Below are 72,089 nucleotides of genomic sequence, written 5' to 3'. Positions count from 1 at the left end.
ACCTCTCTCCCATCTCTCCGCAACGCTACACCGCAATGTCAACGACTTGTTAGCGATTTGAATTTGTGATTGCAATCGTGTTGATTCAAACAAAACACCAAACCAACAACAATCACGCGTCCATCGCCACGACGTTCGCAGGCTATTGTAACCAACATAACTGGCGACTCCCACCAGCAACCCAACCAGACACGCAGCTGCGCACGGGCCACGAACCTGGTGACATTCTCTCTGGTTCGTCGTAACGAGCTCATTGCCATCCGACCGAACCCCGGCGACTCATTTGCGGCGAATGGCGAAGGACCTCCCATGGAAAATCCGTGGCGTCCTATTTTTTGCATGCATAATCTAATTGCCAACCGCTCGAAACGTCCCATCGCCAACTGCGATTTGCTCATCGAATATTCGGTGTCGGTTTAATTGTGCTGTCTAAACAAACTTCTTCCAACCCCCCAGCACCGTTATCAGGCTTTGGAACGATAGCTAGAAGCGATATGTAACGAGATGATTAGAAAAGTGATAAGACCGTGGTCGATATTTAAATTTTTCCTTTCAATATCTAATGAGCTGCCCTGCTCGTGACGTGTCACAGATATTACCCCGTGAACTCGCTACCATTCATTCCTGCCCACTGTCACCGACAGACGCAACGTTGTATCCTTTCGTGTGCCAGTGTTTAGCGCACCTAATCATCGACAGCCCCTTCTGATGAGCGCCTGTATGGAGGAAAAACCTGTCATGGCTTTATTAATTTCTGTCTGCCTTCTACCGTCCTCCCCCGTGGGGTGGAAAAGTTGTTTCATATGCGCGACAACGACATTCCGGCGACATTTGGTGACGAGATTAAGGTGCAAAAGTTTGTCGCCAACGTCGATGATGGCCCATCCACGTGGTTCGAGCGATGGGCGCTCGAACTCATCCATCCACGGTGAGCAGTAGACTAACAATATCGAAGTTATATGACTGGCACGGCAAGTAGAGAAAGTGTAACAACAGAATCATCAACTGGCACACTGAAGAAGGGAACAGTGGGTAAGTTTGTTATGGTAAGGGTTTTTATCCAAACTTTTCCAAAATCTATTAAATATTTAATACATTTAATAATAAAATAATACGGGTTATGGACCTTCGTCTAGCAATGTTTTAAAATGTTTCTCAATGTCTTAGACAAATAACCTTCTTTTCTGGACTTACTTTTGTGTGGTACGTGCTAAGTTTAACGTTGTAACACAGTCTAAATTGGGATATGGTTGATGAATTTTATAGAAAATTGACTAAATCGTTTAAGTAGATAAAAACCGTTGGCTAGTAAAAAGAAAATATAACATAGGTAAAAGTTTGTAACCATTTTTTTTCGTGTTCATGTTTTCGTTAGCAAACTTTTCGTGTGTTTCTTTCATCTTTTTTTCTGTTGATGAGTTTTATTTAGTTTCTCAACATATTTTTATATTTACCTTGGGTTTCCTTGGGAATGGGAATTTTTTCCTGTTGTGTTTTTTGTTTTAGAGTTTAGTTTCAAAGTTTAAGTTTTGTTGTGTTTTCAAGGTTTATTTTTAAAAAGTTTTGTGAAATAAAACTGTCCATTCTTTATCCAACAGTGGCTTACTGTCATCAAGAAAATATACGTACGTATTCTTTACTATTCGCAAGTAGCCGTGTCCATCACCCTTGCAAGGGTTTGCCAGAGATAAGTTTACATCCTTCAAACGTCCCGATACGATACGTGATGACGTCGCAAGTAACAAACGACCTCGTCGGTGAAGCCGTTGCGGCAACATTGGTGGTGAAGTCGGTGGTACGACTGTGTAGTGCTGAAAAGTTGCCAACCACGGTTTCGTCCCTCCCCCGGCTCAGACGGTAACATTTGGTCCAGGGATCCGGCGATCATTTATCACGTCGTGAGGAGCGGTCGTGCGGTTTATACGGCCCTACTTTGGGCCGAAAACAGCGGCCAGCAGCTGCAAAAGTTTATCAAATAACTGGCAAGCCGGCGGCAATCACACCTAGCGCCAAACACACGATCATGGTCCGGGCGCGCCATATTACAACGGAATCAAGTCAAACGACTCTAGTTTCGGAAGTCACATTAGTGTGGGTGTGTGCGGCGCGAGTGTGATGTTTTGCCGTTCGAGAGACATAAACTTCCTTTCTTGCATAGGAAGGAAGAAAAACTGGCAAAACTGTATTAAAAGGGCTACTAGCCGACCGGCAATCCTTTGCCACTGGTTTTCTCATTCCCCCAGCGTGGGCTTATATAATGCGACATCCGGAATACAAGCTGCGGTGAAATATTTGCAAGAATCAGTGCGAAAAGAAACCGTCTCGTGGCCCGTCAACGACTGCCTGCCATCGATCTCGCACTGCCGTTATTGCTCCTTTTATTTATTTTATTAATAACTCCCGACCCTTTCCTCCGAGCATCGGCACGACAACCTTCGACTGCGAGGAACTCTACCCCGGGATGTCAGCGTACGTAATAAATATGATTTAATTACAATATAAATTGTGATTTCATGGATGGCGTGGTAGTAAACGCGTGGTTCCCCACACGTGGCCTCCCGTGGGGTAACTTATTCGCTTGATAACTGAACTAATCCGCCAACCTGCTTCCCGGTACATGAAATTCCGGAAGTGTACCTTCCGCACTGGGCTGGTTGTCGCGAGCGTCCCCCGTTCGACGGAGGCAAGCATACCTTTGCACTTGAAACGCAATGACACGCATTAGCCAATATGCTTCCTGCCGTGGGCCAATAAGAGAGGTACGTGAAAAAAAAAACATATATCTCAACGGCGCCCAGTTTACGGTTGGTGCCGACGACGGTTTGGCGATTATGATAAATTCCATTACAGTATTTATTGGTTACTGCTTATTACCGTCTCGATAAATTGCTTATTACAGCCGTTTGCGTCGATAGACATGGGTCCGCGTTTGAAGGGGTGGATAAAATGATGCAGGTTTTTGCTGAAGCCAACAAGTACGCCCCAATCCCAATGATAATCGTTAACTGATTTTCGAGCTGCAAGAAAAGTAGTTTATTGTAGTATCAAACACGATTGAACGTTTGTACTTATAAATGCCCAAGTGTGTATTTCGCTAGTATTATAAACTAAGAAATCATTAATGGCACTTTAAACTGTAGCAAATGGTTTGATCAATATCAAAAATGATTTTTCGTTTGTTGATCAACTGGAGCAATTTTTATGAGAAGAATAGTGCAATTTTATCATAGGAATGTATTAAGAAGCTGATTTACAAACCAAAAACCATCCATATTAGTGGCGTACAATAGTACCTGAAACTGTAAATGATTAGAAAGAGACGAATTTTGTATTGAGGAGTACTTTTTGACTACACGTTTCTACTATACGTAAAAGCGGTACAAATAGAATACTTTAAAAAAGAAGCTACATTAGAAGTAGCAAATGAGCCGAAATTGTATGTTTCCTTGGTTTTGCACTGTTTCAAAATAACTTGCTGAAATATCTTATTTTTTTTAAGTTAAGAATGAGATGTAAACCAAATGTGATGTAGGAAGGTTGAGATTTTTTTTAGTTCAACATACAATTTTAAAAGTCAAACAAAAAGCTGTTTTGCTTAGAAGACTTGATTTTGCCTCATTCTCCTCTACAAATTGCTTTATGATGTATTTTATCACTGTTTGACAAAACAAGTGCTAAGATTCTAGATAAGAGATGATTTTACGATATTATACGAAGTACGAAAATTATGATACAATAAAAATCCTAACATTTTTTTCAATTTCAGTGTCTGATACACACACATACAATTAGAAAGAAATAATACATATGGAAATTCTGTGACTGTGGAATGCTCTAAGCTCTGACATTCCTCTATAAGACGAAGGGAAGTCAATCGTGTCCAAAATCGAACGTTGCAAAACGCAAACAAACAAACCAATGTTACGAACCGCCATGAAAAGCAGCAAATTCCATAATTTTCTCCCTACGGAGCAAACACACGAAAGTCAAAATTGAAATCCCATTCCACACACCGCTGGGCAAATGTTGGGCAAGGGCCTCCACACCGTGCTGAAAAGATTACCACGATTACGATTTTCCATCATCACCGGCGGTGCATTGGAATTCCCGTGCCGTTTTGATACGGAACATCGTCTCGGATGCTGCCCTTTGTAGATGGTCGCTTCGTTTCGCCCGCGGCGGAAATATTTCACACATGATTAAGCCCCACATAAAGTATAATTGTTGTTGCCGGTGAGTTTGCCGACAGCTTCGCCCAAAACTCCCACGTCATCGGCCACTTCCACCCTAAGGCCACCCCCGCCGGGCGCACCCAGCACCCCGGGGGGAACATATTCTCACTATTACATTTGTACCGACCCCGAGTCCCTTCCTCCTGAACTAGCATCCGACTTTTTCCCCGGCTCCGGTTGGACTTTTCCCTTTGCTCGCCGGTGCGCCTTTCGCATCCGGTTGTGCGAATTTAATTTAATAATAAAAATGTACATAAACATGACTATTAAAGCCGCGCACACGACACTTCCTTTCCATTCCTCCACTCCACCGCACAGGACACTTTCGTAATAATTTTCCACAACAAGGCCACAAGCCCGCCAGATGATGAAGTTGTCCTTGCGGGGACTTTACCAACCGGGGTCGAACTGTTCTTTTTTTGCTACTCCCGTGGCGACGATTTCAGCGAAAATTCGATTCAGTACATTCCGCTCCAGTGTGACCGAAAGAGAGAGAGAGAGTGCAATGGAAAACGGGGTGGAAAATCCCGAACTGTCGACGGCTACGAAGGTGTGTTAAATGAAATTATGTTTTATTATTTGCAAGATTTATTCAGTGAACCCCGCCGGGTGAGCTGCTCATATGGCTGGCGGCGGGAAAATTTATGACACCGCCTTGCGTTTACCGCACAGCGCAAAGAGTTATGAATATTAGTTTGTATGGGATTTTCTCCGCCTTAGCGCGTACCTGTTCCGAGAAGTTTTAATAATTGTATACATGTTTTCCAGAATAAGTCACAAAGGTACTGCAGAAATTTAAAGGGTACTGTACAATGATTATGAAATGAGGCACACAAGTTCAGGAAGCGTGATTTTCTTTCTACCATAATTAAATTGAAGAAAATCATCAAAATCAAAAAATGATACACTCATTTTCTATCACTTTCATCAAACTCATTCGCATCATTCGTTCAAGTCACTCTCCTTACGACGTACTTTCTCGACAAGAGATAAAATTAATTTCTTTCGTTCTTCCGTCCCCACCCTTCCCGAAATCGTCCCGCATTTGCACTTTACGATGCAATTTCACATGTCAACGAGCGGCGGGCCCCGTTATCACTCACCGTTTAATCAGCTTCTAATTACACAAAGAAAAAGACGATGGGTCACAACGAAGCAAAAAGAAAAAGTCCCTCCTAATGAAGTACGCTTGAAGGAAAAATCTGTTTCGTTCCTTAAGCTGGTGTCGTTTTTCCTAAAACGTTGCCAGCGTCTCGGTTTGAGAACGGCGGGTTTTTTATTCGCCTTTGCCTCGAGGCTCTCGAGGAGCGCCGAGCGATACTTTGGAGCTTAAATTTATATTAATTTTTCGGAATTTAATTTAATCAAACCATTTACGCCCTTGCGCTTTGCGCTCGCAGTAGTCCAGACGCCGACCCCTGACGACGGAATCACTCATTATGGGGATATCCAGGGAAGGGGGAGGAGATGTGCGGTTTGTTAAGCGATGTTGTCAAATTGTGGCCGCGAGTTTCAACCGGGGTAGCTAACCTTTCCAACGAAGGCAAAACATATTCTTTTTGAAATGGTAAGGACTTCAAGAGAAAGCAACAAACAGGAAACGAACAGGGCAATCGTTTCCCAGGGAGTCGAAGGAGGGTTGCAGAGGGGGGGGATTGAAAAAATTTCCACTCCCTCCCATCAGACAGGCAGGATAATAACTGAGCGCGTACTTTCATTCGAAGACTTCCCAAATTTCGAGACTGTTCGTTGGTCCAAGAAAAGCCTCATAAAAATCCCCTGAAAAATAACTCCATAATACTCGCCCGTAATCTTATCATTTATATAACTTTTGATAGGTCCTTAGGCGGTACGTCCTGAGTCCGGTACGTTGGGTTTTCCCGAGGAAAAAATAGCCGCACGACGTTCGCCAGAGTGGTGTAGTTTTCCCCATTTTCTTAATTTTTTCTCCCCCTCCAACGCACCCCTCTCGGAAGGTTTGTGTCTTTCGACACCCTTCAAACAATCGACACGAGCAGGCCGGCCGGGTTTATGAGCCCGGGAAAATCGTTTCCACCCCGCATGAAGAAGAAAGCGAGCGGGTCGTTTACGCCTAAATTGAGAAAACGCTTGATGATGGGCCGATGGGCAGGCAATCGTCATTAGGCATTAGACGTGGTTGGTTCTTTCTTTTCCCATTCACCACTGACCGAGCTAATGAATCCGAAAATTATTAAACTGATAAGTGGCTAGCCGTGGAGAGAGTTGGCCCGTTTGGAGCATATTTCTGGCGCAATAAAACAAGGAACCTGTTAATGTTGTTTTGCGAGAAAAAAAGGTGTCGGGTGATGGTGTAACATGGGGTGAAAAAGATATAGAACTGCACGATTTTTTACCTTTTTTTAATGTTTCGACGCTTCTTTCGATGCAAAGGTGTCGTGTTACAGTTTCAAGCTTTTATCTCCACCGTAAAACGAGATCAGTTAATGTTGGAAAAAACAAACGTTTTCCTCATCCTTGCGACATCTGCCCTTTCGCTCGCGATCCGTCATATACGGTGCGAAGGCAATTTTTCTCATTACCATTCAAACGGAGCATCCGCGATAGGCAAATTCGTATCACCCATTGTTTGTTCACTCTCTAGGGAGAGAGAGGGGGAGAGAGGGGCAGTTCGGTCGCAATGTTTGTTTCATACTTGATCGCTCGCGGTAAACAATAGTCGATTTAAATATTTACACTCCCATTTCGGGGGCCAACTGTCGCCTGGCACTTTGGCAAATGATCGTTCGGATGTAGGCTGCTTTTGGGCAAGAGGGGATACGAGGAAGTGCCAAACGGGACGGGAGGAAAGGGCTGGGTGGTGAGCATTACGCATGCAGATCAAAACACGCGGTACTTGGAAGGAAAATCAATCGAAGGAAGTCCTTCATTCGCTTCATGTCTCGCCTTGCCCTTTTTGCTACCGTTGAAGCCGTTTCAGATTGTTTTTCAGTGTTGGAACATGATGCGCACAGTAGGTGTTTGCCGTGACGGTTCATGCAAAATATTTTTGAAACGATCTATTGTTGAAGAATACCATTATCAAGCTATTTCAAAAAAGAACATAATGTTAATTTAGCAACAAAAATTTAAAAAAAGTAACAGCAGCTATTTTCTGGTAAGGTAATATTTTTCTAAATAACCATTATAATACCGATAAAACACATTTAAATTAAATAAAAAAATAATGAAATCACATGTTTTCTTACTGTTTTTAGTCTTCTGCTAAAAGAATTAGAAAAAACATTGTTTTTTAAAAGAAACATATTACGGTCACAAACTTATATTAAACTAAACTAGAATCCCTGGCTTGCGAATAATAGATAAATACAACGATTTAATTGCCCTACGATTGTATATTAAAGCTCTTATATAGAATTGTTTGTTCAACGGAATACACAAGACAGCTAACGCGCAAGAAGTTATAGTTATAAAGCTAATTTGTGCTGGCAATAATTGCATTTGCTAGCCATTGCTAATATGTACTGGCAATAAAACTTAAAGAAACCACGAGTACACACAAGCCTTTCCGTTGTAATTGAGAACGCAAACATGTGTACAAATAGCCTATTTAATATTGTATACGGGTTTCATGCTTGTTAACGTCTATCATGATCATGATCAGTATTCGATTTGAGCGTACTTTTTTGTAAATTGTTTTGGAACAAATCAATTTCATTGAATCATCGCCATCGTGTAGAAAATATTTTTTTCGTATTCACTTTCAGCACTTCCACTTGGTCGGTTGCTCCGTTGAACGTACGCGGGTCGAAGAAGACGACCTCCGGTGTCATTCATCAATCAAACCACTCACAGTTGCCATTTGTTTGTTGCCACCGCACCACACTGCACCCCTTTTCAAGCGAATCGAACCAAGAATTTCGCGGTGAGGGCATGCATGTACCTTAAATGTGACAGGCTACGATTCCGTGGAGTATTACCATAAATGAATACTCTAGCCCCGCCAGAGGGTTTGGCGAACGGTCAAGGGATCGCCGTGTGCCCGTTTTCCGTCCGCCGACGGCAAACCGATGTTTCTTCGCCAGGACCGATAAGTCCCGGCCGAATGCAGATGATGCCGATGAAGATGATGACGGGTGGTTGGCAACGACAGGCGAGGCTTTGATGTGTCAAACTTCCCCACGCAGAGCCGAGCAATGACAATGTTGATAAACGTGGTTCTTCATTCTTCGCGCGAGAGCCAAAGGGTTCTCGAAAGGGGAACGGGAATGCCTATTTGTCGTTGCTATCGACCTTCGAGTGTCTCGAGCTGGATCGCACTTTCCGAGAGCTTCCCGCCGTGAGCCGAGTGGTGAAGTGTATATCCGATTTGGTTGCTTGGATAACCCATTGATATCGTGCTTCCTCCTACTTGAAGGTTTGCATAAATTTGTCAAAAGTGGACTGGAAACACTGAACGCCGGGTGTTCCACGAGCATGGAATCACTTTTGTTTTATTTTGCAATCGCACATAAGCAAGGACGTGGGTACTTCAAAGTTCGAACACATATATATATATATAACGGACTAGAGCCGTCGGTCGACTCGTGCCGTGAACAAAATGTTGCGCCATAACGCCCGGTCCTGTGCTGCAGATCTCCAACTCGAAACACCGATCCTCCGCAAGTCTGCCTCGACCTGGTCAAGCCATCGTACTCGCTGCGCCCCTCTCCTGCGCGTGCCTGTTGGGTCCTTTTCGATGACCTCCCTGGCTGGATAGCTAACAGGCCTCCTCGCTATATGTCCCAGCCATCTTAGTCTCCCGATTTTTACCAGGACACCAATTGGGGGATCACCTAGCAGCTCGTACAGCTCATCATTCCACCGCCTTCTCCAAGCGCCGTCCGCGTCCCGCACCCCTCCGAAGATCGAACGTAGCACCTTGCGTTCAAAAACGCCAAGTGCGCGCAGATCGCCTTCCAGTAAGGTCCATGTCTCATGTCCGTAGAGCACAACGGGCCTTATTAGAGTCCGGTAGAGCGTCAATTTTGTTCGCCTGGAGACACGACCAGATCGCAGCCACTTACGTAGACTACAGAAGGTGCGATTTCCAGCGAGGATGCGCCTCCGAATTTCCAAGGATGTGTCCGAGTCACATGTGACTTGGGATCCAAGGTATACGAATGAGTCCACCTCCTCCAGAGTGTCGTTATCCAAGGTGATGCCGGGAAAGGTATCTGGGGTGTTATCCCTAGACCCTAATCCTTGCATGTATTTTGTCTTTGACGTGTTGATCTGGAGTCCAACTCGCTGAGCTTCTGACTTAAGTCCAGCATACGTTTCCGCAACCGTCCTCTTGTTGATCGCAACAATGTCAATGTCGTCCGCGTAGCCCAGGAGTTGAATTGAGCGCCAGAAGATGGTACCTCGCGTGTCGATGCCTACTCGCCTTATCACACCTTCTAAGGCCACGTTGAACAGGATACATGAAAGGCTATCCCCTTGCCTCAGCCCTCTCTGGGAAGCAAACTGAGCGGACGCGACACCACCGACCCTTACAGAACACATCACATTGCCCATAGTCGCCCTACACAGCCTGATCAGCTTGTTCGGAAACTGAAACTCCTTCATCAGCATCCACAGCTGTTGCCGGTCAATGCTGTCATAGGCCGCCTTGAAGTCAATGAAGACGTGATGTGTTCTGCAGTTATACTCACGGCATTTTTGTAAAATCTGCCGGAGCGTAAACAGCTGGTCAGTTGTCGAGCGTCCATCCATGAAGCCGGCTTGATACTCCCCAACAAAGTTTTCGGCCAGGGGCAGCAACCGGTGGAGCAAAAGTTGAGAGAAGATCTTATAGGCGGCATTTGGTATGGTAATGCCACGGTAGTTCTCGCAGTCCAACCTATCCCCTTTTTTGAAGACCGGTACAACGACACCGGTCATCCAGTCCTGGGGTAGTTCTTCCATCTCCCAAACTTTGCCGATCACCAAATGAAGCACTCGAGCTAGGCTCTCCCCTCCGTGCTGGAAGAGCTCACCAGAGAGCTGATCATCACCCGCAGCTCGGTTGCTTTTAAGCTTCCGCATCACTTGCACGACTTCGTACAGGGATGGAACCGGGTAATCATCATCGTGCCCAGGTGCCCCAAGTGGTACTTCCGCATCCATGCTCCTATTCAAGTTAACCCCATTTAGGTGCTCCTCGAAGTGCTGCCTCCACCTTTCAACCACCTCGCCAGAGCTGGTGAGCAATCCACCCTCCCTATCCCGGCACATGTCTATGGCAGGCTCACTAGACCTACGTTCCCGGTTAACAAGCTCATAGAGCTTTCGGGTGTCACCAGACCGGTGGAGCTGCTCAAGGTCCTCAGCAGTTCGATGCTCCTGCGCTCTCTTTTTCCTCCTGCAGACCGAAACCAGCCTATTCCTGGCAACCCTATACTGCTCCACGTTGGCTCTCGTTCCAGCTTGGAGCATTCTACCCCAGGCAAAGTTCTTCTGGTCAGCGAGCAGCTGACACTCCGCATCAAACCAGTCTGATGTTCGTGACCTCGTTCTAGCACCCAGACTGCTGGAAGCTGAACTTTCCACTGCATGGCGAATTTTAGTCCATACCTCCTCCATTGGTGCAGTAGAGGCCTCATCCTCTGATGGAAGTGCCGCCTCTAGAGTCTGACCGTAGCGCACAGCCACTTCATTATCCTTTAGCAGGTCAATGTTGAAGCGGTGCGCTCTAGCGACCCGGGGTTTGTAGATCATTGCTAGCTTTGATCGCATGCAGACACCGAGTAGATAGTGGTCAGAACTCACATTAGGCTGCCGATAGCTGCGAATGTTCGTGACGTCCGAGAAAAAGCGGCCGTCAATTAGCACGTGGTCGATTTGGTTGCAGGTACGTAGGTCCGGTGATCTCCAGGTAGCCTTGTGGATATCCTTGCGAGGAAAGAAGGTGCTGCGGACAACCATTCCGCGGGAGGCTGCAAAGTTGATGCATCGATGACCATTGTTATTAGAGCAAGCATGCAGGCTGTGAGTCCCGATGGTTGCTTTAAAACACTCTTCCCTGCCAACTTGCGCGTTCATATCCCCAATAACGAGCTTGATGTCACGCCTCGAGCAGCTGTCGTACGCCTGCTCCATTAACGCATAAAAGGCATCCTTCTCATCATCGGGCCTACCTTCATGAGGGCAGTGTACGTTGATGAGCGCATAGTTGCGGAATCTCCCTTTAACTCGCAGCACACTCATACGCTCATTAATGGGTCTCCATCCAATAATGCGTTCCTGCATCCTACCCATCACTATAAAGCCAGTACCGAGCTCGTTGGTACTGCCACCACTTTGGTAAATGGTGGCAGCACACTGCCGAGGCTTCCACACTCTACTTCCTCTCCAGCAAAGTTCCTGCAGCGCAACAATAGAAAAACCGAGAGGGTTTATGGCGTCATATAGAAGACGATCAGCTCCGTCGAAGTTGAGAGATCTGCAATTCCAAGTCCCAAGCTTCCAATCATTGTCCTTTATTCGTAGCGTGGGTCTGGATCCGTTATTCCGATACGTATTTTGCATTATTTGTTCGTTCGTAGTATAAGTTAATTCGGCTGGCCTCCTTACTAGGGATGCGCAGCCTACACCTCGTGATGGGATTGCCACCTTGGGTATAGCTGACGAGGTTCCGCATTTCAGCTTCAGCCGCTCCACTGGAGATCAGACGCTGTTCCGAGCCGCTCCTATTGGAGAACAGACGCTCGTGGAGATTGGTGAGCCGCACCACTGGTGAACAGACGCTCACAAAGCGCCCACAGAGCGTACCCTGTAGACGCCCCCCTTTCCCTGTCAGCATACGACCCAAGTTCCCACCAGGGTTGGTTACCTGATCTTCACAAAGGTTACTCGCATCCCGGTTGGCACCACTAGGAGGTAGGGTAGGAGTTGTTTGGGGGGTGAATGGCCACTATCAAAGATCGATATATGGGGCCTCATGTTGCACCGGATCCCAAACCATTTACCAACCTACCAAGTTCGAACACAACATAAGTCATATGTGTAGGGCTACCCCCATACGGTGCCATTGTTTCTCACCATAGAACGAGATGGTAATGAGGAGAGTGGAAAAGACTTCACTCTTCGATTTGGGCTAACCATACATTCGGAGTCAGAAAATGTTTCACTTTATTTTATATCTACAAATTCGTCAATCCCATGTGAGACTGCAATTATACTCACTGTTTTACACACAAGCAAATAACTCACACATGATTTTAGCTAAATACCACATATTTCGAAGGTTAACATTGCCAATCTAAGTTAATAAGTTGAGTTTTAATAAAGAACAAGATGCAAGCAATAATCATACTATGCTACGCAATGTTGGTTAATAATGCAGCATTTATCAGATACCTACTTCAAAGTGTAGCTTAGCCACTGCTGTAAAATCAAAACCATTTAGGGTTTAAATACATTACATGGTCTTCTGCTATCTTAATCCGATCGTTCAATAAACAGAAATTCTTCCCAAAATGTTCTTGCCACAAATTATCGCCCACACTAGCATCAACTACGATTATCTACTGTAAGCTGACTTTTAAAAATTAGATCACATGTGTAAAACTCACCCCCGCATCATCCGTACCAGCCCCGTGTGCGCTAATCCTCGACAACTTTATTTGTTTACAAATTGCCCAATTTAAAATTTGTGTGTTTGCCTTTCCCGAGCCGCAGGGAGGCTGCTATCGACGGGATGGGCCTTTTTCTAACACGTTAAAAAAGGGGGAAAGGGAAATAGGCAGCTGCCAAAGTCGTCTCCAAGAGGCCCAAAAGAAAACTATATCATATAACTTATCTCCATCTCACACGTAATTCGTTTCCGTGCCCCTTTTTGTGCTGCGTGCATGTGTGGATGGATTGCTATGGAATATGTTCGTGTGCTATACTACCTTTGAACCTTTGGTCCTTTGAAGACTATGGGCGGGGGATGTTTTAAAGTCCTTACTCCCAACACCGCCCAGCACTGGACTTTCTTATCGAACCCGAGTTGGGAGGAAAGAAAAACTCAACTTCAACCTTTTCCAGACGTCCCCACTCGAATTTTCTCATCCAACCCCGTGACACTAGAAGGGGGTTTGCAAATTTTAAAGCCACCAGCCTTCGATTACAAAATCGTTTATCGCTTTCGGTATTTTGCATAAATTGCTTCCGCTTCCGATGGCGCAAAATCCGGATCCCTCCGGAGCCGAAACTTCACGTGCGCCACACATATGCGTTCCACCCGAGTGGGTGTTTGCTATGTTTCCTCCCGCACGCTGGCTTATCGACGTCATGACCTCATATTAGTTGTACGAAGCAGCAGTGCCAACGCCCTGGATGATCCTGTGTTCGATCGTATCGCTAGCAAAACTGGCTGGGGAAGTTATTTATATGCCTCGGTGATTGCGGCGATATTTAAAGGAAAAGCCGGGACCAGAGGGAAAAACAGACGGTCGACCTATGTTCGGCCTCGGTTGTGGATGGCACACAGCATCAAAGGAAGATTTGCGCACAGATTTATGTGAGTGAAACGCGTTTCGCGCATGAAACAAAATCTAATTTCACCTTCAAGCCGGTTTCAAGAAGAAACCGTCTATGGAATTACTTCTCATGGAAGAAGTTTCCCGACTTTATGCGATTTTGGTTTTGCGTCATAAAAGTGAAACGGAAGCGAAAAAAAAGACGTTTCACCGAAAGGCCGGAACGAAAGTGCAATCAATACACCCCGAGGTAAATTTCCTCCTGGGTTTGCTTAAAAGGAAAATTTGTTTGGTTTTACTAATAAATAACAGACTAATCTGTTTAAAAAACTACACGTACATACTTTCCCGTCTGGTTGCTGAAAAATACCCCAATTCATTTTTTCCGGAAAAATTCAAAAGTGGAAACCGCGTTGCAAAAGCTATTGATGAGCACACGTGTGTATGGTAATCATATCACGTACCAAGGCGGTATTTATGTGTTTTACTGTCTAAATCTGAAGCGAAAAAAAAGGAAAATGCCGGAAAAATAACCGGAATTGAAGCGAGCGCAATCTGTGAATTAGAACGTGCTCGGTCAACCCAACTCGAACGGGTAGCTTGTGCGGAAAATAGAAGGATCGATTTTTATTTTGAATGTTTTCCCGCTGAATTGAATTTCAGGACGTTCCTAAGCGACACGTTCAACATTCACCTGGCTCATTATTCAACTGGTTTCCGGTGCGAACCAAATTTGCGGCATCAGGTCCGTTAACCGGGTTTGATTTCTACCCTTTTTATTCATTTTGTTTCTCTCCATTTCAACCATTGATGATCATTTACGTAAGTTGTCCGAAGGAGGGGGTGTTGTAATATTTGAATTCGTTTAATTGAAATTATCATAATTTCAACATTTAAATTAATTTCACCCAAAAATGGCTACCGGTCGGGTTCGCTTTTATGTTCGCGTTTCCAAAACCGTCCGCAACCGCAACCGGAACGCAGTCCTCGCTTCATGGGAGGCTGATTTTTCGGCCATCACTGCACTTGGCACGTACGCCTGTGTGCAGCTTTCCTCACTCCCCCATTAACTACAGGGAACACCCATCGACGGTGGTTAAACGGTAAATTGGAAATTCAACAGCAACCCCCGCCACACCGTTTCATTTGGAGTTAATTCTTTTTCCTTTTTTTCCACAATCAAAACAGAAATGGAATGGATCTCCCCAGGCTCGTCGCTTTTCGGGACGGACATTTAGCAGTCAAATGTTCGTACAGGTAACGCAAGCCAAAAACCGGTACTTCCCGGGGCCGGTGCGCTGCAGATCTGACAAGAAAATAAATCTTTGCCTTCGCGTTAATCCGCTGAAAGCAGCGTGAACGGATCGCAAAATGCCCCGCGCCAAAGAACGGCGGACGCCCGGGACAGTATGAATGGCTTAGCCGGTCGGGAGATGAATGGGAGATTAAAAACGGAAGCCCTGATTGTTGGAAAGACAGTCGAAACTGATGCCTGCCAGGGTGCCTTCTAGCTGGGTGACGGTTGGCACGGGAGTTTTGTATCGGATGAATGGTTTCAGATTCTACAAACTACTAGATTGCTTCGTAGAAAATGTGTTGGGATGCTAGACTTTATAAAAAAGATATTTAAAATTAAACAAAATTCATAATAAAACTGGCTGAAATACAGAATGTCGATAAAATTGACTATCTTGCAAGCATTCAAAAACAATTGAACATGTCAATATAGTAGATTTTGTAGAAACATGTAATTTTTATTGATATGTCGAGTTTTTGACAATGAATCTTGTTTAAACATATTTTTGCCGTAAAATATTAGAACCATACAGTAAAATTCTAAAACAGCAAACAAAAATAAACTAAATACATAAAAACATTGCAATTAGCAAAGTATGCAAACATTTAGAATTGGTGAGAACTGACTATCCACGTACACATAGGGTAAAAAGTCTCGTAAGCCCTTAATGGGATAGGCATGACCAACAAGGTCATTACGCCAAGAAGAAGAAGAATGGAGAAAAACTAAATATTCCAAGATAGATATACTTAAAAACCACTAAAAACTACAAACAAACGTAATCGCTAGTGTAATTACGCTGGGCTCTCGCGAATCATCGATATTCGGGTCAAGCGTAATCTGTGCTTTGTTTATGCATCATTTTTATTTGGTGTTTTACAAGCAAAACTGGGTGAAAGTTAAAGCATTTTTTCGATGCTACAGCTATTATTTTGCTGTCCATTGTTGAACAACTAAAACTGCGCTAAATAGCCATAGAATTTCAATAAATATGGAATGGACTAATGATTTGTTTGATTACGTTTTGACAGGAGTACACATGAAATTATAGTATTTAAAAGCCAAAAATTTTTTTAACACATCTAAATAACTATGAATGACCATCTATTTATATTTTGTTAAGAATGTTAATAATTCAACTACGGATCTTTTCATTCTATACATAAAATCATTTGTGAAAGTACTTTCCCCCTTCATTGTTCATTTCAGTAGACAACTCCCTCACGATGCTCCACGCCGACTTCATTCCACGTTGGTACATTCGCCAAACGGGTCGGAAAATCCCAACCGCTCAGCGACAGGATTATGCATGTATCGATGTGCCGCTGCACAAATGTTGTACTAAAGAAATATTAACATAAAACTTTGCATAATGTATTTAAATTCAAAACGATGTTGAACAACTTTGGAAACACTTCGGTTGCTCGATTTCAGCGGTTTTTTTTTCCTTTTTTCAGTTTCAGGCCTCGTTCTTCCTCCCGGATCCCGCACTTGACTCGAGCACTGCGACAACACTGTTTGCGCTCGGTACACACACCACTTTTCACCGCCTCGGTCACGGTACACACGGTAATACATACCTGCAAACGCGCGCGCAAACACTTCTCTGTTGCCGCTTTTGCGGCTAATCGCGCAAACGTTCGCATGCCGCATTCGTCACTATTGAATGCAAATGCGTCGCGCTCCTTCGGGAAAACAATTTAATCCCGTCACCGAGGCACGCAGTGCGGGCGCAACTGTCCAACCTGTTCCCGGTTCCTTCGGGTAAATCTACATACACGCACGCCGTGGTAATCCCTCCCCCGGAAGATGCCACTAACGGCGGCAGAGGCAAACATAAATCAGTGCACCCGATTTTCAATGGCGTTGCGTTGGCCTCCGATCCGGGCGATCCGTAGTCAATTGTTTAAGTCAGGTAGTCGGCATCGGTGACATTTCCGTGTGGCCTGTATCCCACGCCGGCGGGGGTATGGGGCGAGGAGTGCGGACGAATTTTCTGCGTAAATGTTCTCGCTGCAATGAGACACAATGAAGTTTCGCGAAACTGTGATGAAAACTAAGCACCTTTAGTGGGAATATTGTATTGGAAATTTACTTCTAATATGTCAAAACGCTTTAAACAGGGTGTTTAGTATTGGTGAAAGACAATTCTACTTTAATTGTTCGAATTTCCATTTTCTTCATTTAACAGAACTTTTTAAATTAACTTTTTTATTTTGTCCTAAGTTGCACACGACAAAGTTACACTGTTCACGTGGGTCAGATTTGCAACAGAAGGATCCACTATCAGCATGATCATGCCACCAGATCGCCGGTATGCCCACGACCTGAATGTGTGCGATCGAGTGAAGTGTGGAGAAATTATTCAAGGAATTATCATTTTGTCATATTGAGTTACAGTGCGCTGGAACGACGCCCAAACCGGAGCTGGCGAGAGTCGCTTCTGAGTCGAAGCCATTCCTTTTTTACTGAGCAAAAATGGTACAGTCGGAAAGGAAAAATGTTAAACGGAGCGATTAAGCGACTCAAGTTATTTCGCGGTGGAAGCCTTCGGAACCTCAAACGTTTCACTGAAAGCTAAAACTTCTAGCTCTCCAAGGAAACTTTACAGCAAGTATTCCTTTTTAACACCAAAAAATCAAATCCATTCGTACAAGTCGTAAAAGTAATATCGATCTTTTGGATATTTTATTGCACGATTGCGAAAATGTTATCCAATGTCTCAGTAGCGAGTATTGCAGATTGGAAAATTTAAATTCAATTATGTTCACAACCGCTTGATCGGCAACATAGCCTCAATGTCGTTCCAAAACTTAATCTTTGCTTTTATACGGCAAAGTTTTCACGCAAAAATCTCGTTTCCTCCACAAATCAAGGATACGGGAGAGACGGTGTCAGTTTCATCATATCGTTACTTTCGGTGTGTAAAAATCAAATCGCACAAACAAGAACGTTCGGTCGTAAATTTTCACTCTTTGTGACACACATTTTCCACCCGAAACAAGTAGGAGAGAAAAAAAAATGCCAAACGTTCCACATACGCGCGGAGTGCGAAATTTTATTTTTTGATCCCTCCATTTGCTAAAGACGAGCTCACCCCTGGAATGGGATGATTTTTACACGTTTCAAGCAAACGCCAACCCCCGAAACGAACGCATTCCCTCCGACTCTCCGCTCCCGGAATGGATCCGGGGGAGGGAGGCAAAGGACGAAACGATTTGTTGAGTGTTGTTTTATAGTGCCATCGCTTTGTTTGCTAAATTAAATTTACAGTTTCAAGCTCGATGAAGCATATCTCCCGGACTTCAGCCAGAGATGAGTCCTTCGGTACTTGTGTTTCCGTGCGAGGGAGGTTGAAGGGAGTGTGTGGACGATTTTCGCCTCTTTGGTGACACTAACAACATCCTTCGGGCGAGGGTTCCGGCCGTCTCCACCAGCCGTGTGTGTGTAACACGCCATAAACACCGACAAATGATGACACACTCGAACTAGACCGAGCCACTCTTGCGTAGCTGTTGAAGCGTTTCCGAGGACATCTTCGGTTGGTGCGAAACATGTGCAGAAGCGGAAACAATCAGGAAACGGAATTCACACGACAACCATCGGATCGGCAAGGCAGCTCGGGGGGAGGAAGGAGAGGAAGGATCGGAGCGTGCAATGAGCGGGAAAGGAAAGAGTTTTTCATCGGCAATCAACCGAATCATTTGCGACTTGCGTGGTGAGAACTGACCAGGGTGAAAGTGACGACCCCATTGCACCATGGGAGTGTTGTGGTTGTTTTGACGTGCTGATAAATTTGCCTTAAATACCTCATCATTCGTTTGATTCTGCACAAACATGATGTAACAACCGAAAAAAGACATATTTTTTACTTGTTTCAACGGAAAAGTGTAATTCAAAACTAAAACGAATTGAAATACCGCACTCTTTCGTATATTCTATGCATCTTTCTTTCCACAATAAACAATACAATTCATTTTCAATCATAAATAACTCGTCATTGAAGCCGCTTGAGAAGCGGACCTTTTGGAACATTTTGGTAACAACAGTTTTCCACAACGCCTCGATGACAAATGATGCGTCCAGTTACTCCAGTCAGTCCATCGGTCCAATTAGGCGGCATGAAAAATCGATTCCAATCACATCAACACAGTCCGCGAACGGAATAGTTCTACCAAAAGCCGTCGTGTCGCGACCGAATTTCAATCAAAATCAAAAGAATCGGTCTACACGATTCAGCCGTTTGGTCGTATGTAAACAACGTCATAAATTTCCTACTGATGAAGGTACACTGAAGGAGGAAAAAAAGGGTACGATGACACCGGTCGGGTGCGTAGTCACAAAAAAAAGTTAAAATGCGATGAGGGGAGTTACATTTTGGGAGGTTTTTCTTTCACATTTCGTCTCGATTGACAGCTCATCGGAGAGGGTGAGCAGAAACAGTCCACATCGGTTTTTTTTTTGTTTTTATTTCAGGAGGAAAGCCAAATCCGTCCAATTGGAGAAATCCATAAAACATACTCATATTATGACACCTTATCAAACCGATACGGCACCTTTAGCAGCGAACGAGTTCCGTTCAGTTCAGCTGTACGTGGCAGATTCGCTTACAATAACGTCATCATATTCGTATATTTCCCTTCCAATCACAACTGCTCGACGAAAGAAACTTGCTTTTCCGCAAAAAGACGCCCAAATCGATTGGAAACGGCTTGCATTAGAATCCGGCCAAGGGGAAACGACGGAGAAGAGAACAAACGAAATGAAAAATTTTCCAAATCAAATTACACAGGCATAAGAGACCGCTTCCAAACAATGCTGCCTTTTTGATGTTTTGTGTGTTTTATTTGGGTATGTTGTTATCCGCCTCACTCCACTTGAACTGAAGATGAGAAGACAAGGTAAAACTAGTCGAATGGGTCTTCACGGTAGCTCCCTTATAAGGCTTGTCCATGCGATGTTCAACGCGTTTGTTACGCGAATAAGTCACCACCAGAAACTACCGTCAACAGACAAAAAGGAGAGAAAACATCCAGTTCCATTGACTTTCAGCAGCAATACAACAACAATGGGTTGGGCATGATTTATGCGAAGCAAGTTCTTCAAATTAATATCGTTCCGGTTTCACGGTGGAAATTGTGTCTATTGATTATCCTGGGCTCAGAAAGAAAGCGGTTCTTGCACTACGGTGTATCGGCTTTTTAAATTTGCACGCTCCTTAACGCACCACCACTTCGGTTGTGTGGTGTGTGGCTGCCGTTTCGATGCGCCTCGTGTCAATATTTTGAAAGGCCTCTAAGCCACCGTGAAGATCCTCCCAGGGTTTCGTGCGATTCGATGCGGTTGTTTCACAGCCCAGGTGACACGATTTGACGCTGCTCGCCCGTAAGGAATCGCCTGGAACGGAGTTTTTCACACTATGGTTTGTCTGTTTGGTTCCCGAGTGTCGAACTTATGTTAAACTTATGTATGCCAGGGCACTCAGTACAGTCATCACAACCATTCGTTTGTTTACCATTTCGGAGAAATCTTTTAATCAAAATAAAATAAATAAATAAATAGAATTTAGTTAAATTAGTTTGTTTGTTGTTTGTTGTTGTTGTTCTAACTTCTTTTTTGAAAAAATAAATTCATTATAATAAAAGTTGATGAGAGAAAAAAAGTTCAATTCGAAGGTATTCCTTCACTCGAAAATTCCAAGACACATAAATTTAACTTTCAAAATATAGTGATATCCAACTGTGACATTTTTTCATTCTATTACGAAAGTCGTTGTGTTGGCCCAAATTTGAAAAAAAATTCTTATGTGAGCATTTTGTGATACGTTGATCATTTTGCATACAGTTTGATTTGATCATTTTTTAATACAAAATTGCATAATATAGTATCATTCCTATTACTTACTTTTACTTTTTTCTTACAGCTAAAATGTAATGAAATATTAATGCATGCTTTAAGATAGACAGTTCGAACCTTATATTACATGTTGAATGTAAATATCGTTGAGTGAAGCAAGAAACTTCTTGCGTGACCTATTCATATCAACATCAACATTGTTTAGTTATGAATGCATTGTTCATAGAAACACAAATTCACGCTAAATAGACTATCTTTCCAAAATAGAATTACCTTATCATTTGTTATACTTATTTTATAGTATTTGTGATTTAATATGTTGATGGATCGGAAAGGAATAGGAGGAAACTTTTTTAAATTGAAAATTGGAAAACCCATTCTTATGATTGTTCGTAGGTGTTGCTCAAAACAAGAACATTCTTATTTGTTTCTACCAGATACATGCTACAATTTTCACACCTTGCCAAATAAACTATCCACACGAAGGACATAGTTGCAGGCAGTATCCTCCTTGTGTACCGTAATTCCTTCCTTTAAAGGGAAAAAAAACTTACTACATCGCTTCGAAATACACTGCCAGCAACACGTATTTTAAAAACTGTCAATCGTCAACCCTTTCGCCGGAATCCTTACATTTTTATTTTCAATGCCATTTTGCAATGCGACTGCGGTTTTACAAATGTGTGTGTGTTTGTGTTTTTCGCCTTCGCTCTCTTTCGAACCTGCATTCTTCCTTGCTATCAAACAGACGTACGGTGTGACATGACCAACAAAAAAAATGGCAAGGATTAAACACACATCTAGCGCAACGTTAAAACGGCTGGAGGGAAACTGTGAAAAAAGAATGCAACGTTCGACCGCAAACCGACACTTGTTTGCGCGCGGACACAGCGGATTGCAATATCAGTTGATAAAAACTTGTCGATATATTGATTGATGATGTCGTCAAGCTGCAAAACAATCAAAAAGAATTTTATGTCCCGGCCCCAGAAACCGACCGGCCGAGATGGTGTCCCGGCGAGGGTCGGCCTCGGTCCCAATCACCTTCGCGACGCGGCTCGAAACGATGGCATTTGGCGATTTTTTTTGTTTTGCAATGTTTCGATGTTTATGCTCTGGAAAAAGTTGGCAACGCGCCTTTTCGGAACGCACCCTCGTGGAAGGCCGGTGGGTTGGGTGCGAGGAGAAAGAAATTATGTTCCCGGGTACAACTTCCAACTGCCAACGGAATTCTGTCACCGATAAACAACGCCCCGGGGCGAGAGTCCTCCGGTGGGGAACTTGATCAAAGCAGTAATACCAAACTGGATAGCCAGACTTGGAAGGGACAAGGGAGCGAACTGACGAACCGAAAAAAAATCTCATGCAGACACATCAAACTGGTCATCACCAAACTTGCCGTCGAGCTCTTCGCACCGGCCGACCAGCCGAAATCGAAAATGATTAAGCCCAAACGCGTTTCCCTGGAGGCCGCGAGGAAGCTTTCCGGATAGGTGCAGCAAAAATTCAATCAGCTCATGAATTTTGCAGAAACTGAACCCCTTTTTGCGTTGATTTCAGTTGCGCCGCGGAAGCTGGCGGACTTCGAGCCTTCGCCTCCGACACCGTTGCGAGCGACACATCTTTTCGGGACCAGGGAATCCAAGCTGAATTCGGCGGCGGACAACTTCACCATGATGCTATAAAAATGACTTATGGGTTAAAATTTGAAACACTTCAATCGCGCTTCCACTTTGAAGTGGTCCGCGTTCGGCCGTGACAAGCTGGTGGAGCTGGTCCCGGATCAGTTTTCCGGGACGTCAAATTGGAAGCTCAAGCTGTGGAAGCTGAAGGAGAAAGGATCTTCCTAACAAAAGATAGAAATAAAATATCAAACCGCGACGCGAGTTGACAACGAGGTCAAAATACACAAACAGAAACGAGACGAAGAAGACAAACACGCAGTAGGCTGTAAGATATGTTGAAAACGTCTTTATTTATTGATTCCTACGAAATTTTTCACCTGAAGTGATATCTTTATTATGTTGACCAGAATGCTAAAAATGCCGCCCTGTCCCTGATTCCTGCATTTGAGGGCGAGGAATTTCGGACCATTGAGGTTACCTTCTTTTCTGCAACTGTTGCACTTATATGAAAAAGTATTGGGATTCAAGGATTTTCCACGAGCTTGCAATGAAATGCAGGCAAATGTTTTTTGAAAGTGAGTAAAGGATATGAAAATATGAGAATGATGCAAATGAACTAACTGAATAGAGTTTTGACTTGTTCGGTTACCAAACGTTGCCTTCTCGTATTTTATGGGTTAAAATAAAAATCTTGGTCTTTTGGTCTGTAACTTCGTAATTTTCAAGATTTTTAGTGTATTTGCTGACTATCATTTTTGGGTTTTTTTTGTACCTCTTCATCATTTACACAAAAGCAAAAAAGATCGAATTTGAATTCTTTTAATTTTTTTATACAAAATGTAAAATGCTACTTCTAAAAAACACACATTACAGTAAACTACTTCTAAAAAACAATTTCATATTTTAAGGATCACAAATGTATGTAGGTCCTTAAACTTTTAGCTGCTCGGGGTCCCTAGAACGGTTATTTCATCTCAACTGGTCACAAATTATCATATTTTTTTAGAATGAAAGCAAGTTTTGTACATTTTATAAACGAATAGGTTTAATCTCAATTTACATTTTCTGTTTTTTTTTTCATTTTTCACCCTGTATTTTATAAGCACCGAATATCTTTATTTTGCTGAATGCTTGCGATGAAATTTTCCAAAATTTTTGAAACTTTTGCCCTATCCTTACCGATTCGATTAGTTTTTTTGACGTGGACGTTAAAGCAAAGTATAGTACTATTTTAATGGAAAATATTTTTTAAAAAAGCCATTTGTAAGTATTGTTTTGTTGCTTTTTCGCCATGTGCCAAACCCTCCTCTAGGGTGATCGTAAATCCATTTGACAGCTTGAATTTCGTTTCAAATTTTCGCACGTCTGAAGCTCATTCCGGGACAAAAGTGACAAAAAGAAAATGAAATGCTACAGTTATAAATATGCAATCGCCGCACTATAAGCTACGTTTGGCTCCACGAACAAGTGCTGCCTGTAATTGGGAGGCAACGAGTTCTTTTTCTTTCCTCGGCGACCCGTGCAGACATTTCCCCGCTCTGGCCTGTACCACGGTTATACCCCGTGTTCGATCCGTTTTCGCGCCCGTTTTTGTCTCCAGCCGGGCTCAGTGGTGTCGAGAGCGTCATAATCAGTTCGTCTTGCGCGCAGTTATGTTGCTTCCGCGGCCATACGCAACAGTTTTCCCACTGTGTCACCACTCACCCGAAACACGATTCCGTTTCGAAACGGAAGATGACGGCGACGGAACAGTTTTCTGGTTGATTAGGCAGTTCGTTTTATTTTTATCTGGTGTTTTATGCAATGGTGTGTTTCGGTTCACCTGATCTCGAACCAAATTCAATTTCGATGTCGGCACCATAATTACTTTTCCTATCCCTCCTACAATCCGGGATGTTGCTCATTTCATTATAAATACCTAAACGTCGGCCCGATCCACACTCATTGCATTTCGGTACGATTTGTTCGAAGACACGAAGGCCGCTGCAACGATGAAGGTAAGTTTTCAATATCATGTCGATGTCGAAGCCGTTTCCAGCATGTAACAAGGCAAATAAAACCCCATATCCATTTCAGCTCGAGCTGCTCGTGTTATCTATGTTGATAGTGATAAGTGCAGCGCGACTCAGGCTCAAACCAAGCCCCCGGAGAGACATCACATTTCCCCGGCTCGTTGAACGGCCCGACATCGACGAGCAAGAGCCAAGTGTCGTGGGGAAGCCAGAAGTTGAGGAAAAACGGCCCATGCAGATCGACCCACAGCCTGACCCAGCCGATAGCAATGCGGCCAAGCTGCGCCTGAGTGAAATGCGCCGGAAAAAGGTGAAGAAGGTGTCAGCCACTAGGGAAAACGAAACGACCCGGGTCACGAACAGCAGCAGCAGCATGGAGCGCAAGCTGCACACGAAAATCGTCCATGTTCCGGAGCCATTCGTCGTACACGTGGAAAAGCCGTACCCGGTGTACATTGAAAAACCGATTATCGTGGAGAAGCACATCCCGATAAAATTGTACATCACGAAGAAAGAGTCTAAACATCGTTAAAGAAAATTGTTGATTTTATTTTTACCGGGTGATCGCATTCAATGTTGCTCATAAATCTTCAAAACTAATATTTATTTTAAAATCAAAATCACAAATAAACTACCATGGAAAAACATAAACAAACGATAGTAAGACTCTTTTATTTGACGAATATGAAACATCCTAGCAGTTTATAAGCATGAAGTTTATAAGCATTTAAAAAAAACATGTTTAATAAATCCATCGATACGTGCTACCAAATGTCACCTTTTCATTTTAATATCTCATACTTTTATCTATAAGGTAAATTATCCTAAAATGAGTAGTTTCTCTTATGAAGTGAATATAATCTTAAGAAGAAAGAGAAATGTTTAAAACTGAAGAAACACAACGTTTGCAAGTAAATATGCTTATCACTTGCATCATCATTCGATCAATTCATAAACAATTTCTCGCCAACAAACTATAAAAACAAATAATAAATTTTACAAATGTTTGAACGTGTGTTATTAGAACTTCACCAAATCACATTTTAAATGTAGTTTTTTGGTCAGGCAACAAATATTGATTTATGTCCTGCATAAAAGCTCTTGATATCTTTTGCGAATGTTATTTCTTTTGTGTATGATATTTTTCCTGCTTCCATAATTTTTACAGTTGAACTTTTTATGATCCACTCATTTTGTCCTTTGTTTTAGGGTGTTCTCTCATTTCAACCTATAAAGCGAAAATAGACCAATTTACTGTTAGCTTCGTTTCATTGCTACAAGTTATTCTGTATAGCTTTATGAAATAATCCTTCCGCCGGTCCCCTGAATCCGAATGCCAAACAAATGCCACCCTCTTCGGTTTAATATTGAATCAACAAAACAAACAGTCACTTCGGCCATTCCTTCCGGCATTCCCGGTTGGCGTAAGAAAGCCGACGGCTTTGGACGGTCGCCTTCGCGGCACATACAAAGCACGAAACATTCCCGCTGTCACCGTGATTCGCAAGCTGAACCACCCGTCCGTGGCCCGTGTTCGGAATCGTCGCGCGGGTGGCCTGCCCATCGTCTTGTGCACCGGCAAGAAGTTCCGACAGGCGGACTGACCAGCAGTGCCGAGACCGGGCAATATTTACCCACGGAAATGCGATAAATATTTATTAGAAGAAGACACACAACGCCAAATATTCAAATCATTTGTTTGCGGATTGTTTTCCGCTAACGAACAAACGAATTTGCCTGCGATTATGTCCGCAAACTCCCATCGCCCGCGATCGGGGATAAGGTGTCGGCCGGTATCGATGCCGTCGGGGTGGACGTGGCCACCGTGCGGCCGACGTAAAACGACGCCCGCAAAACAATGTTCGGTCAGTCAAGCGTTAAACGCAAACCGTCAACACCGTTTGTGACCGCCAGCTCGGACCGGCGGAACGCGAGCGCGATAATTGGCCGCATTTAAAAGTCAAATCAGTCAGTTCGCACCAACGGTTTCGCACCGGCAGATCTGCCGCTCGGCATCCGTGCGCAATAAAATGTATATTTGCTATAAACGCATATCTATTAACCCTCGGAATGCATCTCGTGAAGTAAAACTGATTTGTAGGAACGTTGTGCGCATGATATTTATTAATTTTAAAGCAAGTGGGCGAGTTCGACTATGGTAATCAGATTCATTGTACTCGTCAAGGAAACACAGGGCTCAAGAAACTAAAAACTGGTTGAGATGACAAACAAAATAAATGAAGTAAAATATTAGACTAAAAAACAGTAATAATTTATTTATTTGTAACAAATTACATTTTATTAGTTATGCATAAAGAATACATGTCAACCATTCTTCGGACTTAATACCAACAACTAGAAATTAAGCTGCAGGGAAACTAACATGTAATCGACACATATAGACTTATTCTAATACTGAAATTAAGTTCAATATTCCATCTTGAAGAAAGGACACGGGGAAAGCATCTTTCTAAAATTATTTATTTAATTTTATCAACAAAACCATTTCAATAAGTTGAATTTAGCAATTTTGAAAATTGCGATTATTTTCGCTTCCAATCTGACACAATATGTTGGCACCACAAAAGGCTCCAAACCAGCACCGACACCGTGGGACGGTAGACGATGACAAATACTAAATTATTTGCTTGTTTTCCGACGACACTAACTCGACGAAACTCAACTTCCCGATACGAAACGGTACTCCATGTGCGCGAAACAGTGATCAAAGCTCCCCGTTCTGGGCGAGGGGATGACTCTACCTGAACTTTAGTTTTCGCCGGCATGGTGGACGAGTAGTGTGTGTGTATGTGTTTGGGTAGCAATAAATTTTCCGACAGTATCGATATCGGAACGGAATCGGAAGCAACTCTCTCCGTTGAACCTTTGTTTTCCACCATGGCCGTGTCTAACCGCATCCCTCGCTAGTCGTTCTTTATGTTGGCTATTTTTTCCCATGCCTGTGTGTGCCTCCATGTGAACTTATATAGATGTACACCCACCGGGAATGGGGGGGAGGGAGGAACACCAAGGGCAACAGATGCCACGTTCGGGCATGGAATCGAAACGACGACTTTCGCCGATACATAAGCCACAAGCTACTGAGAAAACGAACGGATACGCAAAAGGGTAGCAGACAGGGCAGCAGTAGTTACCTTAGTAGTAACAACAGTGGCAGTAACACCACCGTCCCGTAACCAAGTCGATCTGGACGAAGTCATCGGAGTCGTAGACCGAAATGAACCAATGTGAAGAAACTGTGAAGCGAACGAACACCTCATCCGAATCGAAGGCAAGTCCCTAGCTGGAGTACGATCAAAGCACATTATATGCTTGCTGCTGGCAGCGTAACAGAAGCCACCAACGTATATGAGAATTGTTCCTTTGACTATTTCTGCTTCGGTTGTTCTATTTGTTTATCGTTTGCAGTTCAAAGCTTGCCGAACGTCGAAAAAAACTTCGATCACACTCGCTGGAATTCCAACAGAATCATGTTTCTTAACAAAGAACATCACGAGTTACTGATTTCATTGTAAATAAAGAAGAAAATCGTCTATATTGATAAAACTCATAGTGGTCCAATTTAATTGTAAATATTTTTTAAATATGTTTGATATTGAAATATTTTGCTAAGACAACCTCTAGATTGTTTGAATTCTGAACAAAAGTTATAGCAAAGTTATTTTACACTCCTTTTTAATTTTTATATTTTTTTAAAAGATTCTCTGAAACTTATTAATTCTTATGTGGAAGGCGAACCTGAGACTTAACATTTATTTGTTAAGAAAAGTGTGCTACTTAGGAAATAAATAAAATTCTTTTTAATCAACAGCAAACTACCCAATTATTATAAGGTAAAGTTTCAAAAATAGATTAATGATAACATTTTATTTTAACGTGATGCTAGTAAATTTCAAAGAGCCTTTCTCAATTAGAGTTACCAACCTTTAAGAAAATAAGCTAACACACCTTTTTTCTGAACAATGTCAATTATTTCGTTCACCATAGTAAGAAGTCAAAGCGTTTTACAAACTGCTTTCAAACAAGGAAAGATAATACCCATTTATCTTCAAAGGAAAGAAAATATACTTTTACATCGGACCGTTGAGTAGAAGCACCTTTTATTGGAACAGAAAATGGAAAAAAACCCTCATTCCGAAGACCGTCAGCACACTAGTAGCTGAGTAAAATACATAGCCTGTAAGCGAGTCCGGGTACACCAGCAAAAGGTGGCCGTTTGCCGCTTTTGGACCCGTCCGTCGCATTCCTGGCCCCGAACAGGGAGTGGTTTGCACGGTTTCTATGGCAGCTGTTTTCGGTGGAAACTTTTCCGCCTCTTTTTCCCTGCACGCCGTGAAGAGACGGGTGCTCTCGGCGAGTAGCAGCGTACGAGAAACCCATAAAAGGTAACGATCCCAAGCTCCGATCTCCCCCCGCTCTGAACCACCCCTGGACACTCTTGGAATCCCGTGCCACTACGTGGATATTATTAGCTCTACTCAAAGAGCTGGCTGGCACTGGTGCTGCTGCTGAACTAGCTTGGCCCTGGTTGGGTTCTGGTTACATGTTTTCGATCCGTTTTTATTTTTTCTACTTCGAGCCGCACTCGTACCGGGATTGTACATAAACGGAAGCAACGCTTCACAAGCAACCCAAAAAGACAACCGGTCGCGGCGAGTTTTCTCGTCGTGGAAACTTTTTGGACTGTAATGGCGTCGACGCACTTACCGATACTATCGATGGCGAACAGCGACGACTAGTTCACCACTTTCAACTGCGGTGCTGCGTGTGTGTATTTAATTAGCGACAATGTACCGCCGTTCCGCCGGTACTAACATTGCAACAAGAGAAAAAGAACAAAAATTGTAAAAGACGCTGATGGACATTGAGCTATTCATAGTACTGTCCAAAACAAAACTTGAACTTTGTTTGCTGGTCTGTACCTTGTTGATGTTCCATAAGTAAAAGTGCTCGGTGAAAATTTTACTTCTATTTTTTTACTATTTCATCTCTACTTCTTTTAACTCTTGAGGATTTTGTTCGTAATTAATTGACCAAACTTTTTACAAGTACTACTTTCTTTTAAAGTTTATCATATAGTTTTTACAATTCTTTTGATGTCTAGTTTCGTTTCAATGATTATTTTTCAAAAAAATAGATTTTCTAAGATGTTTTTGTTTTCATAAGTCGCACGAGCCAATTTTCGTCACTGTTTTGCTATATGATAAATAATTTTCACATATCACAATAATTTCAAATAAAAATGATCGTAAATCTGTTTCGGTGTCACTGTGAATCGAAACACCAGTTATTAATTCAATTATTTGTACCCAGAATCGTTAAATAATGACTCATTGGCCTCACGAAAGCTCAGCTCACATAAAGTGGGAACAAGTTTGTAACAAACTGTCCAAAAGATTCATCATCTATCAAATTTGCTTTTTAGCATGATTTGCTCCAAATTATTTGTTCTATTTTACATTTTCGCAAAAAAATTATTTTGGTACAAGTTTATTACAATTCGTCTGCAATTGTTCTATGCTTGATTATCTATCAAATTTAGCAACACATTTTATTGTGCAAAGAAATAGTAACGCTAGACCAAGATAATACAGTAGATAATGGCTTTTTATTTCCCTTTGTGGTTGTTTTGTTATTTGTTCTTCATTTCTCGTAACACTCCTCCAACACAATGACAAATTCGTTTTGATGGAAACATGTGCGTCAGTTCGAGAGCGGTAGCTCGTTCTTTACACGATTTAACAACATTTCAAGATTATCGTAAGATGTCCATCTATTTACTAGAGACAACTTCCAACATAACGTGTCTTGGCACTGGGGCTCTAAATTCTTCCGGTTTGGCAAATTAATCATCCTAATCTCTTTACCGAGGTGTGGGACACATAATAAAACGACCATATCACGATCAAGATGAGCAGCTGACGCTGAGCCGTGCCAAGGTGACTCCTTTCCGTCCCAAGGACTGTATTTTTGTGCGCGTTTGCTCGTGTCGATAAATTCTCCTCTCAAGCGGCTCCTAATCTCCCAGTCTCCGTTAGTACGGAGTGTTCGAAAATCTGATAGAGAAAACTTCTAATTGCAACAATTAACCAAAGACTGACGACACTGGGCCTAACTTTTCCCTCAAGACACAAGTGGGGCTTTGGTGAAGTGAACTGCACTCGGAAGTCTGCCAAGAAGAAAATCTTATCTGTTCAACAAACACCCCGCAGCCGACGCTCTGTCGACACCCTTTTAATTCGAAAGCCGAAGTAATCGGGGTAGTAGATGGGCGTTTCTCCTGCTCATCCCACGTCCAACCGTCGTTATGTCCAAGAAGCATGTGTGAGCAATAAATCACATTTACACACATCCTTTAGAGCTAGTTTATAGCGATCCGCTCGTCTGCTTCGCTCCTTGCTACTAGGACAACCGAAGGAAAAAGACCAGCGATAATAAAACAAACGCACTTCGCCCCCCGATGACGTGGAGTTGGCAAGTAGAGGACGGAAAGGAATGTGTCCCAGTTGCTCGAGAAAGGCACAATCATCGATTTTCCTGTCGGCTAATGGGAAGAGGTTAATTTTTAAACATTGACATAGACTTGCCTCGCTTGCTTTTTCCCGAAACACGGCACGAAAAGTGGTTTAATCACTTTTCATGAAGTGGCCGCAAATTTATTAGCCCTCTGATCAGCAAACGAGTATCTGTGTGTGTGCCATCTTCGCGGGCAGTGGCTTGATACTTTCGCTGGCCGACGGGAAGTTCGACTGTTGTATCTTGACGTGAAGCGAACAACAACATTCCCGGCCGCCAACTACTAAGCGATAAGTGATTATACAACTCACCGGCCCATCGTCGAATCAGTATTTTGACTTTGGTACAGCTTTATTACTCTTCGCGGGGAATGTTTCTTTCAAGATAAAACAACCAACCGGCGAAGCAGGAGCTTACGTTCATAAATCTATTGGATAAAACTGTTACTGTAGTATTATAACTTTGAATATAAGCGGTAGCGACCTGAGGTAAGAAATCAGGTCATCAAAAGAAATTGAAAACAACGAAAGTAAAATCTTACATTTGTCGAATATTTTCTACAAAACTGTATCATTCTACTGCTAGTTTGGTTTGCTTACATTTTCTTGTTGTTATTTTGGTTGACAGTATTTATAAAAATTAATTTAATATTTGTTCGAGCTTAAAATAATTTGTCGAGTTTAAAATAAGTGCGCTATCAAAATGACTTAATAATTTAAAATTGTGTTGAAATAATTTGTCTATAAACTTCATATGAAAAATCTTAAAAGCAATTTGCTGTGCTACCTATAGTCTACTCGCAATATCTTGAATTACTCAAAGTTTACTCTATCGAACCCTTTTCAGCGTGCATACAGGAAGTGCACAAGTTATTTCAAATTAAAGCAGTATAATATTCCAAAAAGGTTTGATGAATGAATGTAGAACAGTGATTAACTTTTTCTAAAGTTTTTAACATATTTATTTATAGCCTTTTATTTTTAATCTACGAACAGTAACTATAATAGCCTGTACATCGCATACTCTACGTGTGAAATAAACCGGTCGTGATTCAATTTTGAACTCCTAAAATTCAATATGGCGTAAATTCATGGCTGGCATTCATCGTTGGCAAATAAGATTTATGCGCCGGTACGAATGGCATCCGCTCCGGGTGATCCAATTTTGGCCGAAACATTCTTTCCACCATTTTGGATGGAGAATGGAAACGACTTCATTTGAAACGCCAACCTAAAAATATACCCCCAGGCAGCACCGGACGAGAACATGCGATCATCATCACCCGTAAAGGTGGAACACTTTTCGTCCCTCCTCGAATGGCGCCAATTTAGTCACCGACGCTCCAATAAACCTCCGATCGTGCAGGAAGCCTGTCATCGGTGCGAGAATCAGTAAGTATGCGCTGTTATTAAACCGACCTAAGCAAAGCCTCGGATATGAAAAAGGAAAGAAATGATTTCCAACAAAAAATACCATCTTTGATGGTGATCATAGAAGGCATCGTCGCACACATTCGCACATTTCACAAATGTCCCCAAAATGAAGCCCCACGGAAAATGGCTTCCCTCAAGACGGAATGGCTTCGACCAAAACGAAACGACCTCTACAATAAGGCATGGAAAAGAAGACGCCGGGTTCGGGAAAACGGTTGCCATGCCGAAACCCAATTGGAAACTTTATGTAACTCTTATCGTTCCGTCCACGGGTCGCCATAAAAACGAGCTAGAAGAAAAACTCGCCTTCGTTATCGCACCCGGAATGGAACGACTTTTCCCGGAAAAACGCTAAGGGCTGAGCACATGGGTGAGAACAAGAGTGTGTAGGTAGGAAACGGTGGGCATTTGACTTCTCCAATGAACCTTCTACTTTCTCTCCGCTAGGACCTCCAGCAATTCCTCCCTCCCGCCCGAGGGCCGGAAAAGCACCGAGTGAGGTGTATCTATCGAGTGGAGTATTTCCGTTCGGCAGTTTTCCTAAAGTGTCTTCTACACTCTCCCTTTTTCCTTTCCGGGTCCAACTTCTCATTCCTCACGAGCGCGAGGGACTTCCAACTGGCCGAGTACAAGTAGAATAGAAAATAATTCACATACTTCTCCCGGTGTCCTAAAAGGGAAGTAGCTCCTGGAACGGTGGTAGAGGGGAAAACACACACAAAAAAGGCATCAGAAACGAACCTCCACTCGTCATCCACTCCCTTAAGCGTTCATACACACACACACACACAACTAGTCCTCCCTGGTGAAGTTTGTCAGTATGTACCAGCCAGACTTCGTCCGCCAACGCTTGGAATATCCCCTAAAGTGAACAACAAGAACAAGAATGGACACAAAAACAGCCACTCTCGGAGTTGAAACATCGGAATAAGAAAAAAACCCGAACACTACGTTGTATAGCGCGATGTACATAAAAGTGGATAGAGAAAAACTCCTGCCGAGTGCGCTAAGTGAGTAAGTGGTGCTGAAAAGCGGCCGTGAAAACGAGCACACGGCATCGTGCACCACAGTCTACCTTTCGGTGAAAGATGGCGCACGCGGGGTTTAGGGCGAGACAGAGTGAGATAGAGAGTGAACGAGCAAACGGCAGAAGAAGTGTAAAAAATATTATGTCTTTTCTCAATGGAACTCGCGTGGTAGTAGTCTGGCTGGTGGTAGTAGTACGCAGTATGGGTTCGAGTTTTTAACACGGATAGCTTACCGTTTCGCGGAGTACGAGTTCATATTTAGTAGCACACACAGTTCATTTTATGGCGTGAGCGAGCCGACACCAGTTTCACTCACTTGCGTGAGAAGGAGACGGCACTTGCGGCAACACGCGGCACACGCGTGGTTCGATGTCCTTGAGCTACCGGTTCGGCGACATTCAAAGCGTCGACCCGTTCTCAATCGGTTATTACCGTTGCTGCTGGCCAATCAGCGTGTGTTTGATCCTGGTTCGCCATCTTATTGCATAGGGCGTGGTATGCTGCGTCGCTGCTGCGTGTATTATGCGCGAGTGGTGGTGGGGGTCGGTGAAACCTGCGCACATTGGACGTACCGTTTAGCGTCCACGGGACAATTTCGAGGACGAGCCAGAGCGCGATCTTCAGTACTATTCAGGTATCAGCTGTGACAGGACGTGATTGCTGCGCGTTCGTTCTCGCTTCGCTAACAACTCACGGGATTCCGCGGCGCGGTGTAAGTGATTTTCCTTTCCTCTTTTCGCGTACGTGTAATCTTGTGTGTGTATGCGCGCGTGAGTGTGTGTGTGTGTGTCGATATACCGTGTGCCACGAGTGTCCCTGTTTCCAGTGCGGAGGAGTGATCTGTTGCCGTTTGCAATTTAATTAGCTCCGTTGCGTCTCGATGGGAAACGAAGTCAAACGTCAATACTGTGGGTGCGACAAAGCAACCGACGACGGTGTGTTAGTACGAATTATTACGCTTTGCCGTTAACTCCGCTTAAACGATCCGAGGAAGAGCTTCGTATATTTTCGCTTCGCAATGAGCAGTTCGAATCGAGCTTCAAGCAGCTGGAAAACAAGTGAACCAAATCCGAAAAATCCCAGTTGTGCGATTGTCAATCTGAGTGAGCGTGTTTGTATCGAGGTGTCAGTGGAATAGATTCAAGTGTGCCATATCAAACAACCCTTGAGACGAAGTGTGATAGGAAAACGCAGATTAGAAGCTACCGGGGATCGAAGAAAAACGAAAGAAAATATCCGTGTTTTACGACCAGTTCAAACTGTAACTTACACATTGCCCAGCAGTTAATAAATGACCACAGGCGGTACAGCACGGACCAGCATCTCAACGCACCCATATGATGGATAATCCAAGTTATGGATCCGCACACATGTCCTCGCCAGCGCTGGTAGTTTTCTCGCAAGCCACGAATGGATTAAGCGACGCACTGAGAATACAGCGACCATTTCACTCTCAGGTAGGTTTTACACTTTTTGAATTCGTGGGACACTAACTGATAAATAAGAAAGGGACACTTGGATCTAAAATGTCTAACATTTGACAGTGAATTCCGTTATGGTGTTCCCGTTGCTAGCTTCTCAACCCTTTGCAAGTGTTCTTTTTTCTTGAAGTCTTGAAGTTTTTGCTAAGAGTAGCAGATTTGTAGTGTAGCTACTTTAATTTTACTATTACTGCGATTTTTCTGTGGTATTTTAATTACTGTTAGTTTTACATACAATGGTCTTTTTAATGCTGGTTGGATTCAACGCATTTCATCATGTTGTTGGTGGACTGATTTGCCAAAATACATATTTTTTTCTAGTTCCTAAACTTTGCTATTAGTTAACACAACATTTATAATAGCCTATAACGTTACTTTTTTGCCGTTGAGTAACAAATTCTTGCCTATTTCTTATGTGAATTCTCGAAGAGTACTGGTAAATGTACTAGGAAACCTACGAAGAAGAACTATAACGAACTAGCACTAATTAGAACACGAAAAATAGTCTGGATCTAGCTCTTGTTCACCAGAAAAAACTAGGCACGAAGGTGCGTCCTTTTATACTTCTAAAGGCATGATGAGTTGTTTCTGAAAGCACCGTTTACATAAGATCAGTTATTGTATGTTTTAAGATCATTATTATTTCATTAACAATTACCATTGCATTGACGTGCCTTGCAATAGAGAACGTTACTACCTGAAACTTCAACAAAATTGAATAGGCTTAGTAAAAGCTACTTTGCAACGAATAAATCTCTAGTTCAAAATAAATGGTTTATAAGTTACACCTTTTCCTGTTACTAATAAAATAAACAAAGGTAATGCTGACACAGTAGCTTATAAAGCCTGTCTAAGTTCTTTAAACATGCGATAATTAAATTACTATTTTTCTATTTTGATCAAAGACATCTTTCAGTCAATGCAGTTCAAAAAAAAAAAATCCAAATACTTGCAATTTGAAAAAAAAGTTATTATGATGTGCAATGTTGAATTTCGTATTAATTAGTATTTCCATCTTGAATACATAAAAAATATTTTATAAAAATAGTACAACAAAATGTTTTAAAATGTTTGGTTTTCTACACCAGGTATATTTTCTCAGATCAGATGTTCTTTTACCTTAAAAGCAAAATAAATCGGTTTGGGATACTACAAATTTTTATCAAAGATGTCAATTTTATTTTATTCATAAACATAAAAACTGAAGAATCCAAAGAAATGTATTTATTTAAAAAATCGCAGAAATATTGCAATGTACGGCTGCAAAAAATGCAAAATGTATAGCTAGTAATATAATTTAAAGGCATAAATACCCTTAAAATATCATTTGTTATGCATTAATCAAACAATATTGAGAATGCTAATGAAGAAAGATAAACAGTTTAAATAATGAAACAAATTCAATATTTGCAGCTTCCCGACGCCAAGGAATTGCACCACCTCTCACTCATGAGCGGCTACGGTGCCCACCTCCTGCACGGCTTCCAGCCACACTTCCTGCATCCTCTCAATCCGGCCGTCTCGACCGCCAGCGGTAGTAGCCCATTCGGTGGCGGCGGGGCATTTGTGAAGCCGTTCCCGTCCAACCTGCCCCTGCCTTCGGCCTTCGCCCCACCGAAGTGTTTGGGCTTCGGCATCGATCAAGTAAGTTCCCGCGGAATCCTCCAACCTTACGCAACCGTGCGCCTCAATGATCATAGAACATTTTCTCGAAGGGACTTCTGTTCGGGTCGTCCGGGTCGGGTTCCGAATCCTTCCGGACGGACTCGTCCAGTCCGGCCTGTACCTCGCTGTCCCCGCCCGCCAAGGACGAGTCGCTCGAGGGCCAGACGAGCGAGGAAGGCGACCGCGACCGCGACCGTATCTGCAGCCCCGAGCGCAGCCCGGAAACGCCCGGATTCCGACGTGAGTAAAACGTTGCTTTTCCTTCGCTTTTTCAGCACACTTTTTCCAAAGCCTCCAGAAGAGCCAGGTTCTGGAGGTCCCGGAAGTAGGGTCGGATCGCTTAAGCAACCCGGCGGCAAAGAAGCGCCGAAACAAGAAAACACCCACTAAGCCCGGTTTGACGTGAAAATTAATTTTTATTATCATTGCCGAAGCGTGCCAGCTTTCAGCGGCCATCGGTTAGCACATTTCTCATCCCAAACGTCCCTTTGTTGCATTGTCCGGTGTGTTCGTTGGGCGCTGGAAGCCTCAACGCCACCGCACAGGACGCGGAAATGCGTAACCCGATCTTTTCTTTCCGCTGCCTACACCAACGTCTTAGCGGCACCGCAATGCCCAGTCAAAGGGGGCAACCAGCGTTCCGTAGGTTATTATTCTCCTAAACTCAAATTACGAGCGGCACTTAGCGGCCGGAGTTCGTGCAAGAGGAAGTGCTAAGTCCTTTCGGGTTTATTTACGAGCGGAAAGTCGGGAAGGGCTTGAGGGTGATAATGTTTTTCCGTCGTAAAGCTGTTAAACAATCAGTGCTGCCTGCGGGCTATAGGATACCACTTCAAAGGGAAGGTTCGATTTGAATAATATCTTCAATGCGAAATTCTTGCACTGGAAAGTTTTTCATTTACGATCAATTTCTTCAGCTTATAAAACCAAAACTTCAGGTACAGTCATTTGAACTATGCACAGATCAATTATATTCTATTTGGCGAAGCAACTATTTATTGTAAACAAGATTTATCAAGTGAAATTTTCAAATAAGAGAATTTCAAAAAAAATAAAAATTAAATTTTCGGGATGAAATTGCTAAACAAAAATATAAATTCCTTGTACTAAGCATGATGAAAAACTTCAAGGAAAGGTTAGCGCAAATTTTCTGGAGAGGATCAGTTGTAAAAGATGGTAACAGCCAGATAGCTTTATTTTTTAATCAGTAGTAATACAGACAAATATGGATGTGCAGATAGGAAAATAATTTGTATAAAAAAGCTACTGATGAAAACAGGACAAGGATAAAATCAAAACACTTTTACGTAATTTTTAGTCGTGTGGTTTTTTTGATTCAGAAGAACCAAATTTTTTTTTGTGTTCGATATCTGCAAACTTCTTCAGTGTAACAAGAATAGATTTTGGTTTTGTTTTATCTTCTTTCAGTAGATCTTTATACTACTTAAACTTGGTTGGAAGTTTGGTTGAAAACCCTGCACATAGAGAAGAAAATTTCAATAGTTGCAAGCTAGAGAATATCCATCTTGGAAATATTGTTAGAATATCAGTTTTCGAACTACGTTTAGAAATCAAATGATTAATATGGTTTAAAAGAAATACTCAATTGAATTTTACGATATTTTGCTCACGGAAAATATGAAAACAGCTGGGGTGTCTAAGTTACACTATTGACCAAAGTCTCCAGCAAGAACAAATCAACCCAAACATCAATTTAACATCTTGTTTCCAACCTTCACTCAGCTTTCCTTCAACGTCTCCCGGAAAACCTTACGAACATGCTTCACTAATAGGTTTGACTAATTTTCACTTCACATTTCATTCGCCTCAACAAACCTTACCCTTCACCTCAAACTAAGCCACTTAACTCCAGTGGCCTCGGGGTTTTGTTTGTTTTGATTCGCTTCGGAAAAACAATACCTCATAATAACCTTTTCATCGCCTCATGACACGGTTCGTAATGGATACTTGTAAAGCACGGGGAGGAGAAGAATTTTCCTAAGAATTTCCACCACAAACATATACACAAATACGTAAACCATCTGAGTGTGCACTGTTGAGGAATTTCCGGGACCTTTTGCTCTATTTCTGCTTTTTTCCACTTGTAACGTTTTGTTGTAAGAAGGATGTACACCGAAGCAAAAGATTGCCATTAAACGTTTCAACAAAGGGACTTTTCCCGTATTGTCTTTCCATCGTCTTGCATAAGTTTATTTTTAGGACTGTTTGAGAACGGAAAAAAAGGAAACTTGTTCGAGGTTATGGAAAATCAAGCACACACGCGCCTCGTCATCTCGTCAGCGAGCATTTTCCTATCGTTGGCTCTTCGTGGAAAACGCTAATGTTGGGTGGGTGGCGGTTGCACAAAGAAGACAAAGTTGACGTGTAAACAAAATACTCTGAGAAGTGGCCCAGCTTCCCTCGGTCGGAGTGGAAATGTTAATCGTTTCGGATCCATGGACACGGCTCACACGACGGAGCGCACGAGTTTTTCCTGCCGTATGGTACCATTTGTCTTCGGCGGAACAATTAAATTATCGACGAGTGATCTATTCGGGTGAATTTTATGGTTTACCCGTTTCCCTGCCAGTCAAGATTCGGATGTCTTAAACATCCGTAATGATCGTTTAACGGGTTGAATTATGACTCCCCGTGCCACTCCGCCGACCGGCTGTCGGAACTGAATTCTTCTGGCGGGATTGTAAGAGATGGACCTTTGGCATCATTTCTTTCATTTCCTTGTTTCTTTCCTTCTTTCTACCTCATTACCCATCCAACGTCGACCCGGGGAAAATGGTTCCGCGAGACCACAAATGAGCCTGGGGCCGATAAATTTTCCATCCAAATACCGCACGAGCTGCGGACAAATTCCTTTTAGCCCCGCTGTGTTTTCCCTCCCAGCCAACCGCATGCTAGCGGTGGCCGGGTGTGTGGAAAATCTTAAAAATCCATTAGGTGAGTTATGTGATTCCAAACAGCTCGCTTTTCCAACCCGCTCAAGGTTCAAGGAAATACCAGGACGCAATAAGGAACATTTGTTAAACTCGGAACATTTAAGGAACTTGCATCGGGCAAATTGTTGGTAATTTTACCTAATTTTTCACTCACATTAATCAATGTTAAATTTTGACTCTTAAACACCTTAAACACCTGATCAGCTCTTCCCATAAAAATAAATATATTTTGTTTTATCACACCTACAAATACCTATTTACAATTGCAATATTTTGGTATTTTTGGAATGTTTTGTCTGGTGCAACGGTTTGATAAAGAAACAGATTGGTAATCCCAGAAGAAAATAAAACACGATAAAGATTCCAAACAAGCAAACTGCAAGAGTGCTGAATAAAGTTTTTAAATATCAATACTCCACACTTAGTTTAATTTAGATATTGTTCAAGATTACAATAAGTACTTTTAAAAGTACTTTTTTAAAGTACTTCTATACTTTTAATTTAGAAGATGGTGAAGGGAGAATGCACAATGCATAAATTGATAAAAAATTAAATTTACACCTTCGTCCCAATACAATCTTGCTAGAAAATACTCACTTATTTCCTTCAACCACAACTTCCGTTTCACCTTTGCGATTCATTTTATCAAACGTTTGGGGAGATTTTCATTTCAAACCGTCCAAATTCTTCGACCGACGACGAGTACGACGACGACGACAGTCGGTAGTAATAAAATGTTCAATTCAACAAACAGACAACTTGACGACACTTTGCCCTCTCCCTATCCTGAGCCTCACTTCTCTTTCTACCCTTCAACCGATGGGGTTTCGCAAATATCAATCGTGTTTTCCGTTTAACACGTTTTCCCAACGGCGTGGGGGAATATCCTGCAAATTGGTGTGAAAATCAGTTGCGTGGGGACCGTTTTCCCGTGAGTTAGTGAGGAGAAAAGTTGTGGAAATAGAGGAGGGAGCAACTTGACAAAATTACAAATTCATCCCAGTTCCGCGAGTAGAAGCCTGACTCACTGGAGGGTAACGTGATTACCCCCGAAAAACCCCAAGCAAAGTGACTTCTTCTGCCACTCGAAGTGACGGTCGTGTGTGTGTGCGAATGCTCCTGTGGGAGTACATTTCCTCCTGCGTTCGAGTGATTTCCTGCAATCAAACATATTTTGCCTTTCCTCGTCACGTTTTGCCACGTGCGTCACGAAGTTGTCGTTGCGATATGGAACATTAGGCCGAACGGTAAAACGGGTGCGTTCAACCACAACCTATTTGCAGGTTTTCTGGTCAGCCGGACGGTTCTGGTCGTTGTGTCCTGACGTGTGTAGACGCTTGAGCCAGCATCTCTTCGATCACCTAGTTTGGGCTCGTTATCTCTCTTGGTGATGATGATACGATTATGATCGCAATAAATACAACGTTCCATCGAGAACCCGAGTACGAAACCATCGCATTATCATACCGGCGGACATTAGCAGCATAACCGACACCAACCTTGTACGGTTCCGCACAAATCTGGCCCCAAGTGTAATTGGTAGTTGTTTTAATGGCTACCAATTTGCTGCTGATTAAATTAGAAAATTATTTCTGCAACATTCGGCCACTGTAACGATGGGTGGCGTAAGGTACAAGTTAGACAATGTTCAAACCAGCTCCACTTTGGTCATATGATGCGGACCGTTAAGTTTGTGAATTGGTTGTCCGAACGTGCGTTCAAATGAGACGTGAAATGAGTTACTATAGCGTTATTCTAACAGCATGATTTGTTAGCGCTGTTCTCAGGCATGAAACGTTTAAAAGCAGTTTAGCACGAGACCATTTAGTTTTCTCATTATCCTAACCCTTTCGGTGTGCTTTAAGCGATAGATATTATTTTCACTCATTTCATCTTTGCGATAATATTATGCTTTCCAAGCTGCCCTTGCATACGGTGAGGTCTGATTTATTTTGGGAAAATATTTGCTCGCTACCGCCAAAAACCGCCGCACTTTGATGTCGACCGGTTCCAAGGCTACAATATTGTTGCACCGAGGGTCTGTTGAAGGTTCGAAGAGAGCGAGCGAAAGATAAATCCAAACAGTTTCATACATCAACACACAGCGGCACTTACATGCGGCTTATGGAAGCTAATTAAAATAAGCAAAGTCTCCTTACGTGAATTTGTGCCTTTTTTGTCTGTTTAGGAAGCACTTCTCGGGAGGATTACATTACGCCACCGAATGGGAGTTTTGGGGAAGAATAGAACATCAGTGAAAGATCACAAAGGCAACTCGGAGGGATATACCATACTCCAAAAACAAAGTGGATTCATTGCCCCCGCACGCACGGACACGGCAACACAATCACTTACCGACTGCAAAAGACGATCGGAGATCGTAAACATAAACACTGCCAGCGTTTGTCCGCGGTCCATGCGGAGATCGCATGCCTCAGAGAGAACTGCGCCACCATATGGTTGCAGCTGGAAATTCCATTCCATCGTTGTTGAACGGGATCCGCGAAGCGATCGGTTACTGTTCAGTTGCCATACGAAACTAAAGAGGAAGAAGCGGACGAAACAAACGTAAACCTAGCTGTGCACTAACTCTGCGCCGAACAACAATTGCTGCCGCCAAGTTGCTTCCGTCGACTGGTCGGACAAGTATATGAAATTTTGTTATGATAAACTCACTTGCACTCGCAATCGATAGGCGCGAGATGGTCGTCGGTGCTCATAATCGTGAATCTTTTTTATAGAATCAAAAACGTAGTTGAGATACACTGGCAAACTTTTCACTTTTAAATAGCGATATTTCAATTAGGTGACGAAATTTAATGTTTTTTCTTGTTTATTTTTCTAACCAGTTGGTATAAAGCCCGGTTACACGGGCTGATATTCTAGACAGGATTTCCATGTAAATCTAGAGCACTTAATGCAATGGATAATGCCCTGTTTTATAAAACGGTTGGAAGATTCATTCGCTCTATAAAAACTGTAAGAAGCTCGAAAAAGCTCGGTTATTGTGACATAATATTGGCTCCATGGCTGGCTTTTAACGTGATCATGACCGAAGGATAGTGAACGAATCTTGCTTGGTACCTATATAATATGATCTAGCTTAGTGTCAATGGATCGAGCGAATCAATCTAGCTTAGTCTCTTGATTATTGGGTCAAAAAGAAAAACTAAACAGGCTAAAACATTCATAACTATCAACAGACTAAATACCAGCCGGGGACAATACTATTCATTTGAGGAACATCAGTAATTGACTAATCTTTTAACAACTTTTCCAGATTTTCGATACCTATTGAAATATAAATTCTGTTCTTTTTGCATACTCCCGAAATCTAAATATCTCTTCTCTGATGTATTTGCCGCACAATTACAACAAATAATTAGCATTGCACGTCTTACATCTTGCGCGATTGGAAGTATTTCTTCTGCGGTATTGTTGAGTGCCTATGGCCCAGCGCTAGCGCGAGGATCCCGCAGGTGTGGGATCGAATCTCGAGTCTGGCATCCGCCGGTATTACTAACGGCTGACCACCGATCTTATAATATTCCGTCTTTCCGTCACAGTAACTCTCTTTGGAGAGACCCCTTGTCCCCCTTGAAAAAAAATGGTTTTGAGTGTAGTTCCTTCAATTTTCGAGTGAATCGTCTTTGAAGATTTCATTATTGCTGCACCGACAAGTAGAAAAGTAAGATTATAATGTTTTTTTTTTCGGTATACACTTTACGTCCTTTTTCGCGAATGATACCTGCTAACTCAAGATCAATGTTCTCAATATTCAATCTTTCCTAACGAACGTTTAAAAATCATTGATCTGATAGAATTCTTTTCTTTTGTGAAAGTGCATCAGGTTCCTCATGTGTAATTTTTTGTTCGATATTCATGTATAAGCATTTCAAATTGTTTGGGAGCATTTCATTTTCTTAAGCTTTATTCGTTCTGCTACCAATATTCCAAAAGTTAATGATCGCAATAGAAACGATAAGGAACAATACCTTCAATCTTTGCAAAATTAGCTCAACTAAAACTTTATCTATTCCTCATAAAAATTGTTTTCACCTTCAGTTAAGTTTTATTTTTCCAACTATTTTGAGAAAGAAACCCATTTAATATAATAATTTAATACGTTGTAACAAATCATTAGAAAACAGTCAATATTCTCTTTTGCTATTGTCCTCATGAACATAACAGCGAACATATTTTCTCATGTTGTAAACTGTCAACGATCAATTCGGTCACTTTCTAACTGTTGCAATGAATTCTTTGACAAAATTACTGTACACATAAAAGTGTACGAATTATTTTATGACCCCATCTTGAACACTTTTACGATAGCGCCTTCCATCCGACATCTGGTCTAGTGTGATGCCCCGGAAGCTGCACCAGGAACATCCCATTGACATCCTTTGGACAGGATTCAACTTTCCATTGATAGCATTAGAGGCAAACTTTGAAGGACCCTCGAGCCATAATTCACTTCATGAGAAGTTGCTCCGCTTTAGAAAACGGTACCTCACACGGAAAGTCGTTACCAAGAGTGGACTCCTGTGGGTCTTTACATGTTGAGCCTTTTTTTTCGTCCTGTTTTTTTCTCTCTCTCTTGTGGCACTTATTCGACGCACAGTTACGGAGCGTGTGCTGTGCATGATGTGCATTTCATCATTCATCCCCGAAAAGTGGCCTCGTAAAATCAAAGTCAACCGAACCATCAGCAAACCCTACAACCGCAAACCCTCCCATTGCAATCGGAGGCTACCGTTTTCCCCGGTTCCCTTTTCCCAGTGCTTTCAAGTGGGCCCATCATCCTCCTCATCATCATCGGTGGAAGAAAGCAAGGGACGGCGGTGTTTGCGGCCAGCCGGTTTGGTGGCGGTCCTTGTTGAAAGTCATCGTTATTTATTGAAATTGTAACCTCAAACGATTCGCATGCCGTGCGAGCATAATGAGTGCCAACACGAGCTTACGTGCGGCAGTGTGTATATATGTGTGTGTGTGTAAAAAGGAAAATCAAACGAATAAAGAACAATCGACAAATAGTAACAGTCCAAAGTGACATGATGCTCAATTCATTTGTTTGATCCTTTTGCTGCCACACCGTCACCCTATGCGGCACATGAAACGAAAGCGTCCTACTCGACCTTGCGACGAATGCTCCCTTTTTCCCCTGGTTTCTTTTTCTTTCATCCGGTAGGTGGGAAGCTGCGGCCCAACGGCACATTTCGCCAATGTATCGAGTGAGTTTTAACAATGTCCTAATTGACAAATTACAAGGGGTTGACACCCGTCGTCCGAACGGGACCGTCATCCGTACACAGTGCCGCGCGCCAACAAACACACATACACACACGTTGAACAAGCGTCCCCGCAAACAAGGCAGTACTTCACTTTTGTGTGGCTTTTCCAATTTCAATTAGCACGTAACATGGCATCATAAATAATAAAACCATGCATTCGGTCGCTCGTTGGCATTGCTCTTTTATTTTCGGTTGCATTTTTCCATTTTCCCGGCTGAGTGGCCGGCGACCGCTCGGAGGAACTTGAACCGGTGCCAAACACAAAGGAAACACTAGTAAATGAAGATTTCCCTTGATCTTTCTACCACTCAACCTTAAAGGGGCAACCGGGAATCGAGGGGAGGACAGCTCGTTAATCGAATAAATTTTAAAGTTTACCGGTTTGCGCGCGAGTTCCACGATTAATTGATGGGACGCGCAATGATTGTTGGTTAATGACATAAATTGAAAACTGGCATTTGCATTTTTTAAACTAGCTTATAAAATAAATACTAAGAACATCTTGCTAGAATCGTGAGCAAGAATAAGAAATTGTATACGACAATTTCCCTTTAGTCGTTGGGCGTTTTAATATAAATTAACGATTTCTCAATGATAAAACAGTTGAATTTTCTTGACAATTACCATTTATTCTAAAATTACTTTTTGTTTTTTTACTTTTACTTCACTCTTTTAAAAAAAATTTGAATTTCAAATGTGTACCTTTATATTTCAAATGTTGTCAAAACAATTAACAATCCTGTTTTTAAGAAGATATGTTCCCTCGAACGTTATTTGTGCTAACTTATTTGCTACTTTCGCCAAAGTTGAAGCTAGGAAATCAAAAAGAAGCAATGTTATTAGTTATTGAGAAGTAAGTAATGTTATTAGTTATATGTTATTGAGATCTGAAAGGAAAATCCATAAACCAAATTGGCTTGAAAGACAATTTAGATCTTGAAATGTTTAATCACCTCATTGAAATATCTGCCTTAAAATGATTTTTAAATCAGAGTACGAAATTCTGGAAATTAGCTTTGGTAATTTTATCAGAAACTGCGTGTAAAAAATAATAACGGCACTACTTTTACCAACATTTTATTGCATCTGTGAGCTTCGGTGCGATGATTTTATTCGTTTCTCGTAGCTTAATATCTTTATGTCACACCTTTGAATGTATTTTTACGAAACGAGTGCCTGGAATGGTGTATCTAGCAATAGGGTCTGATTAATGCATTCCACTTGTTAGCTCAACTGCAGCAATCAAATCCAGCGCGTTGTTGGTGCGTCACAAACAGAGCCTTTTAGAACTAAGCGCATGGATGCTGTGAAGCTCGGGTGCCAAATCATCGTTGATCCCACCTAACAACTGATCAAAGCACCGAACAACCCCCGGAGGAAGTCACCACCTAATGGAAACCAGTACCAGCGAGCGATGCTTTTTAATATTTTTATTTACTTTTACGATACCGGAATATGGTTTCCTTTTACGGACCCTTTCAAACCTCGATTTGCTCGAGCTCGACGCAGGTCGGCAAACTTCTGACCGGGGCCTGTTCGCGCGTATGTGTGCGTTTGTGTGTGCTGCATTTTTTATGATAACTTTAATGCAACCCAACGGAAGGCAATCTCTTGGACGGTGATGGACACCGAATGACGCGGCCTAACCTCGGGCATCGACTTAAAGCATACAATGTTGCTGTGAAAGATGTCCACAGCGCAACGGAAGCTTTCTTCTGTTGCACTAAACGGCACTTAATGGTTGGTTTTTTATTGATTCCGGTGCAACGAAGGCGACGCGGTTTGCAGAATGTTTATTATCTGCGCCCACAATGTACCACTTTATTAGAAGTTTATTTTGGTTTCGGTACACCATCAACACCGCAGCCTGTTTTTAAAAGTTGCAAAGTCACTTAAGAAGGCATCAATTATTTTTGCTGGTTTTTCACAAGTCTTACAGTTGTGATGGTTGAAATATTCACTTCACAAATCTACGTTTCACATTTTGAACCGCGAACAAACCACCCAGATATGGTGAGGATTTAAGCTCCAGCGTACGATTTTAATTACTCTACAAAGTTAGTGAAGAGAATCTTGATGCGGCGATCAAAGAGTTGTAGTCTGTGGACACGATACAGAAGCTTCCACCCGATTATGGCAAGCCAAGGTAGGAACGCACGTTGGAGATTTAATCCTTCTGGAGAACGGACCGACGAAAGCGATCGCAAGCGACCTATCGAGACCACAATCACTTCCCACCGTGCCAAAGCATCGAAGCAGCTTCGAATCTCGAAAAGATGACTTGCGGACGCATGAGGATGTTGAAAAATACGAAGAACAGTAGTTAATCTCCCAATGACAGCTAGCGGACAGCCAGTAATCGGCAGTATCGGGTTTGTGCCACCGAAACCCAACCGAGTTTTAGGCCGCTTCGGACGACAAACCAGATGGAATTGTGTCAGATTTCTTTTTCCTTTATTCCTCACGCTTGTCTCCTCTCCGTTCCCTGAGAATTCTCAGCCTGATTAAAATCTTCAAATTTAATCAACTTCAACTGCCAGACCGGGGCGGCAATCCGCCGTAAGCTGCGATCGCCGCGATTCGGTTCCCAAGGAGGGCGGCTTTTCAGCAAAGTGTGAAGTGCGGTTTTTTCGAGCCCAAGCTCGCCCCAGCCTCGATTGTGATGAGCTGCCACATGCCAACGGGCGGGAAGGGGTGCATGCATGGCTGAAGCCGAAGGCTGTTGAAAAATTAACACTTTACCGCTTTTTAACATTTTTGGGTTTTATTTGGCTTTCATCGGCTTCAATAAATGGAACAGAAAATCAACTTCATGCCTTGATGGTTTCGTTTTATGGGAGCTGCTGGAAGAAGCTGTTACGCTCACACTGATTAAGGAACTACAAAAAGTGTGTTGTATCGAGCCGTCGCCAGTAAACAGATGCATCCCTTGGGTAATTGCAATTGAATACGATGCAAAGGGATGATAGGAGAAGGATTTGTCAAAGAATCTTAGAATTGTCAGCTGCGTGCTGATCAAAGAACGCATCTTAAAGTTTGACACATAAAACAATACCTGATCTAGCGCGAAATTTCGGATCGTTGTTTTGGACGCGACAAATAGTTACCCAATGATGACATCGAAGTGCGAGGATCAAGAGAGAGAGGGTTGATTTATTGCGCTTTTATTTATAAATTTCTAGGACGAAATATGTGCCTAGTGGTTGGTGCCAAAACTTGTGTAATACGGTCTAAACTGGACATTACAGTAAAGTACAAACAATACCTATAAAATGGAATAGTAACTTGACGCTTATTATAATAAAGATACAATTTATTGAAAATCAGAAGCAATATACCAAGCCCAATTGATGACTAAATTTTCAGACCGCTTGGTCCAAGCGTCATTGGATCAGATCGTTTGGTCTGAAATTTGATTCTGTTAAATATATTTTCCTTGTTTTGCTTATTTACCATTCAACTCTCAAGTGCTGGAGAAAATCTACATTATATCTTACATTGGGTCAAAAATAACGTACACTTTAGTTTGCTCATTTTTGTGCGTAATATAAGTGAGTTGCAAAAACTTCCGTAAGCTAACAATTTCGTTCTGTTTTTATGAAGCACATTTGCTCTGTCTCAGGTATTATTCACAAATATTCAATTAAGTAATTCGTTTGATCTAATTCTTAAAATTATTTGCTTAAAATATATATAAAACAACTTTCTTCTACCGCTCCTATTAAAAATGTAGTTGCAAAATGTAAATGTTTTCATTTCAATATTAGTTAACATATTTGAGCTAGCGTAGTTTTCCCAATAATATTTACATTTTTATCCAAAAAACGTCTAGCTAAATCTATCAGATTATAACTATCAATCCAGCACGATAAAAAAAACAATAGATAAAATAACCACGATTCCCAAACTTTGCCCTACAACAAGCTAATGCCACTTAACGGTGGATCGAGTTTGCACAATGGAACAATGTAAGTGTGACATCTGCCTTGAATAATTAGAACAAACGTGCGGATGTGCCACCAAGCTCCTCCCTTTTCCCCTACCATGGCATTTAAATTCAATCAGGATGGCTCTTTCGGTGCGGCACAGACTCGTTTGTACCCATTTTTATAATCTTCTACAAACCTTAAAAATTATTTTAATTTATCGAATCCATCAACCAGAACGGAGCCAGCCAAACAAGGGCACTAGGTGGTACGGCAAAAAAGCGAAAAAATGAAGCCGCACGGTCTTCGAGGAAATCGAGGGAAAGCTGGCACGGCCCCCATTCACCAGCATCGACCCGAAGGTGTGAATGATTCAAAGTGCTCGCGCTTACCGAGAGGGACGTAATCAGATCCTGCTGGATCCTTGTCCTACTATCCGTTTTTAATTCCCATTTCCATTTTGGCGGTTTTTGGCCGAAGCGCCTGTCGCGTCGGGAAAAGACGGCGCATTCACGCAACGGAAGCCACTCGGGAGGAGTGTTGGCAGGAATTCTTTTGACAAACCCGACCCGATGCCCACTCCCTTCTGCCTCCAGCAGGAACTGACGGCTTCGGCTTCGGCGATTTATTTGTCGGTAATCCCTAAAACCAACAACAAGGCTACAGGGTGCGAGGTCAAAAAGGAGAAGGGGAATCTCCTGAAAGGACGGTGGCCAGGGGAGGGCGGAACTGAAAGACAAGATAGCAATAAAAAAGTCAACAAGGGCTGGTTGTGCTATTGTTTTTTTTCTTCGCTATACATTCTTTTCTGCCGCTACCGTTTTGTAGCGAAAACCCGCAAATAAAGGACACACTGGATGGACGCGGGCTGGCTGGGCCGAGAAAGGGTGGGGAAAAAGGGACTTCTCAGCTTTTCAATAGCGAAGAGAGAGAAAAATCTCTCCTACAAAGACCGGATAAAAAGGCAGTACGGCCGGAAAGTGGCAAATCTGGAGGACTGTCATGGTTATGTGTTTCCTTTTTTCCCTGTTTTCCTTTCATTCCTTTAACTGTAACGTTACCTTTATGCGTGCTTATCCTCCTTCCTTCCTCGAGGTCCTGTCGTCACAAATGTTCTGACAGCAAGGCAAGGCGAAAGCATAAAAAAATATGCTGAAGAAAACATTAAAGCAAAGCCAGAGGTGCCCATCATTTGTCTCGCGATGACGGGGCCAGGCCAAACTTTGGCCGCCTCATGCGACGGCGGGAAGGGAGACATGAAGCGCACACCCATCCAATAGCATATCATCACCACCACCACCACCAGCCGAAGCCGAGATTTGGCACATCTGGGTCGGGTACAAACAATTTGTAATATTTTAGAAAAATAATATAATCTGGTATTTATCATTGACTGCTACTCGATCAGCGGAGGGTTGAACCATGGTCCGGGGTGTGAATGTGTGTACGTGTAGTTGCTCCCCTCGGCCAATTCCGGATCGAAATCGAGGGGTTGCTGCATCCGTGCCTGGCCACTAACGAGGCTGCGACATGCGGGACGCCGAACTTATGGGTTGCGGGCTAAGAAGTTGTTAAGCCGCTAGGTGTGGCAAAGTTTTCCATACTTCAGTGCAGGCATTAACACGTTCTGCCCTCCTTTTAGCTTTAAATGGCTGTGTGTAATGCATTTGATTGCATTTAACGTTACCTTGTTTTAATAAATTGTAGTTTAATCAATGTAATAGGCAGTGCATTAGGCGCAATCAAACGAGAGAAAACTAAAATGAGTGGGAAGAATAATGACCTACTGACTATGATAATCAATTTAATGAAGATAAAAAAATGTAAAAACTAAAACAAAACAAGATCGGACCAAATTTAGGCAGAAGGTTGTGGTAAAATATTTTTTGAGATAATCAGTTGGAAAACAAAACACACATTTGCAAGATTTTGGACGCAACAACTGTAAATCATTTGATTTTTACGATTTTCACAGATGGAGCTTCACAAATGAATTCCAGTATACTTATCTTTCGTGTTGAGTTTATGTTTACTAGACTTTTTAATCTAACGGGTCAGTTTGCTTGGCGTGTCAACTGTAATAGAGTGTTGGCGTGTAGATAAAATAAAGGTACGATGAATTCGGCGAAAACTATATAAAGTGGTCACGTATAATGAATAAAACAAAGATAAAACATGTTTTTTTACCAACAATTTTGTCTTTCGAAACTTTCTTTTATAATTTGATTATTGATCTTTTAATATGAACATATGATCCTTTTTCAAGTAGTTTGTTTTTACTTCTTGAATCATAAACAATTTGTTTAAATTTCGTATTTTTATACATGTTTCTTTTTGATAGTAGTTTCCAAATAAAAAACAAAAATTTGATTATTGAAGAGAATCATCTTTCGCTACATAACTTGTTCATGGAGATGAATCCTTGCCACTTTTCCGGTCTCGGTCGAAAAAGGTCGAAGTCAAATTAACCTACTAATTGCGTACAATTCGGGGTTCGATTACAATTGTCACTTTCAAACGGCGACACTGCCAACGGCACTCCACGGTGGCTGGAAAATGTTGTGAAAATGCCTAACCACCCTCTAACAAAGAATCAAATTACCTAAACATGCTACTGCCGCCGACGCAGTGCAACAACACCGCGCGCGAGTGGCATTGAAAAACTTCAATCATGCACCGGAAAAATGATCGATTATGTCTGCGTGTGCTGCGCAGGAAGGAGGGAGAGGGGAAGCAGGACGTTCAAACCGGACGAAACCGTGACCCTCCGGTTCTGCGGCAGATCTCCCGGACCATTCCCCTTCCTTTCCGACTATTCGGCGGGCACACGATTAGAGTTGCAATAGATAATTTGCAAACTGCATGCCTGATTGCGGCGCAGTTTGTGCAGTTGCAGTTCGAAGTGTCGTAGTGTCGCAGTTGCACCGCAGTTTCCTACCGAGCGCAGGGCAGCCACCCATCCGTCGGGACAGTTGACATGCTCTTGCCTCGATGGCGATGATAATGATGATGATGATGACGACAACGACGACGACGACGACGACGACGACGATGGTGATGTGACGCACACGACTGAACTGCGCTCACTCACTCTTCGCACTGACCGTTTCGCGCGGTGCATCCGTGAGGTGCATTTGAATTGAATGCAATTTTTGCAAACTGCATCAACGTTGCCGAATATGGACACATCGTGCTGCTGCTGCTGCTGTTGCCAGCGAATGTTTATAAACCACTTGCCAGCGGACACAAATGGCTTCTAAATGCTAATTATGGCAGTGCGGGAAGGATTGATTTTTTTCCCGTACAAACGAGAATCGTCAGAAAGAGGTGAAAAAAATATTCAATTAATGTAATGCTATAACGAACACGAGCGTTATTCCATCGGCCACAACTTAAAATGTACACTTTCAATGTAATCTATTTTGCCAAATTCTCGTAGAAAGATTCCTTTTAGATTGTTGACATGAATTTACGTTTTCCAAATTAATGAGAAAATCGAGTTCAAGCCACAAAGAAAGTTCGACAAACCTATCCCGTGAGTGATTTCATCCCCCCTATGTTTGATGGATAGTGAAAATGCTGCTCCCTCGAATGCAGACGGTCGCCACCGGAACAGGGAAGTGTGTGCGCGGCGCGTTACGATGATCGATGGTCAAACGTTGAATGTCATCATCAGTTGATGCGTTTTCGCAACATCCGCACGTTCTAGTTTGGGCACGGGGCCGGAGTGACCCGGCACACACAACAATGAGTAATTTTCTGACGTTGCTCGGTCCAAAAAGGTGGCCGTTGCCCGCCACGGTGGAAAACACCGATTTTCCACCACCCCTGCAACAGACACGTGAGCAAGGACAAGGGTGAAGGAAAGGTGGCAGAGGATGGCGACATGCTAAATTGATCACCCTCCGAATGCGACCGTGAGAGGAGGTGGAAAATCGCAACCAACACCAACTGTCCCACGTGGAGCAGGAAAAACTCACTGGGCACGGTGAAAAACTCAAAACTCCCACCACACATCATCACCACTCGCAGCGGGAAAGCCCCATCGGCATTATCGTGTGTCGCCGTCGGGAGTGGAAATCACGTAGGAAAAATTTTATAACAATTTAAAATTCGTCCGTACGTGAAGCAAATATTTTATCATTATTAGCGTTGTTAACCTCCTCGTGGCCCAAGTGGGGTGGAAGAGTGAGCCCTGTGGAGGAGGTGGCGAAGGTGAGGAAACAAAAAATCACTTTAGCGACAGCATGTGATGTTTCTATTAGTTGTTCGTGGCTTCATGGGTGGACACACAGTTCAGAAAACGAGTATGTTATGGGTTGTCTTTTTTCCGTTTGTTCATTTCTGTTGCCTTTTTATATTCTGCCGTTGGAAGTGGCAGTTTTTCTACTGGTTGCCCCTTTAGGAGCTTAGGCCACCAATACACGACCAAAATTCGCTTATTTCTGTCTTTTCAATATGTTTAATCCTTGAAAATTAATATTTCATCGTTCATCGTTCATTTTAATTGAGAAAAAGTTGTTTCTAGATAAGACTATTTTTCTAGTTTTTTTACAATAATTTACATCCTTTTATTTCTTTGAAGGAGTATGGGTGTGTATAGTTGTCATCAAAAGCTAGTTCAAACAAATAGTTTGACAAATATGGTACACGCGTCACAGTTCGTAGAACCTTGTCCCATTCGATCCATAAACTTTGAGGAATAGATTCACTTAAAGTGCATAATTTCGCACGAACCGATTGTGACCGTCTATGAGTACCTTAATCGAGCATAACAACGACAGGGGCATGACATTTCCCGCACCATCGAACCGGATCGCCCGCTCCGATATGAGTGTTGAACATTACGATTGTGTCACGGCGACTTTGAGTCGTTGAGTTGGAGGCATTTTGGCCACTTCTGACGGTGAACAGTGTGAACATATCTCGGGAACCAAGAAGCAAAACAAAACACCAACCAACGGCGAGCGAATATGTCGAACGTGTGCTTTTCGGCGCGTGGAAAAAATAGATAAACGAAGAAAAAGGGAACGAAACGTTCGGGTGCAAAAACATGCAGCCCTTCAATGCCAACCAAAACGGACACAATGCGAAATGAAAATGTCACTACATAAGTGGAAACAAGTGGAACCTGATGGTCGCCGATGGTTGTTTAACGTGCCGGGGTTGCGTACCGTTTATTACCTTTTTTTTCATCTGAACCTTCCCTGGATCAAGCGTTTCATGAGTCGGTTTTAAAAAAAAAGTCCCCAACGATGCCATCACTCACTACTCACTCACCGACCGACGCGAGTCGTGGACAATAATCGTGGAATGCCGTGACTCCGCTTGCGAGCCAAAGCTCACCTTTGCAGAAGGTATGACTCGATCGACCGCTCGATCGATCAATTCGCGCAAACAGTGGCGTTGTGCAACCGGCAACGATCGGCAAGTGAAGGTAATTACAACACAGCGATCGTGTCCTTAACAAACGACGGTGTTTATCGATGAGCTCAGTTCGAGACACACTCGGGGACAGCATTCTGACGGCGGGTTCCGGTCGGTGATGATTTATTGCAATGATGAAGTTGTTAGCGTTTAGCGACATTCTTCTGGCGTAATTCCGGGGGAATCAGGTGGCGACAAGATCCAAGACACTTTGATTACCAACTATAGCTATTAAAGAGCGTATTCGAATCCGATCATTGTTTGTTTAAGAAAAGGGTCTAATAATAAAGTGGAGTGGATCAATCTAAAATCTTTTGGATAGTCACGTTTAACCTTGTTATAACTGTCAATAAGCAGTGTTTCTTAAATTTCTCGAAATAATTGAAGAAATGTTTTTATAAGTGCAATTGTATCTATAATTGGTTTTCAAATGCCCATTATAGTTTTATTCGTGTTATACAAAATTATCGATCCTATGTTTATAAAATTGGCTTGAACAACTCGACATAAAATTGTACCATTAACATGGGTGTCAAATTGTTTAAATTATTGTGTTTTTTAGCTCGTAATGCAATAATTTAACAACATTAAAGTTGTTATTATGACATCCCACTATGGAACTTGATCAAACACATATCTAAAGTCCTGAGGTTTCCTTAAAACAAGCGAAACAATGAAAATCTGCTGCTAGAATCTTAGGTCTCGCGTAGTTCATCATACAATCGTGAATAAATACATTCTAACTGAAAAAAGAATTTACTTTCTTTTTTTAAAGTTGATGTACTTATTGGGAAATTAATCAAATGTAATCTTTCTGTAATTCTTCAAATGTATCTGACTTAAAACATTAAATGCCTCGAATTGAACTCACTCGTCCGTTTTCTTGTATTCGTCCTTGTCCCAACCGATTTGGGTATGACATTTTGCGATCTTAATCAAACGCCCAACTGGCCACCGTCACGCTGCTGGACGCCGTATTTGTTTCGAATTTAATTAATCGAACCGTCGGGAGTGATCCTTCTCCATCGACTAACCTTGTTGGACGTTTCCGTTGACAACGCATAAACATTTATGCGGCTTCTCCATCACCCGGAAATGACACGAGCCGATTCGATTTGTCCATAATGGAAGCGGAACGTTTAACGATCGCTGACGGTTCGCCAACAAATAAACAAAACGGAAAATGGCGAAGCGAAACTCCACACTTCAGAAATTCGCCCGCCGCGGTTCGGGCACTAATTCAATAATGAAGAAATCATTTCCACTTTCGCCGTTGGGACGAAAAGGACCGAACCGATCGAGGATGGGGACCGAACAAGGACATCCAGGCCACACTCGAGTCGAGCCGGGGCAGCATTCATGACCATCAAGGGGGGGAGTGATTTGTGATACATTTCGAGTTCGTATCGGTTTTTGCTCGTTCGGTCCGGTTCCGCGGGTTGATTTATCTGTACGCCGCTTAATTGGATCAGACTGAGGACAAAACTTAGGCAACCCACAATTTGCTTTTTGCTCGCTCTCGATGTCGCTCTCCTTACTATTATCGTTATTAGTTCGTAATTCCGTTTCGATTCGATTGCAAAGATGGTGCGTTCCAAGCACAGAGAAAAAAACGCTCCTTCCAACCAACCACCAAGTGATAGTGTGTGTGTTTGTGTAGATGTGTGCGTATTAAATGACAATCGATCTCACCCTGATCGATTCGAGCGAAATTGAGGCCGTTGAGACTTGGCGGCGTGACGTTGTAGGGCACTTTTAAATGAAATGTTCCGTACGCCCGGTGAGTTAATTGAGCCACAGGCATCAACCTTCCTCATAAGGGCACACACCGAGAAGCAGGGTAGAGAGAAAAGAATGTCCGTGTTCGGTGGAGTTAGTTTACACCGAACGATCCCTGTCGGGGACAGAATTCCTTCAATACCTCACGAGGCAAAGAGACGAACGAAGCGATGTCCCTTCGGTACATGGAACAAAAAACATAAGACCCATCGTGCTCCGGAAGAGGAAAGGGGCTTCCAGGGGTGCCAGAAAGGTAAGGCAGAAAGTCGGCCAAAAACTTTTGTGCCAGCACTTTTCAGCACACTATCATAATACGATAAATACGGAGCGTAAATAAATAAATTACTGCTGGTAATAATCTCCGCTAATTTATTGGTGGCAATTATTCTTGACTCCGCCACATCCACTGCGCGCCCCTTTCCGAGGGCCAACGTGCAACAAAGCGCGGGACCAACTTGGTGACAACTCATGCCCGGTGGACACCGGTGGAAAACCCCTCGCCGATGCACAGTAGCAAATCTCTACCGCAAACAGTTAAAGTCGATTTATTAACATAAGGAAGAAAAAACCAAGCACCACACAAATGTTCTAATTACAGCGCGTTACGATACCATTCTGATGATTCACGATTCCGACGTTCGAAAACGGTTCGAAACTACTTGCACTAAAACCGTGCGACCCAGGGCCAAACGTCCTTCAGCCTTCAGTCAGCTAGCCAGCCTTCGGTTGATCCGATAATTGAAGGCAAGCGCATTTGAAGTGTGGCCCCCGTAGGTTTCGCCTCGACTGTGGTTTGATTTAGTGACAGCTGTTGCCAGCTGTGACGTTCGGAAAACAGTGGCAACGCTGAGCTGTGTGGCAAGATCCGGCATCCGAAGAGGGGTTGGACAAGTGTCGACAGCTTTGTCTGGAACATGCTACAACAACTAAAGTCCAGAAGTGTTAATTGGGTGCAATTTACAATGGGGAACACTTTAAGCAGAAATTCGCCTAAGGTTCGGGAGAAAGGATTTGGTAAGAACTAGACGACGGTTGTTCACGGTTTACTCAAACTGTGCAATGCGTTGCTCATATTTCTGACATTTAAATATTCCTAATCCTTCGATTTTTAGATTCGTCGTGAGTTCTCGTTTTGGTCTGTTGAATTCTAAATTTTATTTAGACTGTTATGTTTACATTACTTTTTGCTACTAGAGATGTCTCATTTGGAATTCATTGCGAAGCATTGTCGTGACTTATGTATACCAAGATCCTCATTTTATTACTCATTTTAAAAACCCTTGGCCGTTTTTTCCTTTTGTGACCATTTTTTAAGATCTTTCAACAACAACGGTATAAGTATTAACAGGTTTGACAAAATTAATGCCTATTAAACAAAAGTAACAAAATTAACCCTCTTGGAGCAAGGCAAAAATTAACAAATATGATTTCACCCAGATTCATAATTTTATAGAAAAACTGTTGAGTTCTTCCATGCAAGTAGAAGTATGTAGACTCTTTCCAAACGTTACAGTGATACCTGATTGTGGAATTAGCAAGCACGTTTAAGCTTTCTATAAAATGACTTGCTTATAAGGAACTGAACATATAATTGAACTGATCAAATATATATCATTCATCCATTATACAAATTGTTTGTTAAAGCAAAGGATAAAAGAAAAAACATATTTTTTTTTTCTAATTCTAACCAACATAAGATAACAATTTCCATTGCCAATGTTTCAAATTTGACGAAAATTATATGTTTTAAACGTGTAGAGGACGCTGACTGATTTGTCTTCCTATTCATGCTGTTCGCAAGCTTGCCGTCTTAACATTCCAGAACTTAATGAGTAATTTAATATGCATAATGCCAACACATCATAGAAGATCTTAGTGGTCAAAGTGGTAATTTTATAAATCACTTAATTTCACAACAAAAACATCTAAACCTAAACAACAATAAACTTTTACGTTTAAAGACTTTCAGTATCAAATTTTCCTTGTGTTCCTTTACAATACTGAAAAACTTCAACTATGTCACGGAATCTATATTTTTACAAGATAATTTATATCTTCTATTTATATCATTAAATGACGTTTATATTATGGTTTATTTCATATCGTACCACATTTCCGTCTAACCGTTTTCCTCAACATAATCCAAACAAAAAATCTAATAACCACAGTAATGTGTCTTTTCCAAACAAACCCTTTTCTTTCCCTTCGCCCCAAACAGGCGGACTTCCGGGACGTTTATTTTCTGCCAAAAAAAAACGCCATGATGAAGATGCAAGAAAGGGCTTTATTACTTCACACCCCGCCGGGCGGGCCGAGTGGGCAATCTTGCACGCACAATTTCCGAAAATTCTCGACCGAAAGAGTTCCGCAAACGGGCGGACAATTTCGAACCGTCGCCGAATCGTGACGAAGTGTGTCCGTGGAAATAGAGCGAAGCAAAAGAAAAACTCGCCACGGCCTCGTGAAAAAAAATGCACACAGCATGAGCAAAAGTAAAAGTAAAAATCCCATTTAACGCTTAACGCATCACTTTTATTCAATTTCGGCCTGCTTTCACCCACTCAATCGTGTCGGTCGGGAAAGTGAGCGCCTGCAAATGTCCACTTTCTTTTCGGTGACAACAAGATTGCGGAAGTTCAACAGGACTTCCGCCACTGATCGGGATGATGTGGCTTAAGTTTTTCTTCTGTTCCTTTTTTGCATTTAACTTTTCCAATTCTTCACACCCTAGAGCCAATACAGGGAGCACAAAGGTGGCTCTAAAGGAACATCTGAGAAGAAGAAGCTGGAGAAAAAAAAGGATGCCAGCGGGAAGAGATACTTGTCGGATTAAACGACAGAAAAAAAAACCCTAAACTTAAAAAAACGAACGAAATCGCGTTAAGATGAGTTGCAATTGCGCCTCTAAGATCAGACGAAAGATGACGCTTGACTTCCTTTTGTAATATCCTTTCGCACCGAAGTGGCACAATTGGGTGACGAGTTTTTTACCAACGACTTTTGAAGGGCACCTTGTTTGAATTTGTGGGTGATATACTTGAACGCAAAGGCAAAAAAATCTGTTAAAATTCAATTACATCTGGGCTCAATATAGGAGGGGGGGAAAACTCTCCCGGGTTACGAAAAGGAAAAACAAAGCTGCTAAACTGAATTTCATTAAGTGGATAACAGGATTTGCTGCCGATTTTTTGACGTCTTTTCGTTCGGACAAGAAAAAGGAAAACTAAAAAGATACGAGAACAAAAGTTGAGAAAACATTTCCATTTATTCTTTAACATAAATTAACATTTCCTCCAACAAAAAATACAATTCAATGCGGGAAAACCATTCCTCGGTAATCAGAAACTCGCGTGAAATCGAACACTGCCCATCATCACACACCGACAACTTTATCATGCTGACAATTTTCAATCTTCCCACACCGGAAGCGGGCGAGTGCCGTGCGTGATAACCGCTGACCATAGATTTCAATTAAAAGTTAATCATCTCTTTTTAATTTGCAACTGTGGCCCCACGCTGGACAAACCAGGGTCAGCCAATGTCCTGTTTGTTCGACTTGTTTTTTCATCGGAAGTGTCCGCCGATGCGGGGTGCGAAAAGCGGGGTAAAAATTAGAACGGAGGCTTGGAGGTTACGCACGGGTTAAATAGGAAAATCATAGGCAAAAAATCATTCGCTCTCGACGTCGCACAGTGACAGTCGCACAAATTGCCCCCAATTTACTGCTGACCAACCGCAAAACCCCCCGGGAAGCTCCGGAAGTGCCGACCAGTCCCGGGCAGTGGATTGGGCGCCGTTTCCCGTGTGGTCAATTTTTCCATTTTCCAAACATCATCCCAAGGCAACGCCATGTCCCCAGCCATTCGGCATGTGATGGCCACTGATAGCTCTCTGTTTCTGTCACCGGCGCTAATGACAATTGCTCGGAAAAGGGAGTTTTCCCCAATTCCAACTAATCACAGTGCCAAAGGGCTGTCTTAAAAACGGATCCCCCGTGTGGTGCCGTAAACGTACACCTTCATTTTCATATCACCAAACCACAAATTACTAGGTCCGGTCGAATAAACCCACTATAAACAGCACTCCACCGTAGTATGGAGAGTTAAGGATCCGTATCCTTCCCAATAGTGGCTCGGTTGAACACCTCTACCTTTTTTTTTTTGAGTGTAACACAATCCCTGATCCGTTTCACTGCTTTCCCGTGCAATGCAGGGAAAGAAAAACTCCCCACCGGTCGCCGGGTATTGTAACCATCCGTAACCGGATCACCGAAAGGACATGATCATTCCGCTTACCCGTCCCAAACCGGAACGGCCCGGAGAGAGTTTAGGAGATGTAATGTGTCGCATTTGAAAACCACTTTAACCACTATAAATTTCCTCCCATCATGCTCTTTCCTTGCGGCGCAAAAGTGTCCTAAATCTGGATGGATGTTTCTCCTGCTCCCAAAATGGAATAAAAAGGCACAAGCAACGGGCGGGATGTAGATGACAAAATTTTTACACAAACTTTCCTCGTTTGCCAGCGCAAGGAAAACAGAACTACGCATCCACACCACCCGTCTGGACACGTCAGCATTCGGGTGACACGTTTTGTGCACCGCACGTACATACCCTTGCCGACACCCAGTCCCTTTCCCTTTATGAGACGGATAGTCGGGATGGAATAACTTCTCCGCCACTGCCAGCTGCTTGGAAAGTTTTCCATTTTCTGCAACATTACACACTATTACCCGGGCACTGGAAGGGCCTTGAGGCGAGAGAGCGAAACCGATTGCCGTTGCACATCCGAAGCCGAACCCGGAACGGAAAAGCGATGTTTTGCAGTCAAATTCCATTACCGTTGCAGTGTGACTCGGGCGTAATGTGACCGAGCCGGATTGCATTAGTCGGTATTTCCCTGCAGCAAGCGATTGCAGCAGACGGAATTGTTAACATATTTCCGGTGAACTTTTACCAACGAACTGTTTGCCGCTTCGATGTTGCATTCTGTAGATGAGATTACATTTTCAAACTCCTTGTATTAGTGTAGTGTTGCAACATGATTTAGTATTAGACATGAGCCAGGTACGAAATGCGATACTTAAGAGGTTTTAAAATTGAACAAACATAATTCCATTATCTACGAAAACTTCCAACCAAACCACTTCACAAAATGACAATGTAAAGTTATTTCGGATATAATCATAATTTTAAAGAAATTGATAATTTTAAAGAAAACTATTTTATTTATAAAAAAATTCATAAAGTATATTGAAGGAGAGTTATAGGGTTATAATCAATTTCAAACGTTATGTTGTTTCCTTATCTTCAACAGGTATCGGCCCGCCGAAGAAATCGTTCGTCGGGACGCCACCACCGAACGCGTGCCCCATCTGTGGCGTTCAGCTCTCACCAAGTGACCTGGAGACCCACTTCTCAGCCGAACTGACGCGGCTCACCAAGATGACGACCCACGCGGAGCGGCTCGAGCTCCGGCGGACGCTCAGTGTCGATCTGCACACCGTGCAGAACAACCTGCAGGGCCGAACGAGCCGTTGGGAGGTGAGTACAAGCGCCCAGGGGTTCCGGACGCGGATAACCCAATGACATCCTTGGAAACCGCAAATCGACAGCGAGCGTCACTTACTCTTCGGGATGCAAGATGATGAGTTTTTAAATTTCATTTTCCTTGATCCGATCAATTTCGGGAACTGCTTCCATGGCTCTCCCACCCCCCTGCAGACGTTCAAGAACATCCGAAACAAGCGCCAGGATCGGCTGCGCGGGAAGCTGCGGAAGCGGAAGTTCGACGGCGAGGACGGCTTCGGGCTGCAGCTGACGAACATTAACTGCCAGTCGTGCCCGGTGTGCCACGGGCGATTGCAGCGGACGCAGGAGGAAATTGCGCAACACATCGAGGAATGCGTCAGAAAGGTTCGTACGGCATTATCGCACCCCCGTTTGCATGCAATTTTTCAGTTTTCCCTCCCAGAAAAGGGAAATAGACGGTATCGAAAAAAGAAAATATATCTAACACCGAACACTCGTTTCGAATGTCAAACAAACTGGAATACACATTTGTCAAGTGTTAATCTTTTTAGACCTTTCGATAACTTCTACAAGACCATTTTAAAACCTAAAGAACGTAATTTTTTATGAAAATAGAATTTGGCGTCCATTTCTTATACACTTATTGTTTTAACCAAATTTCAATTTTGATAACGTGTTGATCTTGTTACAAAATATGTTACCACCCGAGTGATTTTTAAAAGTATCCTTTCGTGACAGAAGTAAAACAAGAGTGAACAGAAAACAAAATTTTGTTTTTTCACAATTCATTCATTTTATTAAAGACTCCAAAAAGAAAAATGAGCAAAACACTTGTAAAATATTAGTTTGTTAAACTTTTTCATAAAAGTTGCATTTATCATGACGAAGATAAATGAATTGAAATCAGTTTTCATATCCGTTGTTTAATATTTGATATGCATTTGAGCTAGTTGGTAAATATGAATTTTCAAATATTACTTGACTACCGTATTCAAACTAGTATTGTGCTTAATAAATCTTTTGACAAGATTCATTCATATGAATCTTCCATCTAAGATTCATTAAGATGGATTCGTGAATTTTCGTAGTTCCACTCCGAGACTCGTAGTGATCGGACGCTCTTTTACGAAGCAGAGCAAATAGTTTATCTCCGCAAAATAGAGCAAGCCTAACAATGGCAGCTTTGAGAAGTACCCTTCGGGTGGACTTCTCAAAGATTCCTAAAAGGCCTCCCGTGATGGAGGCAACGACCTTCGTGATGACAAAGCTGGGTCTTACCAGCAACAACATCAGCTCAATCCGGATGAAGCCAGCGACATCCGCAATGTTTATCCGTGTGAAGGAGCAGAGCCTCGCTCTAAGAACCGTCGAGCAGAACGACGGAAAGCACTCGCTAGAATGCGACGGGAAGCATTTCCCGATCCCGATCACCATGGTCGACAACTCCGTGGTCGTGAAAGTCCACGACTTGTCTGAAGATGTTTCAGACAAGACAATCTCGGATTTCTTCTCCCGCTACGGAGAGGTGCGCGCGATTCGAACCGGCGTTTGGGCAAAACCTTATCCATGCGCCGGAATCCCGGACGGATACCGCTATGTGACAGCGGTTATCACAAAGCCGGTGCCTTCGTACGTCACTATCGGAGGTGAAGAAACAATGGTGACCTACCGGGGCCAGCACCAAACGTGTCGTACCTGTGGGCTTTCGGTGCACCATGGCATGACCTGCACCCAAGGCAGGAAACTAGTTGCTCAAAAGGCAAGTGTGAACGAGAGATTATCGTACGCGTCTGCCCTGCAAAGTTCAGCAACATCAACGACACGCGCATCTGCACCGGTTGCACCACCAAAAAGCGTCCCGGCGAGCGCACCGTCCGTCCCGGTGCGTACACCAACCTTACCAGCGAGCGCACCGGCCGTCCCGGCGAGCGCACCGGCCGTCCCGGCGAGTGCACCGGCCGTCCCGGCGAGTGCACCGATCATCCCGGTGAGCACATCAACCGTCCTGGCGCGCACACCGACCGTCACGGAGGTCGCACCGGCCGTCCCGGCATCATCACCAAGAACGCCTACAACGTTGCCAAGCGACTCGATAGGCGTAGTAAATACGGCACCGGGTGCTATAACTAAGCCCGTCGTCTCCAGTCTGCTGCGAGCAAGTTCGCTGAACTTGACATCTGGCGCCAAAATCCATCAAGCTTCAAGATCGGCAGCAACATCGGAGGCCGACTCGGACATGGAAACGGAGCAGTGCCAGGTTTCGTCGCTGCCTTTCCTCGCCCCTCGCATTCCCTCTCCTACTCCTTCCACATCATCCGTGCTGGTGACAGGTAAGAGAAGATCGGACGAGACGGTAGAGACAGACGGACCGGGAGTTCGGACGGAGGCGCCGCCCAAGCGCAAGCCTGGCCGTCCCCCCAAAAACCCTGGGCTGCTAAAACCCCCGACACAAGACCCGAAGCCGACAGAACGAGACTCGCGCTAATTTGGTTGAGATGGATGAATCGCTGAAATCGATCATTTTCGCATCGATTAATATCAATGCGATCTCCAACTCGACTAAATTAGATGCTTTACGGAGCTTCCTGCGGAATATTGACGCTGACGTTGTATTCTTGCAGGAGGTTTATGACTCTGACTTGACGCTCCCTGGGTACAATATTGTAACGAACGTTGACCACACAAGGAGAGGTACTGCGATCGCTATTCGCGAACCGATAAAATTTTCTCACGTCGAACGCAGTTTGGATTCACGTCTCATCTGCGTTCGGCTTGAGAATAATTCCACATTATGCAACATCTATGCTCCGTCAGGAACGCAGCGTAGAGCGGAGCGGGAACTGTTCTTCAACCAGACGATAGCCTACTACCTGCGGAATGTACCAGGACCGGTCATTCTGGCAGGGGACTTCAACTGTGTGTTGAAGTCCAAGGACGCTACCGGTGGAGGGAGTCAGAGCCTTGCTTTGCAAAACGTTGTGGATGGATTAGCTTTGTGTGACAGCTGGGAGGCCATCAGAGGAAACGATGTTGAGTTCTCCTACATCACACGTGGTTCCGGTTCGCGAATCGATCGCTGTTACGTCTCCAAGACTATGAACGACCAACTGCGTAACACGCATATGCACTTGGTGTCGTTCTCAGACCACAAGGCACTTACGGTACGTCTCTGCCTTCCGAACATACCTGACGCGCGACGAAATGGCTATTGGCAACTACGGCCACATATTTTGACAGCCGAAAATATAGATGATTTTAGGGGCAAGTGGAATTATTGGACAAGACAACGAAGGAACTATGGTTCCTGGATGGAATGGTGGATTTGTTTCGCCAAACCAAAAATTAAATCGTTTTTCCGTTGGAAAACGAACCAAAAATACTCCAACTTCCGCTTGCTTCATAACATCCTCTACGCGGAGTTAAGGTCCTCATATGATCGGTATTTGGCAGATCCTAGTGAGCTGTCTAATATTAATCGTATAAAAGGGGAAATGCTCCTCCTTCAGAGGCGTTTCTCTGAGGACTTTGCTCAAATAAACGAAACGAGAGTAAGTGGTGAAAAAGTTTCCACTTTTCAGCTTGGAGAACGAAGGCAGGGTCGTACCGTGATTTCAAGCCTAAGAACTGACGATGACGTTATTATAGACAACCCTGACGAACTATTGAACTATGTTCAGACGTACTACAGGGACCTGTACTCCGACGAACCGACGTACCCTGACCTGTCTTTCGCATGTCACCGTGCAATTCCCGAGGATTGTCAAACCAACAACGGTTGCATGGATGAAATTACCGTGAGTGAAATCCTTCATGCAATTGAAAAATCGAAACCTCGGAAGTCACCTGGTCCTGATGGAATCCCAATAGAGTTTTATCTACGGACATTTGAGGTCATTTGGAAAGAACTAGTATTAGTTCTCAACGAAGCCCTCAATGGCCATATTCCGGAGAGTTTCGTTAATGGGGTCATTGTCCTCGGAAGAAAGAAGGGTGATGGGTGCACGTTATCCTCCTACCGCCCGATCTCTCTCCTTAACACGGATTACAAACTCCTCTCGAGGATATTGAGGATTCGGCTTGGAAGAATTATGGATAAGTGGCAGGTGATATCACCGGCGCAGAAATGCAGCAACAAGCCCGCCAATATTTTCCAGGCCGTACTCTCTGTTAAGGAGAGAATCATAGATCTAAAGCGGAGGAGGAAGTGTGGAAAGCTCGTCTCCTTCGATCTTTCGCAGGCGTTTGACCGTGTTGATAGGGGCTTTCTGTTTGAATCGATGGTCTCCTTGGGTTTCAATCCGGATCTCGTCTGCCTTTTGAGGAAAATTGGAGAACAGTCCTCTTCTCGTGTCCTTGTGAACGGCTCTCTATCCTCTTCCTTTCCTATCCAACGCTCCGTGCGACAAGGAGATCCCTTGTCAATGCACTTGTTTATCCTATACCTTCATCCCCTCATCACTAGAATCGAAGGTATTTGCTGCGATCCGGATGACCTGGTCAATGCTTATGCTGACGATGTCTCAGTGGTGAGTACGTCCCCTTCCAAAATTGAGCGAGTGAGAGCGGCAATCGAGGCTTTTGGTGTCTGCTCTGGTGCCAAACTAAATGTCCACAAGACTCTGGCTTTGGATATTGGAGCGGTATCAGACGGGCACCGGCTCTTAATACCATGGCTGCACACTGTGGAGCGCCTGCGGCTGCTTGGAATCCTTTTTTCCAACAACATTCGGGAAGCAGCCGGTCACAACTGGGACCTGGTGATCAACCAGTTTCGTCGGCTGGTGTGGTTACACAGGGTGAGAGACCTGAACCTTATGCAGAAAGTGGTTCTGCTCAACACCTTCTTGCTGCCGAAGCTGTGGTTCGTTGCGTCGGTTGTTGGTGCACGCGCAATGGACACAGCCAAGGTAACTAGCCTGGTAGGGTCTCTCCTCTGGAGCGGTGCTGGCGGAATACGGATCCCACTCCAACAACTGGCGCTGCCCCGAAACCGTGGGGGACTCAACCTCCACATCCCAGCTGTGACGACTATAGCCCTGTTGACCAACCGGTATGTGGTGGAACAGGAGTACCTGCGGATTGGTGCGGACCACATACAATACGCTGACAATCCGCCTGACATTGCAGCCATCCCATCAACATATCCATGCCTTCGGAGTGTTGTCCAGATACTCGCATACGTTCCCTCCCCTCTTAAGCAACACCCGTCCACTAGAGCGTTTCGCAAGACGCTAGTGCAACGTTTCCCAAATCCCAAAATCCAGGAACAGTTTCAAAATGTTGTCTGGAAGATGGTATGGAAGAACATCCATTCCCCGAAGTTGTCATCGGAACAGCGGTCGGCACTTTACCTTGTCGTGAACGGCAAGGTCCCACATGGCGATCTGCTAATGCGGATGGGACGCGCATCCTCATCGTCCTGTATGTTTTGTGTTGAATGTGACACCCTGGAACATAGGTTCACCTCTTGCACTCGCGTTATTGCCGCCTGGGACCTGCTGCAGCAGTGCATCAGGAATGAAGCTCCAGGGTGTCAGTGCTCGTTTCAATGTCTCCGTTTTCCAGTACTCCGCGGAATGAGTACTGCGCAACGAGTAAAAGTGCTTCGTCTGTATGCAAACTACATCATCCATATCATTGGAAACAATGATACTGCGATCGATCTAGCTGTCCTTAAATGTACATTGTTTCTTTGACACTATTGTAAAGACCATATTTATAAGCAAGTAAACTATTTTATAAATAAATAGTATGTTTTATAAAAAAAAAAAAAAATCAATTTCGGGAACTGCTTCCATGGCTCTCCCACCCCCCTGCAGACGTTCAAGAACATCCGAAACAAGCGCCAGGATCGGCTGCGCGGGAAGCTGCGGAAGCGGAAGTTCGACGGCGAGGACGGCTTCGGGCTGCAGCTGACGAACATTAACTGCCAGTCGTGCCCGGTGTGCCACGGGCGATTGCAGCGGACGCAGGAGGAAATTGCGCAACACATCGAGGAATGCGTCAGAAAGGTTCGTACGGCATTATCGCACCCCCGTTTGCATGCAATTTTTCAGTTTTCCCTCCCAGAAAAGGGAAATAGACGGTATCGAAAAAAGAAAATATATCTAACACCGAACACTCGTTTCGAATGTCAAACAAACTGGAATACACATTTGTCAAGTGTTAATCTTTTTAGACCTTTCGATAACTTCTACAAGACCATTTTAAAACCTAAAGAACGTAATTTTTTATGAAAATAGAATTTGGCGTCCATTTCTTATACACTTATTGTTTTAACCAAATTTCAATTTTGATAACGTGTTGATCTTGTTACAAAATATGTTACCACCCGAGTGATTTTTAAAAGTATCCTTTCGTGACAGAAGTAAAACAAGAGTGAACAGAAAACAAAATTTTGTTTTTTCACAATTCATTCATTTTATTAAAGACTCCAAAAAGAAAAATGAGCAAAACACTTGTAAAATATTAGTTTGTTAAACTTTTTCATAAAAGTTGCATTTATCATGACGAAGATAAATGAATTGAAATCAGTTTTCATATCCGTTGTTTAATATTTGATATGCATTTGAGCTAGTTGGTAAATATGAATTTTCAAATATTACTTGACTACCGTATTCAAACTAGTATTGTGCTTAATAAATCTTTTGACAAGATTCATTCATATGAATCTTCCATCTAAGATTCATTAAGATGGATTCGTGAATCTTTGCGAATTCGAATCTGCAAAACTTAATGAATCTTTCGAAACCTTAATGAATTTTCATGAATCTTTCATGGATCTGTCACGAATCTCCACCATTCTTTCATTGGCGTGGACAATGCGACAAAAAAAAGAGGGGTCTCTCGAACCTCTCAATGAAAGATTCATTAATCCTTAAAACGCAGAGAATCAATCAGGTTCATGAATCTGAATCTGATTCGCACAACTCCAATTCATACGTTAAAGTTTGAATTACACTACAATAGTACATCGATAAAATAAACTTCTTGCCCTTCAGTCCAGCTTTCACGATAAGATTGTGTCAATTCAAAGGACAAATATTTTAGTAAAGTTCGCGAACGTCATGTATCATTCAATCCATTGCAAAGCAATGGCAACAGAACAATTATCACTCGTCGCTCCCTTCGCTCTCATCACCCCTTAGTTAAACTTCCTGCCTAACCACGTCTCATCAAGACCTTCGCCACTCTTTACCCTCTTCTCGTGAAACAGCACCAACACCAGCACCAACAGGCGCAACAACAACAGCAACAGCAGCAGCAGCAGCAAACGCCACCCTCATTGCATCCCGCCCATCCACACCACCCGCACCATCACCCACACCACCCACAGCACCACCACCACCAGCAGCAACAGCAGCAAACGTCCCAGCAGACACCGGTGACGCCGGCAAGTCAGCAGTCTTCGCCCCAGGACGAGGATGAAACGGTCGACGTGGAGAGCTACGGTGACGAAACGTCCAACGGTGCGATCAATATGTCCTCGAACGTGATCCACCACACGAGCGCGACGGCCACCGGAAACGGTATGCTCCACACTCCCGGCCACAACAACAACAACAACAACATCATCAAGCCGGACAACAGCGTGCCCCTGACGAAGCTCCCACCGATGGAGGAGAGCGCGATCAGTTCGCTCAGTTCGATCGTGCCACACTGGGACCGTGGCAAGCCACGTCTCAACCTGCCGTTGAACTGCAAACAGGGCGCACTGATGGACGAACCACGTCCCTGGACGACGGTGGTGAAACCGAGGCTGATGACGGGACCGTTCGAGAGCGCCACGCAGGGATCCGGAGCGGGTGGAGCGACCGCTCCGACTGATCACTCCATCACGCGAGTCACTCCGACCAGCAGCGATCAGCGGATCGATGTCGACTACGACCAGGAGCACGACCACAGCCAGGACATGATCACCGACAACGACGAGGAGGTGATCGTGGACAACACCGACGACGAGGAGTGCATGAAACCGGTGCGGCCGCATCGACCGACCGCCCAGCACCTCAACGGTCACCCGGCGATGCCCTCGGCGATGAACGGTGTGCCGACACCGGCGAACGACAGCAGCAGCAAGAACAGGTAGGTAGGAACCGGGGCGACACACACGCACACCGAGAGGGCGTCCTACTCCGACTCCACAATCCCACGCCTGCCCGGACTAATCAGCGGCAAATACTTCCTCTTCTACGCCACGCAAGCAGCACGGAGGAGGCCACCTCATCCGTAGAGATCGACTCGGCCACCGACTCGATGTCGGCGTCGCGGACCGCCGGCACCACGCCCAACTCGGACTCGTACGTCAGCACCTCGGAGTCGGCGGAGCCGTCCTCGAAGGCGCAGGTCCTCGAAGAGCTTAAGGCCCGGATACGGGAGCTGGAGGGTTCGCCGCACTACAAGTGTTTCATATGTAAGGTTAGCTTTGTTCTACCCCTCTTCCTTTGCCAGACTTTGCCAGGACTTCCTTCAGCACTCACTGACCTCAACCGTTTGGCGTTCTCGCTCTTCTCATGTCTTTGTCTCTACAGGAAAAATGTAAAACATTGATCATATCGAAGATCTGCGGACATTATCTTTGCGAAGAGTGTTGGATCACAGAATCGGTAAGAAGAAGCGAAGAACCTTGCCACCCTCTGGTGTAACCGATCTGATGTACCATTTCCGTTTCTTCTTTCGCCTCTCTTCCCCTCAAAACAGGAATCGTCCAAATCTTGCCCACGGTGCAAGATCATCACAGCGAATTCGGATTTTAGGAAAATTCATGCTTAACCTGCGCGCTAGTAGAACAGTTTTATTTATTAGATGACGTATTAGTGTATTTATTACCCGGTGGTACCCACCTCCGCCCCGCCAAGCCGCACGAACTATCGAACGACTTTGAACGCTTATTGTTTTATACACAAAAGCCCAACCAAAACTGAAGCAACAAAGAACGCAACCCTCCGGCCAGCCCGCCAGTTAAATCCCAACCATTTTTCGCGTACACTGAATCGAAACTAAACGAAAACCCCTCGAAACCGAATCGAACTCCCGAAAAAGGGATGCAACAGTTGTGAGATATCTACGCGCAGAAAACATAAACACACATTCATCCACTTACACACGACAAACGTATCTCTGTTCATCTCTTGTTTGTAAAATTGTGAGGAAGTTGAAAGGCACATCGGAACGAAACAAGACGTTGACGTGAACCACGGTACGTTGAAGCGATGTGCAATAGGTTCTTCGATGTTTTCTGGTCATCGCCTGCTGCTTTCCCTTTCCCTTATGCTTCTGTGCTATGTCCTACCTGCCCCGCAGTAGGACCTACGAATGGTGACATAGAGCGTGGAAGCAATTTTCCGCGGAGCGAAAGTGATTTAGCTGGACACACGTGGGTCGTCGGGTTTTTCTCCCTCTAATCGAATCGTTGTTATAGAAAAAAACAATAAAAAATGAACCTTATCTGCTTTCTCATTTAACGCGTGGTCCAGTTGTAATGTGTTTAAATTGGAAAGAAACGATGCAAAACTCAATATGTCCCGAATGCCGATATCAACTTCTTGTATTAGTTTTTACTTTTTTTTAATGATTGTCAGTTTTGAAACAACATTAATTATACCTGCAAATATTGCGCTTTGTTTATGATGATGAAAATTATAATTTTTATGGAAAGCTCTACGAAAGAAATTCACAAAATTTTTAAACAAAAAATAATTTCACATCTTATTGATGTGCTGACATAACTATCGTTTAAGGTTTAAATTTGAACATTGATATTTTTTTATTTTTTGGGAAAATCTAATCACAGGCATTAATTTTTTCGACCGGCATTCATCAATTTTAATGAACATTTCTAATTTAGGTTTGATATTTTTATAAAAAAATATTTACCGCATATAGTAGTGATAAATAAATGTTTTACATTTTGAAAACAACTGGATTGCCAACTAAAATAGTATATTTCAATTCAATATAACCTTAATTTCTGGATTCCGTTACCAGTTACAAAAACGCAATAACCGTTCTTTGCTTAGGAAAGTTTTGGAAAATCTAAGCTTACAAATAACGTTACATGGGAATGCCGTGTCAAGAAAGTGAGAATTAATCAAAAATGTATTTTTTATCCTTCAACTAGTGATAGTGCAAACGTTAGAAAACGGTTGCAACTGAATGTATATCCGAACCATTACATAAACGTATTTGTTAACAAAATCGAACACATTGGTGTACGAATTAAGATAAAGAAAAAGAAGTGTATAATCCCTCATAATACTTAACATTACCTTGTATCTGCTCTAAATTCCCGTGCGTTTGATTAACCCAAGAAAACGGGAGGTGGAACACGGCACAAGCTACCGGGCCTAAACTTTATTTAACCTGTCACCAAGCTCACGATTGGCTCCACCGACACGGCTAGCAGTTCCCACCAGCTTACACTATCTTTAATCCGGTGAATTTCCTCGGATTGAGCTGCCAATAAACTGAAATCCTTCAACGTTCACAGGTATTCAGGGTCATTTACGGATTTCAGCATAAGACATTGAACGAATCAAAAACCCC

At 43.2% G+C, this 72,089-nt stretch overlaps 3 protein-coding genes across 3 annotated transcripts; 2 read left to right on the top strand and 1 right to left on the bottom strand.

The window, feature by feature from the left end:
• Positions 1-7,464: 7,464 nt before the first annotated feature.
• Positions 7,465-12,265, bottom strand: LOC131268379 (uncharacterized). The gene is made up of 5 exons (XM_058270812.1): positions 12,211-12,265; positions 11,826-12,026; positions 10,636-11,170; positions 9,278-10,491; positions 7,465-7,475 (listed from the first exon to the last, which is right to left on the bottom strand). Exons 1-5 carry the CDS (start codon positions 12,263-12,265, stop codon positions 7,465-7,467), a joined length of 2,016 nt encoding a protein of 671 aa, XP_058126795.1.
• Positions 12,266-24,468: 12,203 nt separating this feature from the next.
• LOC131268363 (uncharacterized) lies at positions 24,469-25,021 on the top strand. The gene is made up of 2 exons (XM_058270811.1): positions 24,469-24,474; positions 24,554-25,021. Exons 1-2 carry the CDS (start codon positions 24,469-24,471, stop codon positions 25,019-25,021), a joined length of 474 nt encoding a protein of 157 aa, XP_058126794.1.
• Positions 25,022-34,824: 9,803 nt separating this feature from the next.
• Positions 34,825-70,482, top strand: LOC131259337 (uncharacterized). Its single transcript, XM_058260802.1, has 9 exons — positions 34,825-34,944; positions 36,382-36,612; positions 36,669-36,873; positions 61,330-61,556; positions 61,737-61,928; positions 68,761-69,629; positions 69,752-69,962; positions 70,076-70,150; positions 70,245-70,482. The coding sequence occupies exons 1-9, from the start codon at positions 34,825-34,827 to the stop codon at positions 70,314-70,316; spliced, it is 2,202 nt and encodes a 733-aa protein (XP_058116785.1). The 3' UTR covers positions 70,317-70,482.
• The last annotated feature ends 1,607 nt before the right edge of the window (positions 70,483-72,089 follow it).

This window comes from Anopheles coustani, chromosome 3 (assembly GCF_943734705.1).
Source record: "Anopheles coustani chromosome 3, idAnoCousDA_361_x.2, whole genome shotgun sequence".
Classification (NCBI taxonomy): domain Eukaryota; kingdom Metazoa; phylum Arthropoda; class Insecta; order Diptera; family Culicidae; genus Anopheles; species Anopheles coustani.
This window is presented reverse-complemented; position numbering and strand designations above follow the sequence as displayed.

Coding starts and splice junctions, on each gene's coding strand:
- LOC131259337 (XM_058260802.1), top strand. CDS start 34,825: ATGATGGATAATCCAAGTTATGGATCCGCACACATGTCCTCGCCAGCG. Junction 36,874..61,329: donor GGAAACGCCCGGATTCCGAC/GTGAGTAAAACG, acceptor TATCTTCAACAG/GTATCGGCCCGCCGAAGAAA. Junction 69,630..69,751: donor GACAGCAGCAGCAAGAACAG/GTAGGTAGGAAC, acceptor CCACGCAAGCAG/CACGGAGGAGGCCACCTCAT.
- LOC131268379 (XM_058270812.1), bottom strand. CDS start 12,265: ATGGCACCGTATGGGGGTAGCCCTACACATATGACTTATGTTGTGTTC. Junction 12,027..12,210: donor TTATGTTGTGTTCGAACTTG/GTAGGTTGGTAA, acceptor GTATGCTGACAG/GGAAAGGGGGGCGTCTACAG. Junction 10,492..10,635: donor ACGAGAGCCAACGTGGAGCA/GTATAGGGTTGC, acceptor CCGGGAACGTAG/GTCTAGTGAGCCTGCCATAG.